The sequence below is a fragment of the Muntiacus reevesi genome, chromosome 18 (genome assembly GCF_963930625.1).
Source record: "Muntiacus reevesi chromosome 18, mMunRee1.1, whole genome shotgun sequence".
NCBI classification, from domain to species: Eukaryota; Metazoa; Chordata; class Mammalia; order Artiodactyla; family Cervidae; genus Muntiacus; species Muntiacus reevesi.
The window spans coordinates 41,880,898-41,945,948 of record NC_089266.1 but is presented as its reverse complement, the minus strand read 5'-3'; the positions used below and the strand labels follow the sequence as shown (position 1 = coordinate 41,945,948).

Below are 65,051 nucleotides of genomic sequence, written 5' to 3'. Positions count from 1 at the left end.
TTTGCTCTTTGGCATTAGTCAGTTGTATAGAACTACCCTCCACTTCCACTCATTAAAGAAAACATATTTCGTACACCGACCTAAAGATGTCTGGGCAGTTCTGATGATCATCAGGGATCAGCAAAAAGAGGTATTTAAAAAATTTAAAAATATATTTGTCTTAGCCATAAAAAAAGAGTGAAATGATGCCACTTGGAGCAACATGGATGGACCTAGAGATTATCATACTAAGTGAATTCAGAGAAAGACAAATTTCATACAATAATCCCTTACATGTAGAATCTAAAAAAATCATACAAGTGAACTTATTTACAAAACAGAAACAGATTCACAGGCTTAGATAATAAACTTCCGGTTATCAAAGGGGAAAGGTGGTGGGGGGAGGGGTAAATTAGGTTGAGATTAATATATACACACTAAAGGAAATTGGTCCTGAATATTCATTGGAAGGACTGATGCTGAAGCTGAAACTCCAATACTTTGGCCACCGGATGTGAAGAATTGACTCTTTGGAAAAGACCCTGATGCTGGGAAAGATTGAAGGCAGGAGGAGAAGAGGACGACAGAGGATGAGATGATTGGATGGCATCACTGACTTGATGGACATGAGTTTGAGCAAGCTCTGGGAGTTGGTAATGGACAGGGAAGCCTGGTGTGCTGCAGTCCATGGGGTTGCAAAGAGTCAGACGCAACTGAGCGACTGAACTGAACTGATAAATAAAATAGTCAACTAGGACCTATTGTATAGCACACGGGAGTCACTATTCTGTCATAACCTAAATGAGAAAAGAATTTGAAAAAGTGTAGGTATAACTGAATCACTTTGTTGTGCACATAAAACTAGGAACATTGCAGATCAACTATGAAGTGTGAAGTGTTAAAATCTCTCAGTTGTGTCTCTTTGCCATCCATGGACTTTATATTCCAATGTAAAGTTTTTAAAAGCTAAAGGCAAAGGGGAAAAGGAAAGATATACCATTTGAATGCAGAGTTCCAAAGAATAGCAAGGCGAGATAAAGCCTTCCTCAGTGATCAATGCAAAGAAATAGAGAAAACAATAGAATGGAAAAGACTAGAGATCTCGTCAAGAAAATTAGATACCAAGGGAATACTTCATGCAAAGATGGGCACAATAAAGAACAGAAATGGTATGGACCTAACAGAAGCAGAAAATAGTAAGAAGAGGTGGCAAGAATACACAGAAGAACTGTACAAAAAAGATCTCCATGACCCAGATAACCACAACCACAATGATCACTCACCTAGAACCAGACGTCCAGGAATGTTAAGTGGGCCTTAGCAAGCATCACTATGAACAAAGTTAGCAGAGGTGATGGAATTCCAGTTGAGCTATTTCAAGTCCTAAAAAAAATGATGCTGTGAAAGTGCTGCACTCAATCTGGCAGCAAATTTGGAAAACTCAGCAGCGGCCACAGGACTGGAGAAGGTCAGTTTTCATTCCAATCCCAAAGAAAGGCAATGCCAAAGAATGTTCAAACTAGTGCACAATTGCACTTGTCTCACACGCTAGCAAAGTAATGCTCAAAATTCTCCAAGCCGGGCTTCAACAGTGTGTGAACCGTGAACTTCCAGTTGTTCACGCTGGGTTTAGAAAAGGCAGAGGAACCAGAAATCAAATTGCCAACATCCGTTGGGTTATCAAAAAAGCTAGAGAGTTCTAGGAAAACATCTACTTCTGCTTTAATGACCATGCCAAAGCCTTTGTGTGGATCACAACAAACTGGAAAATTCTTAAGAGGTGGGGAATACCATACCACCTTACCTGCCTCCTGAGAAATCTGTATGCAGGTCAAGAATCAACAGTTAGAACTGGACATGGAACAGACTGGTTCCAAATCAGGAAAGGAGTGTGTATGTCAAAGCTGTATGTTGTCACCCTGCTTATTTAACTTATATTCAGAGTACATCATGCAAAATGCCAGGCTGGATGAAACACAAGCTGGAATCAAGATTACCAGGAGAAATATCAATAACTTCAGATATGCAGATGACACCACCCTTATGACAGACAGTGAAAAAGAACTAAAGAGCCTCTTGATGAAAGTGAAAGAGGAGAGTGAAAAAGTTGGCTTAAAGCTCAACATTCAGAAAACTAAGATCATGGCATCCAGTCCCATCACCTCATGGCAAATAGTTGGGGAAACAATGGAAACAGTGACAGACTTTATTTTCTTGGGCTCCAAAATCACTGCAGATGGTGACTGCAGCCATGAAATTAAAAGACACTTGCTCCTTGGAAGAAAAGCTGTGACCAACGTAGACAGTCTGTTAAAAAACAGAGACATTACTTTACTGACAGTGGTCCATCTAGTCAAAGCTATATGGTTTTTCCAGTAGTCATGTGTGGATGTGAGAGTTGAACTATAAGGAAAGCTGAGTGCCAAAGAATTTATGCTTTTGAACTGTGATGTAAGACTCTTGAGAGTCCCTTGGACTGCAAGGAGATCCAACCATTCCATCCTAAAGGAAATCAGTCCTGAATATTTATTGGAAGGACTGATGCTGAAGCTGAAGCTCCAATACTTTGGCCACCTGATGCAAAGAACTGACTCCTTGGAAAACACCCTGATGCTGGGGAAGATTGAAGCCAGGAGAACGGGACAACAGAGGATGAGATGGTTGGATGGCATCACCAACTCGATGGACATGAGTTGGTGAAGGACAGGGAAGCCTGATGTGCTGCAGTCCATGGGGTCGCAAAGAGTCGGACACGACTGAGCGACTGAACTGAACTGAACTGAAAACTTAATTATTCAGTAAGATTCCCACTAAAAATAAATAGATATAAAAATTAAAACTACCCACAAAAAAAGTGATTAATTCATATGTCAGAGACTAAAATACATGCCAATGTTCATCTCAATTATGTCTAATAGTAAAATCCTATATTGGATACAACTTAAATATCAGTAGTAGAATGATTAAGTAGATTATAGCAATAGATACATTTTAAAGTATTATACAAAATACTGTGCAAAATAAATTGCTACACAACCCTGGAACATTAAAAAAAAGTTAGCTATACTGAACACTGAAACTTCTTCGGAGAGTCACAGCTGTCTTTTTTTTTTTTTTGGCTGCATCAGGTTTTAGTTGACACATGCGAAATCTAGTTCCCTGACCAGGAATGGAACCTGGGTCGCCTGCTTTGGGAATGTAGAGTCTTAGCCACTGGACCACCAGGGAAGTCCCCACAACTGTACTTACCTGTGCTAAACTTCGTGGCCTGGGTCCCCACATATCCTCAAGCTTTCACAGTCTCCATGTAACTGGATTCTGGTTGGGAGACTTCCAAATTTTAGATACAGAGCAGCCTTTTTTCTTTTTTTCTTGGCTGTTCAGCTTTCAGGATCTTAGTTCCCCAACCTGGGATTCAGCCTGCGCCCACGGCAGTGAAAGCACCAAGTCCTAGCCACTGAACCGCCAGAGAATTCCCATGGAGCTGGACTTCTTAAACTGCTTCTGACCCAGGGCAATTTCTCAGGATGCAATTGGAGTCATTCCCTACATACTCCTCTTTCTTGGGAAGGCGTCCTCACTTGATCCCAGCCCCTACTCACAAGCCAACAGACTGCTGTGGCATTGAGTAATTTGTGTGTGTGTGAGTCGCTGAGTCGTGTGTTTGCGACCCCATGGACTGTAGCCTGCCAGACTTCTTTGTCCATGGGGATTCTCCAGGCAAGAATACTGGAGTGGGTTGTCATTGTCTTCTTAAGGGGCTCTTCCCAACCCAGGGATCAACCCTGAGTCTCCTGCATTGCAGGCAGATTCTTTACCCCCGAGCCACCAGGAGCTCCTTTATGGGCCAATCGAGCTTCTCAGGTGGCTCAATGGTAAAGAATTCGCCTGCCAAGGCAATAGATGTGGGCTTGATTCCTGGGTCGGGAAGATCCCCTGTAGAGGATATGATAACCCACCTCAGTATTCTTGCCTGGAGAATCCCATAGGCCGAGGAGCCTGGAGGGCTATACCCCTTGGGGTCGCAAAGGGTCAGTGACAGCATGCACATGTACATGCATACATGGGCCACTCTGTTGGCTTCTGGAGCTAAAGCAGCCAAAGCTTGAGTCCCACTGAGGAAAGGGCCGTGGTACCGGTGACCTCCATCTGCAAGGGCAGAATCAGAAACAGGAATCAGGTGGCCTTTCCTCCGCTTCTCACCCCACTTGGGGAGCTCTGCTGTCAGGCCCTGCCTCTGTCTCACCTTACCACGCTTTCTCCAGTGCAGTCTGGGTCCAGGGCTTCCTGGGGAGCAAGGGGAGTCCTTGCCAGAAGCCCAGAGAAACAAGAAGCTTGGGACTTTCCCAGTTTCTCATGTCCCACCGTATGGAGCATGCTAAGTCCCTTCAGTTGTGTCCAACTCTTTGTGACCTTGTAGACTGCAGCCCACCAGGGTCCTCTGTCCATGGGATTCTCCAGGCAAGAATACTGGAATGGGTTGCCCTGCCCTCCTTCAGGGGATTGAACCTAGGTCTCTTACATCTCCTCTAATGGCAGGTGGATTCTTCACACTAGCACCACCTGGGAAGCCCGTATGGAGAAGGAGCAGGAACTAGCGTCCACTGAGAGCTTTTATAAATACAATGTGTCACGCACCACGTGAAGCCCTTCACCTACATTATTGCTTCTCATTCCCAAAACAGGAAATGAGTATTACCATCCCCATTTTTTCAGGCTCCTAGACTTCCAGAGAATTCCAAGACTACATAGCAACTAGGATTTGAATCTAGCACAGACCAATCGCAAACTCCAAGCTCCAGAAGCTGAGCAGCTACAGAAGCACAGGGAGCTGGAGTGTCCTGGAACAAGTGGGTGCAGGAGCAAGGGGTGCAGCTGAGGCTCCCTTCTCTCCAGGGTCTGTCAGCCAGAGCCCTAAGCCCTTCGATTAACCCTCCTTTCGCTAATCCCAGCAGAAGCCTGGGTAATACCTCCCACCCGAATCTGCACGGAACCTGGCCCTATTTAGGGATTAGGTGATGGAGATAAATTTCAAAAGCAAACGGCCCCCATCCCAATTCATTTGCAGCACAGAACAATCCAGATTAAGGTACAGAGTTGAGGTTTTATTTGAAGATTAGTTGGTATTACAGATACAGTGATACCAAAACCCAACGCTGCCAACATGCATGCTCCTCCCCACCCCATCCTGAATCTGCAGGTTGTCTCTGCAGCCCCAGGTCAGAGGGCAGCCAATCTCATATTTGTGAAAATTAAATCAACGTAAGCCCTGGGCTCCTATTTCTACTTTATGACTTTAATATCACTCCCTCTTCAGATCCATGGCTCTGATTAATTTGTCCAGGTGGCAGGAGGACAGGAGAGGGGGGCCCTGAACTATAAAAGGACTGGTCCCTGCAGTCTAAAGTTAGGATCAACCATCTCCCAGCTTACTTAACAGTCAGGTAATGGCCTAAAGGGCCCTTGGGTACAGGGCAATCGTCCATTGTCCTTTAGAGGGAGGAGGTATTGTCAGCTGGGATGAGAAGAATTGGGAAACTGGCAGAAGTGGAAAACATGGGCTTCTATCTCATCCCTCTGTAGGAACCTCCTGTCGAGATGATGGACGGGGAGGGTGCTAGGCAGCAGGAGCCAGGCCCCCATCACGCCATAGAATCTGTATCTAGGCTGGTCTGGAGGACAGTGGAAGGGAGGTATCCCTGAGCCAATAATTTCTTCCCGTAAGAAAACTCCCTCATGTAAAAGGGGGATTCAGGAGATGCAGTCTTAAGGGGCAGAGTGGGCTACAGGAGCCAGAGGAGGGGTCTTGCAAGTCCTAGAGCTAGGTTAGGAGTCATCCAGGTTGGTGACAATGGCTGAGGCATAGATGAGGTCAGACAGGCTGCCCAGTGAGGTCTGGGGAGCAGCTCGCTCAGAAGAGAGGTGGGCCCCTGAAGACCCAGCTGGGGCCCAGGAGGTTGCAGCTTTAGCCCCCACCCAGCCCTGCCCTGGCCCCAAGCCAGGAGCTGGGCAGGAGGCCTGTCGACACACACAGGAGCCCTGCGCTGTGCTGTTGGAGTGTGGAGGCTGGCCAAGCGTCCGGGGCTCCGGGGCCCGCTGGATGGCGTCAGGAAGAGAACGGGACCTCTGGGGAGGCTCAGGCCTGGGGCTTAGGCCTCCTGGCTTTCTATCCTTGATTCTCTTGGCTCTGCGGTTCTGGAACCACACCTGGTAAGGAAAGAAGGAGCCACTTCTGGTTCCAGCACCCCCTCCCCCCAAGTACAGGGAAAGCGGAATCTGGAGGCAGGATATCCGGGGAGAATGGACTGCGGGTCACGCCTAGAAACTCACGGTGCAAGTGCACCCCATCCTGAGGCGGGTAATCGCAGCTCACCTGTATCTTGGCCTCAGGAAGAGAGGTGACCTGGGCCAGGTGCTCACGGGTGCCGATGTCGGGGTAGGGCCGTGCGGCAAACACTCGCTCCAGCTCAAGCAGCTGCCCTCTGCTGAAGGTGGTCCTCTTTCTCCTGTGGGGACCCAACCCACTGGCACAGCCTGCAGGCCGGGGTAGGGGGTCAAGCCAAGACTCCCTGTGAGAGCCTCCGCCCCAGTCTCAAAGCCCCCAGTAGACCCTGAAGCCCCTACTCCCCACCCCTCTTCAGCCTGCCCCATCACACCTTCCCCACGTCCTCCCTCTGCCCACCCTTTCCCACCAGATCACCTGCTGGAGATGCATCCACTGGGCTGGTCATGGAGCCGGCAGAGTGAGGAGCCAGACGGCCATGCCAAGGCTGTGCCCGCACCAGTCCCCTCCGAGTGTGGGGTTTTATCCCGCTCAGAGGCCTGGCCCCGCCTCCTGGAGGGGGGGAATCCCGGAGGAAAAGGAGCCTCGTGGGAATATGGGTGGGGCAACCCTGCTCCTCCGGAGCTTCACCAAAGAAGCTGGCCTCATCCCCCATTCCTCACACTTCAAACTCTGGCAGTCTATCTCTGAAATCCTGTACTTCATGAAAATCCTCCCATGGTTCCATCCAGGAAGGCATGGATGCTCCCAGGGCTTCACCTGCCCTTCTTGGGGCCTGGGGGGCCAGCTGCCTTTGGGGGAGACTGGGTGGAGTCCTATCCCACGACTGAGATGGGGCTGAGGAAGCTAGACAGGATGTGGAGGATGATGGGGACAGCAGATGAGCCGGAGCCACCCTCCCCTCAGCAGGACAGGGAGCAGATGTCACTACCAGATCACCCTCGGGTCTGCTTTAGAGCTTGGCCTGCTCCCGTGGCCCCCTAAGAGCCCAAGTGGACTTCCTAGAGCCCAGGAACTTGGAACCAGAGGAGGTTCCACAGGTACATTTGGCGGGGGCGGGGGGGGCATTTAAGAAAGATGTTATTACGATGTTCTTGTCCTTAGAAGTCTTCTGGGCCACTTTTCCAAAAGAAATGGGTGCATTTGAATTTCCTTTCAGTCCCTGACTTTCTCTGTGTTTCCTGCCTCAGTGCCCTGCACCCCAGACCCAAGACAGAGACCTCAAAACCCCATAATTGTAGGGACAGGTTTGGGGGAGCACAGTGATCACCTTCTCAGGGGCTCTTGAGTGTCTGAGCTAACAGCATTTCAGGTCCAGGATGAGCAGAAAAGCTAAGCCGCAGTCCACTACTTCCTGACCCCCTGCCCCTTCTAAGATTTGGGTCAATGACAAGAGGCAAAACAAGCCCCGGGCTGGGTGGAGTGGCTTGGTGACTCCTGTCATCCTTAAGGGGGTTCAAGTCCCTGCTTAGCTGCTGGTGGGTTGTTGGGGACTGCTTGGTGTGGGAGGAAGGCTTGCATCCATGAGGCTCTCCCAACAGGTTTTCTGGCTCACTGAGAGGGCCTGAGTCCAACACAGGCTGGACACAAGGAGGATCTTCTCTGTCCCACCCCCCCAAGCCATCCTGACTGCCCGACTTCCCCTCCTTTACCCAGGCAGACCCCTGCCCCCTGCCTCTCCACCTTGGTCAGGCCAGGAGTCCTTTTTATTCTTTTGGCCACACCACATGGCACATGGGATTTTACATCCCTGACCAGAAACTGAACCCATGCCCTGGTTTCTTAACCACTGGACTGCCAGGGAGGTCCCAGGACAGTAGTCTTAAACTCAGGGTCAAGGGATCTTTATTGAGCTGGAAGGAGGATCCTGGATTAGGGAGCAGCAGAGGCCAGCTGTCTGGACTCAGACTGCTATGCTTGGCCAGGGACTGGGCAGCCCAGCCAGTACTGGGCGATGGAGCGTGGGTAGGGAGGGATCACAGTGTCCACTCGCCGCGTGCGAAGGTTCACTCGGTAGTACTTGTCTGCAAGAGAGGTCGGGAGATGGGGTGAGAGACACAGCCTGCCCATCCTGCGCTAAGAAGACCTGGGTGTCTCCTGGAAGGGTGAGTGAACATCCACCAGGCACCCGAGGACTCCCGGCCTGCCTCGTCACCACTCAAGGGCTGTGGTCAGCCCCCAGGGACCAGGGACAGCAGGAACAACCCAGCCAGACCAGCTACAGGGCGGGCAGGGGCTCCCACCTTCTGAGAAGAAGTAGACACTCTGGATGGGCTCACAGGTGGCAGGCACAAGCCAGTCCATCTCATAGTTATCATAGTTGTTGGCTCCCAAGCCCAGCTCCTCGCTGGAGAACCAGGATAGCCAGGTGGACCGAGATCTCCGGTAGGGGTTCTGGCTGCGGCTGCGGCCGCGGCCTCGGCCACGGCTTCGCAACGAGCGGTAGCGTTTGCGATGGCGGCGCGCAGACTTAGTCATCTTGGCCTGGGGGAAGCTGGGAGCTGAGCCTGAGACATAGATGTGGCCGGCCATGGCCGCATCCAGTCGTCTCGGCAGACCAAGCCAGTCGCGGCTGATGAGCCGGGGCTGTCCAGCACCACCTGCAGTGAGGAAGGGGTGAATGCAGAGCCTTGGCAGCCAAGAATGGGCTGTCTGCCTTGTCCAAGGACAGGCATCAGGCTAGTGGCAGAGCCCCGCATCCTGGCCTTTCCTCTGGCCTCCCTCCACCGTAGCCCTCCCCGGTTGCCCCAGTCACAGCCCCTCCTTCTGCTGGCTGTGCTAGGCAAAGTCCAAAGTGTGGGGTCCAGGTGGAGGCAAGCCTCCCCCCACCAACGTCAACAGAAGCAAAGTCTGGCCTGAGCAACCTGAGCAAACAGCTTTTGATCGATCGCTGCGCAATTGCAACCTCTCAGGCTGGCCCAGCCCTCCCTCTACCTGGGGGCTCCCAGCCCCGTGGACTGGGAAACAAGACTCAACCTCCCGCCCTTCCTCCGTACCAGAGGGACCACCCCAGAAGAGAAGTCGGAAGATGTCCTCCCAGCTGTCCCGCTGCATCAGGGCAAAGTGTTTAAACGCGGCCGGCTGGGAGCCGCCTTCACACTCCTCTTGACTGGGCTGCTGCTGGAACACATATTCCCAGTAGTGGTTGCCTGGGGAGGGGTGGCCATGAGCGAGACTGGAAAGCCCCAAGGCTGTGCAAGTTGGGAGCTCCCAGTGTGGGTGGGAGTAGGGGAGGTGGGGTGTGGAGGGGAGGTGGGGGAGAAACACAGGCCCGTCCCCAGTGAAGCGTGGAAGATACCCAAGACTGCTCCACCGTCTGCACACCCTCCCGCCCACCCCTGAGTACCCTTGAAGAAGTAGACCCGCTCCCTGCCGTTGTAGTTGTGAGCGGGGAGGGCCAAGGCTGCGTCCACGTCATCCGGAATACCCTTGAAGCCATCCGAGATGTTTCGGGGGAAGTCAGGCTCCAGGACACCGTCCTCAAAGCGCCAGTACAGACTACCCTAAGGGGTTGGGGAGGAGAAGAGGGTGGGCAGGCAGTTGGCTGTGCAGAGAGGTGCAGAATCCCCCAGTCAAAGTGAGCAGCTCTAGTTCCAAGCTTGTTGCTCAGGAGCTGAAGCCTTGAGCTTTTGTGTGCTCACAGAGCTCCAGCCAGGGACCACAGGCCCGAATCCAGCCTCCTTGCCCACTCTGGTCCTGGGCACAGCCGCTCTCAACCTCTACCCAGATGCTCTCAACCCTGACCCACAGTCCCCTGGGCCTGGCACCTTGAAGAGGTATGTCTTTCCCTGACAGTTGACACGGGTGAAGGCGGCATCAATGGGCCCCTCGATGCCCCAGACATCTCGGATGAGTTTGGGGTATCCAGGCCTCACTGCCTTTTCATCCAGCTCATAGCAGTACAGCCCTATAGGGAGGGATGTCGTGTGAGGGGGGATGCCCCTGGGACAGACCCCTACCCCCAAGTCCTGCCCCCCTTGAGTCACCTCGGAAGGCAAAGAGGGAACCATTCTTGAGGTCGGTGAAGGCATCAAAGGATTTCCCACTGCACGTTTCCTCCTCTGCTGGGTCACTGGTCCCCACTTCAGGCTCTGAGTCTCCCCGCCCAGGTAGTGGGGCCTCTTTCTCAGGGCTGAGAACTGGTGCCTGGACAGGAGTCTCTTGGGTCTGGGCCTGCAGAACGGGGGCCAGGGTGGGGTTCTCGGGCTGTGTTTCAACGCTGGGGTTGACTCTCTGCGCCTCGTTGTAATCATAGAACCTGTACTCATCTTCTGGCAGATGGAACACATCCCCACGAGTCACTGCGGGCAGGGAGGGTGGCGGTGAGTCTCCAGCTGCACCGGGGATCCCAGGCCCGCCCAGCCGCTCTGCACGCACCTTGGGGCTTGCACTCGGCCATGAAGTCAGCACAGCAGCTCTGGTAGTAAGAACAGAGCTCGTCACACTGACACTTTCTGGTGCCGTTGAAGCCCTCGGCGCAGCGGCCCTTGCAGGACTCTGTGAGGAGCAGGTGTCAGCTGGCACGGCCAAGCCCAGGCTACCCTTTCCCACCCTACCTTGACCCCAATGGCCACCAACACCCCCCCGCACCTTGGTCAGCCACAACAGCCCATGCCAGCAGGGCCAGCATCAGAAGGGGCCTTAGGGATGTCATGGCGGGGCCTCCAGCCTCGAGCCTGGTGAATAGGTTCCTGCGGTCTCTGCTTTGATGCCTGAAAAAAGGAGGAAGTGGAGAGACAGGGAGTGGAGGTGGGCAAACCAGAGAAGAGGAGCTAGCTGCCTTTTCTACTAATCTGTTTGCTCCACCTCCAGCCCAGCCCCCAGTGCCCCGACCCCAGAGGCTATTGCAGCAAAGGTTCACATTCCTAGAACTGTGGGTCTGGGACAGCTACGAACAGAATCCTTGCCAAGCTCAGGGACCTCTCTGAAGAGGACTAGCGCAGTGAACTTGGAGCACAGAAAGAAGTCCCACTCTGCCGATCCACTGGCTGTGTGACCTTGGGCAAACCGCTTTACCTGCCTTAGTTCTCTTTTTAGGCAAATGAGACTAATCATATTTGCCTCATAGGGTGTTGGGAGCTAAAGCCGACAAGAAGTCCAACTCCTGGAGCAGCCCCAATTTCATTCTACTGCAGTGGTTATTGATCTGTGATCTGTTTGATGAGGCACATCCCTGGCTGGGTAGTTCACTCACCCCTTGTGTATTTAGGGCAGTGGAAGAGGCGGTAGGAGCTGGGGAATTTTTTTTATCATAAAAGAACAAAGTTTTCATTTCTGGGTTCATCTCTAGGGTACATTGATTTCCCCAGGCCAGTCTTCTCTGCACATTGGATGAATATTAACCCTTTGTAGTGGATAAGATTCCTGAGTCCTTTACTAATTTACTGCTTCTCAGCAGGCCACAACCCACCTCCAACCTCATCTTTTCCCGTAGGTAAGTTTTGGTCCTGTTCCCCACACCTTTCAGCTCTAGTGAGAAATAAGATCCCTCTACCCAGAAAATGCTCACTTGGCACAGAATGCCTGATTTCATGCCCACTTTGAGGGGTCCTCCCACCTGGAGTAAGTTGTTCTCAGAGATTTCACTGATTTTTTTTTTTTCTGTTCTGTAATCAGAGGGGAAAAGACCCTGATGCTGGGAAAGATTGAAAGCAGAAGGAGAAAGGGGCGACAGAGGATGAGATGATTAGATAGCATCACCAACTAAGTGGACGTAAACTTGAGCATACTCTGGGAGATGATGGAGGACAGAGGTATCTGGCATGCTGCAGTCCATGGGGTTGCAAAGATCCTGAGAGTACCTAGCAATTGAACAACAACAAATCAGTGGGGAGTGTGCCTTTGAGCAATCTTCTCTATGGACCTCAGTCGGTATGGCTGTTAAATGGGAGCACTAATTCCTACCTCGTAGGCATGATGAAGACTTAACTGAGAAACATAAGGTGTCTCAAGAATTGTTATTATGATTGCATTAACCGTTAGTAGGACAAGGGCACACTCAGTCTTGTTTCCCTCACAGTCTAGCGTCATTCCAGCGTAAAACTGGGGCGACAGAGGCTGAGATGGTTAGATAGCATCACCGACTGAGTGGACATAAATTTGAGTCTACTCCGCCTCTCCACCTCTGAACCCAGTAGAGGGGGCAGAGAACACGACGGCAGGGAGGGGCTTGGCCAGAGTGTGGGCGTGGCTGGGGAAGACTTGGGGGTGGAGCTACGCAGGCGGCAGGGGAGGAGCCCGGGAAGACTCAGAGTAGGGGCGTCGGCTTGCGGTCCGTCGCTTCTCGGGGGTGGGGCTGCTGCAGAGCATCTCAGCGAACCTAGCAGGAACTGGAGCCACTCTTTGTTCTAGTTGCTGCCTCCTAAACCCTCCCGCGCCTGGGTCCAACTTCCTAGCCTTTCACGCTCTCTCCTCCCGCCTGTCCCCGACAGCTGGGCCCTGTGTCCCCCACCCCAACCTCTTCGTCCCAGGTCCTGCGCTCACCCTTTCCCCAAACTTCCGTTCGGAGCCCTTGCCTGGTCCCCTTCTCTCCACCCTCCCTCCTGCATCGTCTTCCCCCCGGCTCCGCTCTCGCGTCCTCCTTTTCCCAAGCTCTGGGTCGCTCCGCCCGGCCCCGCCCCTCCAGGCAGGGGATGTCCCCCGCAGCCCCGCGCCCATGGTCTTGACGCTGCTGCTCTCCGCCTACAAGCTCTGCCGTTTTTTCGCCATGTCGGGCCCACGGCCGGATGCTGAGCGGCTAGCGGTGCCGGGACCGGACGGGGGTGGCGGCGCGAGCCAATGGTGGGTGGCGGGCGGCCGCAGGCCCCGCGAGTTATCGCCGGGGACAAGCACCGAGGTGCAGGGCGCCCTGGAGCGCGCACTGCCCGAGCTGCAGCAGGCGCTGTCGGCGCTGAAGCAGGCAGGCAGCATGCGGGCCTTGGGTGCCGGCCTAACCGAAGTTTTCCAGCTTGTCGAGGAGGCCTGGCTGCTACCGGCCATGGGCCGCGAGGTAGCCCAAGGCCTGTGCGACGCTATCCGCTTGGACGGTGGCCTGGACCTGCTGCTACGCCTGCTCCAGGCGCCAGAGCTGGAGACGCGCGTGCAGGCTGCCCGCCTGCTGGAGCAGATCCTGGTGGCCGAGAACCGGTGAGGGGGCCGGGCTGGGGCGGAGGGCGCCACGGGATGTGGGGTCACCTGGGTCTCCAGTGCCTCGTACTGTACCTTTCCTGCCTCACCTCACAAATCCTTGCATTATATCCCTGTTGAGAACCAACGTGTCCATTTTACAGATGAAGAAACTGAGTCTTGGAAGAGTTTAATGACTTGTACAACAGTCACAGAGGGAAATAATGGTGCAGTCAACATTCACTCCCAGAGCTGGTGGGGTGAGGAATGAGACAGGGAGAGGAGGAGTGGAGTGGTAGGTCGTGAATCTGTCCCTGGTTCTTAGCATGTAGGTGGGATCCTCTGAACCCACAGCCCTTCTCCCCTTGGACTGGATATCCTTCTGTGTTACCTTCACTCTGCTGTACCATCTCCCTCCAACGAAGAGAGGAGGAGGACACATTGCTCAGAAAACAGGAGCGGGGAATACCTTTCCTCTCTTCCCAAGCTGAAATGAGTGCTAACCTAAGGTTACTTGCTGCCTTAATGTCACCCCTAATCCACTTCCTGCTTTCTCCCTTTTCATTTTGCTTCATGTTACAGGGGCAGACATGATCTCATGCTCTGCCTGCTAATGGGGAACAGGAGGTTTTCAGTTGGGATGATGGGTGGGGGAAGGGGGAACTGAAGTGTGGAGCTAGGCAGCTACATCTTCCCCGCATGAACCAAGATATAGCAGGTGGGGTCCAACTGAAGCCTGGTGGCCCCTCTTTACTGTCTCTCGGAATCTCTCCTGGAATATGAGGATCCCTGACCCACTTTCTCTCCCGTCTCATGCCGGAGCAGACTAGACTTTCACACTCCAGTCTCACACTGAATTCTCAGACCCCTCGGGTTTAGAAGGGTTTTGGATGGGTCACTGTCCGTTTATGAAGCTCTCACAAGTGTGATGGACATGGATAACGGGCATTTTCAAAAAGTAAAGATAGCCTTGTGGCTGGTGGAAATGATACAACTGTCGAAAATGCGTGAATAAAGCAGTTTACGTTGGGAGACCAAGTTAGGGTTGTTCAGTATGTCATTAATCTTCCTGATGGAGATGGGCTGTGAATGTGAAGGCCTAGCAGATGGACAGGCACTCACTAGATGTGATAGGCCAGGGCCCAAGGGTGTGTCCTGTATGTGGGATGGGGCAGCTCTAACCTGAACTCTTAGAGAAAGGGTGCAGCAACCAACACCCTAAGAAAAGGAGGGCTGCAAGATGCAAATAGCACTATTTTTCAAAGTTGAAAACAATCTTCACCTGGTTCGGAATTACTGAAAGAGGAGTCACACTAACCAGTGTCTCTGGTTCCAAGAAATAACATGCCAGTTGGCATCACTTCAGGACCAAGGACAGAACCCAGTGGGCCAGGTCCTGCTCAAAATCCTCACAGAGGAAGGCAGAGTTTCCCCACCCCTACTTAGAGAGGAGGCTGGAAAGGCAAGAAGGGAAGGAGTGTGGTGAACCATTGAGAATTTGTGTGTATGAAATCTTTTCTCTCCTCCACCAACCAGGTTCTTCCATCTGTGTATCCACTCCTTTTGCCATTCTCTTTGCTGCAGCTCTCTTCTCCCCGGGGTGCTGCAACACTTATTGCCTGGGGGCTTAGGTCACAGCTTCATTGACCCTGAAATACCAGGAGAAGCCTGACAGGGTAGGGCCCTCTGAGCCTGGTCCCACCACACTCTCACTGCTAGTCCTCCAAAGTTGCAACCTGGCGACTTCCCTAGTGATCCAGCTGTTAAGAATCCACCTGGCAATTCAGGGCATGCAGGTTTGATCCCTGGTCCGAGAACTAAGATCCCACATGCCTCAGCGCTACTGGATCCCCTGTCCCACCTGCTGCAATTAAGACCTGACACAGCCAAATAAATAAATGAGTATTTAAAAAGAAATAAATAAAATCACAGCCTGCCCCCTTCAGAAGACCATAATGAGGCAAGTGACTTTTCCAAGAATGCACAGTGAATGAGAGGAGGGGATGGGTTTTAAAAAAGAAAGAAAGGGGGAAAAAAAAACTATTGCATTTAAATTCGAATGCCAAGTACACAAAAGGTATGCACTTAAACATTCTGTCTACCCAGGCCCCTTCCCTGGAGGCAAATTGGAGAAATGAGTTTCTTGTGTGTCTTTGCTGAGAGAATCTGTACACATACAAGCACTTGTATATGTGTGTATATTATCAATATATATACAGGCTTGTCTGTGTGTATATGGGTACGGTTTACCCCTCCTTTGGAGTTGTGATTTGAACCCAGATTTACAGCCTCTCAGGCTACAGAAGAATTGGGAATTGAGTGCATAATTCTCACAACAAGCACAGAGTTCAACTCTATAGAGATGCCAAGTGCATAGAGAAAGATGAGGGCTGAGGTTCAAGAAATGAAAACTTAGGAGTTCTCTAGTGGCCTAGTGGTTAGGATCCCGGGCTTTCATTGCCATGACCCGAGTGCAGTCCCTTGTTGGGGAGCTGAGAGCTTGCAAGCTGCATGACAAAAAAAGAGAAAACAGCATTATTACAAATTCGATAAAGACTTTAAAAATGGTCCTCATCAAAAAGTAAAATAAAGTTCTTATAGAATTCCTAATAAATAAATAAATAAAGTTCTCTCTCTGAATTGCTGTTTTTCAACTTGCCCTTCCCTTCACTGAGCCGCAGGAATGAGGGTGTTGTTGGATTAGATGATTTTTTAAGCAGTTCCTGGCTCTGATAAACTTGGAGTGTATGTAGTCAGATTGTTCTGGAAGCACAAAGTGCCGATGAAGGATCTTGAGCCCTGAAGACAAACAGATGTGAACTCAAATCCCAGCCGCGCCTCCCGCCAACTGTGTAACCCTGGGCATGCCATGTAACTTCTCTGAGCTTTGGCTTTCTCATTGGTTAAACGAACAACTATAGTGCTGACTGCCCAAGGGGATGACTGGAACCCATCTGTTCCTTTGGGCTGCAGAGAAGCTCAGTGATCAGATCAGCAAAGCTGTCCTGACCTCAGGCCATGTTCTGGGCTCCGCTGGGCCCTGCAGTGGACACAGTCACAAGCACTGTGGGCACCGTGATGCTCCCTTGCCAGGGCTCGATGGCCGGTGGGGCATCTAAGTCCTTGAGGGGCATCACTGGTGGAAGTCAGGAAGACAGGACACTTTCACCTCGGCTTGGAATGTGGCAACCCTCCTGCCTGCTCTCCTGGCCTCCAAGCTCTCTCCCTTTGACTGTCCTCCCCACAACAGCCAGAACGAGTTTCCTAAAATCCATGTGTTACCAGGTCACACCCCTTCCTGAAGCCTTTCAGTGGCTCCCCATTTGCTGTCAAAATGAAGCTCAGGGGCTTCCCTGGTGGTCTAGTGGTTAAGAATCTGCCTTGCAATGCAGGGGACACCGTTTCGATCCCTGGTCTGGGAATCCCATATGCCTTGGGGCAACTGAGTCCCAGTACCACCTGTAGCTCTGCAACAAGAGAAACCACCACAGCAAGAAGTCCTTACACCACAACTAGAAAGTAGATCCCGCTTGTCACACTAGAGAAAAAGCCTGTGCACAGAAAAAAAAAAAAAAAAAAAAACAACACAATCTAAAATACAAATAAATAAATAAATGAACAAAAACTTTTTTAGAAAGATGAAGTCCGAATGTTTTGAGCTGGCTCAAAAGACCCCCAGAAATCTTTCCTCACTCTTCCCTTGAAACTTCCAACTCAACCACTTGAAGTAATTTCTGCTTTTTTGTCCCGTTAATGGGTGTAAAGTGACAGCAGCTGTTTTAATGTTTATTTCTCTGATTACTAATGAATTAGAGCATCTCTTTATTTGCTTGTTAATGTTCTGAATTTCCTTTTGTAAACTGCCCAGTTGTATCTTTCACTCCTTTTTTGCTGGATTTACCGCCTTTTGCATGTTGATTTGAATATTTATTTATATATCCGTTCTACATATGAATCCCTTGTTGATTTTATATCTTTCCTTGTTGGTTTTAGACATTGCAGATATCTCTGACCTTCTTTCTCTTTCTGGAATATGCCATGCTCATCAGGCTTTGGGGCTTTTGTTCTTGCTGTTCTCTCTGCTTCTTATGTTTTTCTTCCAGATACTTGCAAGCAGGGGTCTCTGGACACTTAAGTCTCAGATGTCACCTCCTCAGACATATCCCTCTGCCCAGACACTCTCCACTACGTCACCTGGTTTTGCTATCATTTTGATCAGATAACTGTTATTCTGTTCACACATTGTTTACTTTACCATTTGTCTCCATATTAGCTGTGTATAAACTCCAGCCTGTCTTTGTCACTGTTTAACTTCAGCCCACAGTGCAGTGCCTGGCACACGTAAGTCCTCAATAAATGATCTGTTAAATGAATAAATAAATACACTCCAGTCACAGAGTACAGAGTGAAGAGAAATTAGAAGGCAAGTCCAAGAAAAGGGTATTTCAAGTGACACTTCAAATGATAAAAAGTTAACATTTATAGAGTCTTTTCCATGAGTCAGGTACTGTGCCAAGCACTTTACATGGATTATTACATTGGTTCTCATAATAATCCTAGGGGTAGGAATTGTTTCTATCTTGTTAATGAGATGAGGATAAGAATAAAGAAAGGTACACAAGGTCCCACAACTAGTATATGATAGAGAAGTTACCAGGACCCAGGGGATCTGCTCTAGAGCTAGAATTTTTTAAACTATTTTATTTAGTTTTTTGCTCAGCTGGGTCTTAGTTGCAGAATGCAGGATCTTCAGTCTTCCCTGCAGCATGTGGAATCTTTAGTCTTGGCATGTTAACTCTTAGTTGTAGCAAGTGGGATCCAGTTCCCTGACCAGGATCAAACCCCAGCTCCCTGCATTGGAAGTGCGGAGTCTTAGCCACTGGACCACCACAGAACTCCCTAGAGCTAGAATTCTTAAACCACCCCACATACTGCTATTCCAGGAAAATGTGTCCTGGAGGAAATGGATGCAACCAGGATGCATGCAAGCTTGCAATGCTTACTGATGCATGTAAGCATTCAGTCATGTCCGACTCTTTGTGACCCTATGGACTGTAGCTGGCCAGGCTCCTCTATCCATGGGATTCTCCAGGCAAGAATACTGGAGTGGATTACCATGCCGTCTTCTAGGGGATCAAACCAACCCAGGGGTTGAACCTGAGTCTCTATCGTCTCCTGCATTGGCAGGCAGCTTCTTTACCACAGCGCCACCTGGAAAGCCCGTGGCCAGGATGGAGTATCCTTATAATCAGAGAAGTCTGGTTCTCCCTGGTGGCTCAGTAGATAAAGAATCCACCTGCAATGCGGGAGACCTAGGTTGGGACGATCCTCTGGAGGAGGGCATGGCAAGTCACTCCAGTATTCTTGCCTGGAGAATCCCCATGGACATGGACAGAGGAGCCTGGTGGGCTGCAGTCCATGGGGTCGCAGAGTCAGGCACAACTGAGTGACTAAGCACACAGCACCAGAGCAGGAAGTGAGGGAGGTGAGGGAGGCAAGGAGGACCAGACTCACGTCCTATTTGACACTATAGTGAGGCCCAGAGGGGATAACTGACGAGGCTGTGACCCCCGTGAGGTTAAGCACCCCAGGCCACGGCAACTCCACGTCTCCCTCCTGTTTTCTCTCCGCAGGGACCGCGTGGCGCGCATCGGACTGGGCGTGATCCTGAACCTGGCAAAGGAGCGTGAGCCGGTGGAGCTGGCGCGCAGTGTGGCCGGCATCTTGGAGCACATGTTCAAGCACTCGGAGGAGACGTGCCAGAAGCTGGTGACAGCCGGCGGCCTGGACGCGGTGCTGTACTGGTGCCGCCGCACGGACCAGGCGCTGCTCCGCCACTGCGCGCTGGCGCTGGCCAACTGCGCGCTGCACGGGGGCCAGGCGGCGCAGCGGCGCATGGTGGAGAAGCGTGCCGCCGAGTGGCTCTTCCCGCTCGCCTTCTCCAAGGAGGACGAGCTGCTGCGCCTGCACGCCTGCCTGGCCGTGGCCGTGCTGGCCACCAACAAGGAGGTGGAGCGCGAGGTGGAGCGCTCCGGCACGCTGGACCTCGTGGAGCCGCTCGTGGCCTCGCTGGACCCCGGGCGCTTTGCCCGCTGCATGGTGGACGCCAGTGACACCAGCCAGGGCCGCGCCCCCGACGACCTGCAGCGTCTGGTGCCGCTGCTCGACTCCTCGCGCTTGGAGGCACAGTGCATCGGGGCTTTCTATCTCTGTGCGGAGGCAGCCATCAAGAGTCTGCAGGGCAAGACCAAGGTGGGTGCAGGTGTAGGGTGGAGTAGGGATGGGGGTTAGACAGAATCTGGGAAGGCTTCCTGGAAGAAATGACATTAAACTGGGACTTGAAGTATACATAAGGGTTAGGTGAAAAAGGGAGAAAGATTAGAAACTAGTCATTGTGGCCTTGAAGGCAAGACCAAGGTTTTACACGGAGGACACCAGCGTTTGACAAAGACCTTCCTGACAGCTGCAAGGAGTTGGTGTTGCCAAGGGTGAGGCTGAAGCCCAGGCAGTCAGATAAGAGGCCATGGCAGGAGGCATGGGATGGTGGAGGTCCGGGGCATGATAGCAGAGGCAGAGAGAGCAGACAGATTCCAGAGGTACTGAAGAGATAGAATTAAGACTTGCTGGGTTGCTGGGTGAAGAAGGATCTGAGGATGGCTCCTGGCTTTGGACATAGCCTACCCAGTGGGTGATGGCACCCGGCGCTGAAATAAGGTGAACTCAGTGAGACAGGCTGGGGGTAGGCAGAAAGTGAATTCACTGGGACACCTGGAGTTTGAAGTGCCTCAGAAATGACCAGCTGGGGCACTCCAGTGGGCCATTTTGTCATTTGGCTCTGGAGTTTAGGAAGGAGATGAAGTATAGAGACACAGTTTTGGGGCAGGACATCTGTGTGCCAGCTAGATGACTCCACCTGAGTCCCAAGGGGTTCCCAATCTCAGGGCCTGATCCATAGCCTTTGCCCATAACTTGCTGTGTGCCCTTGAGTACCTGGCTTCCCCTCTCTGGGCCTTTTTTTAATTTTTGGCTAAAACTCATGGCAAGCAGCACTTCCCTGGCCAGGGATTGAACCTACGTCCCTGCAGTGGAAGCCTGGAGTCTTAACTACTTGACTGCAGGGAAGTCTTGGGCCTTTGTATGTCTATTTTTGTCCTCTGGAAAATTGAAGGAGTAGACCACAGCAGCTGTTTTTACCCTGGATGTTAGACTACTAATAGTTAAATTATCAAAAGTTTTTAGGATTTGTTTTTTAAATGATAGAAGGTAAAGAATCTGCCTGCAATGCAGGAGACCCAGGTTTGATCCCTGGGTCAGGAATATCCCCTGGAGAAGGAACTGGCAACCCACTCCAGTATTCTTGCCTGGAAAATCCCGTGGTTGGAGGAGCCTGGCAGGTTACAGTCCATTGGGTTGCAAAGAGGTGGACATGACTGAGGGACTTTTACTTTCACATAACATCACTCTCCTTCCTTTGTATGCCTCTGGAGGTTTGCGGGTTAGTGACCCCTGGTGCACAGAGAACGGTGCACACTGCATGGACAAGCCCTGTCTGTATGACCGTAGTCATCTGGGGCTGGACAGGGGACATCAGAGCAATGTGTCTCACTGGTGATTGTCACCCATTTTGGGTGTTCCCATAGATCCAGAAGAAACCATTGTGTTAGGGGTCTCTGAGGCCTTTCCCAAGGTCTGGTGTTCTAGGAGCTTCTGATTCTCCTCTCTGCACCCCAGAGAGGGGCCATGGGAGGACTGGTGTTACAAAGCAGGCTATTCTGCTTTGGGAGGAGGGATTTAAAGGGAAGCACAGAGTGAGGACCCCAAGGAGTGGGTCTGGGCTGAAGCCACGACCACCAATTCTGGTACCTCTTTCCCAGCAAGGCCAAGTGAGAAACATCTAATAAAGACACAGTGAGTCCTCTGCAGTGTGCCAGTCTGAGGACTCTAAGGGTGATTAAGCCATGACCTCAGCTTCCAGTCCAGTGGAAGTTGCACTGTCAATTAACAACAATGGCATTCAGAGTGTGGCACAAGGCCTAATTGGAGGTATGGGCCCAGCTGTGACGGAATCAAAGCAGGCTACATGGCGGAGGTGCCAACCAATTTGGATCCAATAGATGAGTAGAATTCCCACAAGCAGGCTGGTAAAACTACGGGTCTGGAAATAGCACAGCTGAGGCCCAGAGGAGGGAAAGCCTCCATGGGTGGGTGGTTTGGTGAAAGGGGATGAGAGGAGGAGGGATTGGTGGGCGGGGGCTGCACCATGCCCAAGCTGGCAGCCATACTGAGATCTACACTTTATCCCAGGGCAGCAGAAGTTGTAGAGGGGAGACCTGAGAGGGACGTGGTGAATAGCTGAGGGAGCTTCAGGGGGGAATCCACAATACTTGGTGATTTATTGGATGAAGTCAGGGCAAGGGGAGACAGTGTGGTTTCAGTGGGGAGAAGAGATGAGGGGATCACCTGATGAGAACAGCTGACTCATTGGAAAAGTCCCTGATGCTGGGAAAGATTGAGAGCAGGAGAGTAGGGCATCAGAGGATGAGGTGGCTGGATGGCATCATCGATGCAATGGACATGAACTTGGGCAAACTTCGGGAGATGGTGGGGGACAGAGACACCTGGCGTGCTGCAGTCCATGGGGTCGCAAAGAGTCAGACATGACTGGGCAACTGAACACAAGAACAGCAACAGGCGGGGGAATCCACAAGTCTCTGTGATTTATTGGGTGAAGGCAGGGCAAGGGGAGGCAGTGTGGTTACAGCGGGGAGAAGAGGTGAGGGGAGGGACCAGGCATGTTCGGGCGGCTGGTGGGTGATTTGGTTGGTCCAAGACATCCTCTCCCCACACTTTCCCCAGGTATTCAGCGACATAGGTGCCATCCAGAGCCTGAAACGCCTCGTCTCCTACTCCACTAATGGCACCACGTCGGCGCTGGCCAAGCGCGCGCTGCGCCTGCTGGGCGAGGAGGTGCCCCGGCGCATCCTGCCCAGCGTGCCCAGCTGGAAGGAAGCCGAGGTCCAGACCTGGCTGCAGCAGATCGGCTTCTCCCAGTACTGCGAGAATTTCCGGGTAGAGCCGCACGGGGTCGCCCGCCGGCAGTCGGAGCAAGCGCATCCCGGAGGGCCGCGTGGCCTCTAGGGGCGCCCTGCATTTACAGGCGACAGCACCCCATCCCGGCACCGCTCGCCCGAGGCACCCGGGGTGGCCTTCGGGGGGTGGGGATCCTGTACTCAGCCATTTTCGGGGTCTTACGGTTCTCATCTGGGTCCCATCCGCCTCCCTCAGCGCCATCTCCGGTTCCCTCCCCCTTGATCTTGTGCTGGGTGGGGTCTACAGGCTGAGGAGGGGGAGTCTCACCTCACGTCTGACCCCTCCTCCAGGAGCAGCAGGTAGATGGAGACCTGCTTCTGCGGCTTACCGACGAGGAACTCCAGACCGACCTGGGCATGAAGTCGGGCATCACCCGCAAGAGGTTCGGAGCCTCCAGACTGCTGGTTGTTAACGCCCACTTCGCTCCCTAGTCAAGACCTCAGCATCCTCTCCTCCCTTGGGTGCAGGTTCCTCCGGGAGCTCACGGAGCTCAAGACCTTCGCCAACTATGCTACGTGCGACCGCAGCAACCTGGCTGACTGGCTGGGCAGCCTGGACCCGCGCTTCCGCCAATACACCTACGGCCTGGTCAGCTGCGGCCTGGACCGCTCCCTACTGCACCGCGTGTCCGAGCAGCAGCTCCTGGAGGACTGTGGCATCCACCTGGGCGTGCACCGCGCCCGCATCCTCACTGCCGCCAGAGGTGAGCCTGCCCACCGGGGCCCCTAGCCCTGCCCCAGCTCCGGCCCCAGCGCCAGCCCTGGAGGGATGAGGGGAGACGCACCATAGGGACTTGGAGCCTCACTGCGGATTGATTGAGCACGTAGGCTGTGCCACGCGGACTCTGAGGACGCAAAGATGAGTGTGTCGCACTTTGGCTTCCCTTGTGGCTCAGGGGGTAAAGGATGTACCTGCAACATAGGAGACCCGGGTTTGATCCCTAAGTCGGGAAGATCCCCTGGAGAAGGGACTGGCTACCCACTCCAGTATTCTTGCCTGGAGAATTCCATGGCCAGAGGAGCCTGGTGGGCTACAGTCCACAGGGGTCACAAAGAATGGGCTCAGCTGAGTGGCTAACAGGCACTTTGCCTTCAAGAGGTTCCCGGTCTGAGCAGTTATGCTTCTCATAGCCCCAAACTAGAAACAACCTAAATGACCATCACTGGAGGGCATTTGCATACAAAGGAAATTGAGACAGCAATGGAAATAAATGAACACCACCCACATTGTGTACAAATCTCGTAAACATAATCAACACAAGCTTGACACAAGAAGTATACCGTATGACTTTTCTACTCTAAAATTTATAGTATTAAGAGCTGACTGGGTGATAAAAATTTTTTAAATGCAAGTGAGTGATTACTGCAAAAAAAAAAAAAGAAGTTCCCAGTCTGAGGTGGGTAGGAGGGTGGGAGGAAGGCAGATCTATAAACAAACACATGAAGGCAGCAGGTAGCATGTCCAGGACTCCAGTGGAAGCCTAGAGGAAGCACCACCTACCCTGTGCCTCCAGGCCTGGGCTGTGGAGAGGAGGGGTGGCCTGCTCAGGTCTTGCAGGCTGTATTGGGGGTGGGAGAGGAGATGGTGGTAGCAGGAAGAGTGGTCCAGATGGAGGGAACAGTGTGAGCAAGTGTGGAGGTAAGACAGCCTGGGGGCCGCATACAGGGGATGCAGGTGGGAAGACAAGGGGCTTATCCTATTAGCCGACAGCTTACAAAGTGTGGGTGCTTTAGGGAGGTCAGGGTGAATTCTAGGGTTCTAGCAGCCATCTTGATTTGTTAATTTATTTTATTTAATTTACTAGTCTACTATATAGCTAATGTTTATCACCAATTGCTATAGACCAGGTCCTGATTAAGTTTTTTAAATTTTATTTTTGGCTGTGCTGGGTCTTCCCTGCTGCCCGTGGACTTTCTCTGGTTTAGTTGCGGTGAGCCGGGCTATTCACCGCGGCGCTCAGGTTTCTCATCATGCTGGTTTCTCTTGTTGCCGAGCACAGGCTCTCGTGTGCAGGCTTCAGTAGTTGCGGCACACAGGCTCGGTAGTTGTGTTTCAAGGCGCAAGGGCTTAGTTGCTCCGAGTCGTGGGGAATCTTCCCAGAATAGGCATCGAATCCATGTTCCCTGCATTGGCAGGCAGATTCTTCTTCACTGTGCCACCAAGGAAGCCCCTGATTAAGTTTTAAATAGATATTATTCTGTCTCTACATCCATTTTGTGCAGTGGGTGTTAATTTTTTCCTAAGTCAGCTTTCAAATGTTTATTTTTAAAGAATAAAAGAGGTATACTTTAAAAGTGTCCGACTTGAACAGCTTCGAATGCCTACCCCTGTGTAACCACTATCAGAATTAAAGATAAAGAACATTTCCATCATGGGTGTTAATTTTACAGATAATGAAACTAAGATTTAAATACATTTTCTAAGGTTATCAGAGTCATTAAATGACAACTGGGGTTTCAGTCTGTCTTACTAACTCATAAACAGACATTGTGAGTGTTGTCTGACTAGTATAAGAAGATGGATCTTATCATTCATCCATTCATTCACTAAGTATGCACTAAGCTCGCACAGGGGACAGGGACTGGGCTTTGGCTCCATTCTTTTGCTTTAACCAAAGCAGATTAATTTCTATCATTTTTACATTGCAGCTCCCAGTGCATCCCTGAGATTTAATTTTTTAAAAACAAGAGGGTGCTTCAGCAAAAATAGCTTACAAACACCTTCTGTAGGGAGTAGGAGCTTGTGCACAGTTTTTAAGTGGGGAGAGTGACGCACTTGGAGTTGGATTATTTATTTACTTATTCATTTTTGGCTGGACTGGGTCTTCACTGGGGCGTGGGCTTTCTCTAGTTGTGGTGAGCAGGGCTATTCTTCGTTGCAGTGTGCGGGCTTCTCTTTGCGGCGGCTTCTCTTGTTCCAGAGCACAGGCTCAGTAGCTGTGGCTCTCAAGGCTCAGCTGCCCTGCAGCATCTGGGATCTTCCTGGGCCAGGAATTGAACCTGTGTCCCCTGCATCAGCCAACAGTTTCTTAACCATTGGACCACCAGGGAAGCCCTCTCTGACTATTTTGGGAGCAAGCCATTCTGCCTGGGCTGGGCTGAGAGTGCTGGGTGTGCAGGGGCCTCGTGGTGAATGATGGGGAAGGCCCACCGTCACCAAGCCATCTCTTGTCTGCTTCAGAAATGCTACATTCCCCGCTGCCCTGCACTGGCGGTAAGCCCAGCGGGGACGCTCCAGACGTCTTCATCAGCTACCGGCGGAACACGGGTTCCCAGCTGGCCAGGTGAGGGGGGCGGGCCGGCAGGCAGCCTGGGGCCTCGGGGTGAGGTCTCAGCAGTGACACTGGACCTCCTGGCAGCCTCCTGAAGGTGCACCTGCAGTTGCACGGCCTCAGTGTCTTCATCGATGTGGAGAAGCTAGAAGCAGGCAAGTTCGAGGACAAGCTCATCCAGAGTATCATGGGCGCCCGCAACTTTGTGCTGGTTTTGTCGGCTGGGGCGCTAGACAAGTGCATGCAAGACCACGACTGCAAGGACTGGGTGCACAAGGTAAGTGCTGGCCTCGGTGGCCCCAGCATTGGCCTGGGGCCCAGGGCGCAGGTTCCCCTTTCAGTCTTTGTTTTATATTTTATTTTATTTTTATATGTTTCTGCTATCATCAGTGTTTTTTTTTCTTTTAATTGGAGGATAATTGCTTTACAATATTGTGTTGGTTTCTGCTGTACAACATGAATCGGTCTTAGTTATATACATATATGACACCTCCCTCTTGAGTTTCCCACCCATCCCACCCCTCTAGGTCATCACAGAGCGCCAGGCTGGGGTCTCTGTGTTATATAGCAGCTTCCCACTAGTGATGCATTCTCTTTCTTGTCTGCATGTGTCAGCAACTTTCATGGCCCAGCTGGAAGTCAGGAGTCACCACTGTGGCTGTATTAGGACTGTAGCAACTTACTTAGCTCTCCAAGCCCCAGTTTTCTCACCTACAAAATGGGGATAACTTACCTGTCCTGTTCACCTCATAGAACTCTTGTGAGGGTCAGAGAGGGATCAACATGCTCTGAAAAATAACCGCTGTGAGGGGAGGGAGGCAAGAAAGCACAGTGATAGGCACAGTGGAAGAGTTAAGAATGCAAAGCTGTGAGTTTAAATCCTGGCTCTGGCTTTGGGCAAGTTACTTAATTCCTATGAGTTTCATGTTTACTACTGGAAAGTGGGATAATTATAGTACCTACCTCCCTCGGGTAGTGTTATACGGATTAAAAGAGCTAAAACATGTGAAGTGCCTAGCAGAATGCCTGGCACGTAATTGCTGTATAATGGCAGCAATTATTATTGTTAATATAATTATTGTGAGTACTACTACTGTGTAATTCCCCATTGTATCCTGAGTGTGTAACACATAGTGAAACTTATTGAGTACTTGTAGAATGGAAGGATGATGGATGGATGGGTATCACATCTGTAGATTATTAATCATTACTCATTAGTCAGCAGAAACTGGGACCAGGGCTAAGGGAAGCAGTAGTCATATGGATAGAGGCCTTGTCTTAAAGCAGCAAAGGAGACAAGAATATGCCCAGAATGACTAGATCATATATAAATTGGTGTCAGTGTATAGTCAGGTAGGTGAAATTCTTACTTGCTATAAGAACATGAAGAACAGAAAAAGCATCAAGGGCTGGAAAAATCAGGGGAGACTTCATGGAAGAAGCAGAACTTGAGAAGAGTCTAAAGATTTTATGTCAGTGGAAGAGAAAGCATCACAGGCCGGGAAACAATGTAAGCAAAAGACAAAGGGAGGGATGAGAAAAGTGCCAAAAACCTACATGATTACTGGTATTGCCTTTTCATTTTACGGATAAAGAAACTGAGGTTCAGAGAAGTAGAATAATTTTTCCCATGGCCACACTGCTGGACAGAAATCAGAATTGGGCTTTGAACTCTTGTCTCTCTGACTCCAAAGCCCATGCACTTTCTTCAGATGCAGCTTTGTCCTATGACTCAGATCTGAGGGGTGGATTCAGCTGACACCAGAGTGACTGTCTGCATCTCTTCGCAACTCCAGGATATAGGAGGGGCTGAACACCGGGTTTGATTTGGGGAGGGGATTCTGGGTCAGAGAGACACCCTGAGAATCATGGCTTAGAGTAGGTGGCAGGCAGCCTTCTGAGAGAAAAAGAGGAGCATTGTGAGTTCCATGACAGCACAAACCTTGCCTTGTTCGTGATGCATGCCTGATGCTAAAACCATGCATGGGACAAAGTAGGCTCTTGCAGACTTTATAGAATAATTGAGTCAATGATCAAACATGATTCTGATGAAGCTGAGATGAGCGGGAGAATGGACTTCCTCCATGAAGTCTCCCCTTGATGCTTTTTCTAGTCTCCATGTTCTTATAGCAAGTAAGAATTTCACCTGCCTGACTTTACACTGACACCAATTTATATGTGATCTAGTCATTCTGGGCATATTCTTGTCTCCTTGGCTGCTTTAGGACAAGGCCTCTATCCATATCTATTAGGTTTATTAAGTCAGAAGACTCAACTCAGTTTTCATTCTTACCTGGCTGTATGATCTTGAGCAAGTCATCTCTTGGCCAGCCTCTGTATCTGTGCAGTGACCACAGATCCCTGTCTTTGCTTCTGTTTAATTCTGGATGAAACAAATGTCTGAAGGTTCCCCAATAAATTGCTGCAGGGCCAGAATTCACCCAGGTGATCAGCAGAGAGGCAGACAGCTTGGCTGAAATAGCCTTGGACTTGGAATCAGAATGCCCCCCTGGGCTCACATGTGTGTGACTTGGGCGCAAGTCCCTTCGCTGGGCTTCCTTCTTCTCAGTTGTAAAATGGAGAGGTTCCCCAGAAGCCAATCAGGGTTGAAGTTACACAGATTCCTTCCCCAGGAAGGCTCTGTTCCACAAGGGTACTTGATATCCCTCACTGTTCCAGCCTACTGCAAGGAGGGGGGAGCAGGCAGGTGGTGGGAGCCTTCACCTTGGACCAGTCCCAAAGGTTCCATCATCCCTCCTTGGTTGTTTTTAGTGCTTAATTGCTTCTGGTTTTGAAACTGCTTTCCCCGAAGCCACATTTATAGCGGGTAATCAATATGAAAAACCACAAGTGAACGGCACTCAAAAAGTCCAATCTCTGGGGTTTCGCCTTGAAAGGAAAAAACACTCAATAAGCACTTACCCGAGCACCCATTAATAGCAATATCCTCAGAACAACCTGGTGAGGTAAGTTTTATTATCCCCACTTTACAGAGGAGGAAATAATAACACTTATTTACTAAGCACACACTGCATGCTAATTGCTAGTCTAACACTTGCCGTGGGATAGCAGTTATTCCTCCCAACAACCCTCCAAGATAGGAACTATCATTACCCCTATTTTAGAAATTAGAAAACAAGATTTGAGAGCCTGTTGTTTTTGCCTCACATAACAGAGCCTGTGTCAGAGAACCCAGATGTGAACACAGATCTGATGATTCAAGAGTGGAACCTCCAAAGTCTGTACTATTATATTCATTCATTCAGCCCCTCGGCTGCTAAGTATTTAGCAAAGGCAGGCTGTGGGCAGGGCTTTGTGAAAGATCGGGAGATACAAGGGGAGTGAAACCTGGACATGGTCCCCGCCTTTATGTCTGGTGGAAAAGACAGCCGCCTTTATGTCTGGTGGAGAAGATATTAAGTAAATTTCTCACTTGCGAATTTAAATCTCCAACTGTAGCAAGTGCTACAGAGCCTATGAGAGCCTGGAAGAGGAGCATCTGATCTGGTCAGGGAGGTGAGGGAAGACTTCTCTAAGAAAGCTGATTGAGCTCAGATCAGAAACATGAGTTGGTATTAGCTAGGTGAGAGGGCAGGGAAGAATGTTCTAGACAAAGAAGCACGTGCGAAAAGGCCCTGTGCAGGGAGGGAGGATGGCAAATCTAAGAGGTTGCAAGGTCTGTGTGGCTGAGAGGACAGAGCAGAGTGGAGTTTGAGGAGTGAGTTGCAGACAACCACATAGAACCTTGAACCCTATCCTAAGAGCCATGTGAAGTCATGAATTCGAAGTAGGGGGTGACACGATAAGATTTGCATTTTGCAAAGAGCTGCCAGGTGAAGGGGCAACCTGGAGGATGAATGAGAGGAGGCAAGAATGGATAAGGAGAGACCTGGTGGGGGTTGATGGTAATAAAGGGTTGGAGTAGGGCAGAGGTGGAGGTGGAGGTGGAGAAAAATGAGGGGATTTGAGAAATAAGTAAGGACTACAACTGGCAGGGCTCAGGACGGATCAGTTTGGATGCAGGGGGTGGGATGTGCTCCTTGATACTAAATTTGTTTGGGATTTTTTTCCCATACCAACAACTAGTTCTCCACTCCACCACACAGCTGACTGTCCCACAGTTCAATTCAGTTCTGACGCTCACTACCCACCTAGAACGAGCGTCAGACTCCATGGCTACACATTCAGGGGGTTCCCATGACCACCCCTCTCATTTGCTAGAATGACGTGCACGCATGCACACTAAGTCACTTCAGTGGTGTCTGACTCTTTGCAACCCCATGGACTGTAGCCTGTCTGGCTCCTCTGTCCAGGGGATTCTCCAGGCAAGCATACTGGAGTGGGTTGCCATGCCCTCCTCCAGGGGATCCTTCAGACCCAGGGATCAGACCCTCATCTTTTATGTCTCCTGCATTGGCAGGAGGGTTCTTTACCATTAGTGCGACCTGGGATGATGTGCAGAATTCAGGAAAGAACTATTACTGGCTTATTATTAATATAAAAGATACAATTCAGGAACATTTAAATGCAAGAGATGCACAGGGCAAGGTAAGTGGGGGGTGGGGGAGTTGGGAGTGTGGGCAGGGAAAGCATGGAGCTTCCATGCCCTTCCATGCCCTCTCCAGGCCCCCCTCTCTACACCTAGATGTGTTCACCAACCTACCTAGTCAGTCCTTAAGGGTTTTATGGAGGTTTCATTATGTAGGCACGATTGAGTCACAAGTGACATCTCAATCCAGCCCCTCTTCTCTGGAGCTCTGGGGGGCAGAGGAGCTGAGGCTGAAAGTTCCAACCTTCTAATCACAGCTTCCTCTTCCTGGCCACTAGCCCCCATCCTGAAGCTATCTAGGCACAGATCCCCATCCCCAGGTCATTTGGTGTTGTTTAGTCATTAAGTCGTGTCCAACTCTTTTGCAGCCCCATGGACTGTAGCCCACCAGGCTCCTGGGTCCATGGGATTTCCCAAGTAAGAATACTGGAGTTGCCATTTCCTTCTCTAGGGGATCTTCGCAAGCCGAGGATCGAGCCATGTCTCTTGCATTTGCAGGCAGATTATTTACCACTGAGCCATCTAGGAAGCCCATCTATTAATATGTATTTACACACACGCATACATATATAGATATATCCATACATATATCCATATATGTGTGTTTATTTATTATACCATAGGGGGTAAGGGAGAAGTCAAGGTGGACTTCAGGGCCAGCATCCAACCCTGGGCTCAGCCTTGGGCTACTGGCCCTCCCAGTGCCTGCCTGGCCCCAGGGTCCCCAGATGGGTCCCCAGTGTCATCCTCTTCTCTCTCTAGGAGATCGTGACTGCTTTGAGCTGCGGCAAGAACATCGTGCCTGTCATTGACGGCTTCGAGTGGCCAGAGCCCCAGGCCCTGCCGGAGGACATGCAGGCTGTGCTCACCTTCAATGGCATCAAGTGAGGAGGGGGCAGGGCGGGTTACACAGGCCCCCGGCCCGCAGCGCCCTCTGCCCAGCCCTCTGACCCAGCCGCCTGTGTACCCACAGGTGGTCCCACGAGTACCAGGAGGCCACCATTGAGAAGATCATCCGCTTCCTGCAGGGCCGCTCCTCCCGGGACTCGTCTGCTGGCTCCGACACCAGTTTGGAGGGCACTGCACCCCCTGGGCCCCATCTAACCAGCCCCTAGCTCCCATTTCCATCATGACTCCCATTTCCATCATCCCCCCCACCCCAGTGGAACAGCCCCTCAAACTGGCCTCCCTGGGCTGAGACAGCCTGGGCTCTTCTCAGGAAATGGCTCTCTAACTCCCCTGCCCTCATGGTTCACCTCAAACCCAGCGTCCTCAGTATCTGCAAAGGGAAGGGAAGCCAGGCGTTGGGGGTGCTAAGACTTCCCCCAGGCCCTTGCCCTCAGTTCCTGTCTTGAGTGTGGAAGGGTCACTGCTCCGCTGAGGAGGTTCTGGAGGGGGAGGGTTTGCTGTGTGTTAACCATTCCTGCCCTGCCAACAACCAGCTTGAGTTGAGTGAAGGTAGGCAAAGTCCGGCAGGGCTTGGTGGCATGGCCACCCCTCTCGGCCAAGCAAGGGCTTGGGCCTGGGAGCCAGTCAGGGATGAGGGGCCAGCCATGGTCGCCACCTGCGCCTGGCCCCCGTGCTCACCACTTCCTACCACCCTGTGGCCTTGCCTCGTAACCACTCAGGGCCCTTAGCTAGCCTGACCTGGTCCCAGGTCCCCTCCCAGCCTTCCTGACGTGCAGCCTCCTTTGCCACATCTGGGGTCAGGGTGACAGCGAGCTGGCCCTCACACTGGCTGGTCAGCAGCTGTGGCCTGTGCTCACGGGTGTGGTGGGAGCTCCTGCTTGGGCCTGAGCAGGGGAGGCTGCGTCTCAGAGGGCAGCTAGCCAACCTATCATGCCTTGGTGCTGTGTGCCAGGCCTCTGCCAAGCCTGGCTCAGCCCGCCACCCACCCAAGGCTGCCCACCACCCACTGACTCAGGGAGGTGGAGCGAGGTGGCCCCCTGGGGCAGCAGCAGTAGCCTGGGCAGAACCTGTAGCTTCCCCAGGTGTGAACCCACTGCCCACCCCCGAGAGGAGGGGCAGGGGCCGATAAGGAGAGGCAAGATCCTGAAGAAGGGGAAGGGGTGCATCTGAATCACCTGGGGGGTTTTGTTAAAATTCCATTCAGGACACCTGGGGTGGGGTGCATTCCTCATGAACTCCCGGGTGGGCTAAAGCTGGTGATCACGGAGTGACATTCAGTACCTTAGGCAGCCAGGCTCCAAGGCCTCACAGATGTCAGTCATTTCCCTGACACTTCATTCACCCCCTGGCCTCTAATCACCAGAGCAACCTTACCTGGTATCATCTCCGTCTGACAGAGAAGGAACTGAATGATGCGCCCAGTGTCCCAAGTCTCCAGAGACAGCCCCAGGACGCAGACCGGGCCTCCTGGAGCCCTGTCCACGGCCGGGGGCACTGCTCTTTTGAGAATTATCCAGGAGGCTGCACCCCGGGCAGGGCTGTTGCTCTATAGAACTGCCGGCTTCCCTCTTGCCCCCAGTACTCTAGCCATGGGGGAAAGGCTTTCACAACAGATGGCTGGCCCAGAGGCTATAAAGAAATAACCGAGGAGAAGTGTCCCTCGGCCCCTTTCTCCGCAGGGGTGGAGAGCTTCTCCTGCCAATAAATGCAGGCTCCAGCTAATAGGCTCGGCGGGCACCCTCCCGGGGCAGTGGGTTCACACCTGGCTCAGTTCCCAGAGCTGCCTCCCACAGATCCAAGCCAGGCCCCTCCAGGCTGGGGACTCCTTCCTTCCACCCCTCTCCCTGCCAGACACACTAGCCAGCCCTCTGAGTGCCCTTGACCCTTTCTCCTTCATGCTTCATGAATTCCCACCAGTGTTAGGCCCTGGACAGGACAGTACCGAGGCAGACCGGATGCTGCCCCCAAGAGCAGAGGCAGTAACAATATAATGTGATGAGTCTCCTCCAGAGGCCTTGTCTTCTTGTTCCCCATCAGTCCCACTCCCTCCAGAGGCCCCTCACGGGCAGTACTTGGAGAGGTTGCCCAGCACACCCTCCACTGCTGCCTGCCTCCTCTCTCTCTCTGGGGAATCAGAGCCCAGCCTCTAGGCCCTGCTGGAGCATCTGAAATAAAAATCCTCGCTCTGCCAGGCCAGTGCATTCAGGGGCCTGCCTCCCTTGCCATAATGAACCACTGCCCCAATCGCAGCCAGGGCGGGTACCATGGCCCTCACCGTCCACCTAGGCCTGGCCTCACAGAGCCTCTCCTGAGACAGAGGGCTGAGAAACAGCCTTCCCTCACCCCCAGCCTGCTCTGACATTGCTTTGAAGGATCAGAGTTTTCTGCTTGGATGGGCTGTAACTGCTGCCCCCACTATGGGGCTGAGTCAGCCTCACCCCACCCCACCCCTCTCCAAGACCACGACCTTGCTCATGACCAAGAAACACTCAAAAGTCAAAAGTCCAGCTCCAACTCATTCAGCCTTCCCTGGGCTCCACAAATACAGGCATTCCATTTTAGAATGTATGAGGTAGGAAGGATCTAAGAACAATATTTATTCTAGTGTTTCCTAACTTGTCTGAACCATGACCAGACAATTGGGGGTGTCACTGAGCAAGCCCTTCACAGAAGGCCACACCCGAGTCAGAGGCGGTACCTGGAGTAGATCCCAGGCCTGAGGTCAATCCAGAGCCTTTTTGCGCTGCTGGGCCAGGAGAGGGGCCTCCCCTCACCTGATCTCACAACAGGGGATAGAGACACGGGACTCTGGTAACAGGCCACAACTGACCTTGGTTTGCCTTGGGCCACCCCCAATTTACCTGCATGATTTCTAGCCAGGAAAGAATGAGGGCAGAAATACCAGCAGGGGGGATGCCCTGTGGCCAGTTCTGTTTTGAAGAGTCAGGTGTTAATCTGATTTGCTTGGGGGCTTATGGGCCTCATCAAAGCCAGCCTTAAGACCCAATCTGATTCTGCCTTTCAACTTCAGGCTTCCCTAATGCCCTAGAGATGGGCCCCGCATTCTCTGGGACTTGGGCCTCCTGTACCATAGGGGGAGGCTGGACCTATCTCCAGGTTCCTGTTGACCTACAGGTGCTCAAGGGAGGGTGTCGGCTCATGGCCATGCCGAAATGCCTAGAGATGGGGGGCGTTACAGAGAGCTGAGTGGTTAACAAAAGTTGATTCCATTTGGGCTGGCTGTAGCCAGGAGGATTGGGACGGGTGCCTTCAGGGAGTGGATCTCTGACCCTGAGGAATAAGCAGCCAGGGCTCTGCCCAGAGCTTCCCCACTGGCCTGATGAAAGTGTGCCAGCTCTTTGTTTCCCAGAAGCTCAGAAGACAATGGGCAGTCAGATGAGGAATGAGCCAGCTGTGCCCGGTGCCAATCTCATTGCAACTCTGGGGGCTCCTGTCCTTTCCAGCAGCTGCTGCTGCCTGGTCTATGGTGGGCAAACTGGGAAAACAAGGCCCCATAGCCTCATGCCGTGGGGGAGCCAGGAAGTTCATTTCAGGGCGATTATACTGACTTATGATGATTTGGCACTGCTAAGCCCAGCAGATTAATTGCCACCCAGGGACAGCAGCATTCTCCCTCCAGGGGACACCAAGTCCCTCCCACAACCCTCCCTCCCCCAAAGGTACCATATTCATCACTAAGGACTGATAAATTGAATACTCCGAGCTGCCCAGTTTGGGTTGGAAGCAGAGGTGCCAGCCCTCAGGCTTCAACCGGTCCCTCCGTCAGGACCTCTCCTCCCCTGGAGGGTTCTTCTGTGTGATTCATGGCCTAAAGGGTAAACAGATCCCTGTTCCAACTAGGGGCTCCCCCACCCCCTGTCCTGAGTGGGGGACAATTCGAGATCTGGGAGTCCTAGGCTGGCACAGCTGTGGATGAGGCAGGGGCCTTGGTCCAGGTTGACCATCCTGTCCAAGGTGAACACAGCCCTTTGGGGGGATCTGCTGCTATGCTAAGGGCTGGGATCCAGATGCAGCTCCTTCCAGTTGGTCAGCGCTCATGTTGCTCCTCTTGCCCTCTGTCCTCGGGTCCAGGCAGATCAGGGGCTCTGGGAAAACTCCTGGAATTCAGGGCAATGATTATCCCTTTCCAGTATCCTGTGAGAGACCAAAGACAGAGTTCAGACTTAACATGGGGTGGGGGGACCCTCATCTCCTGGGCTTTATTGGGTGGGCTGATCCAGGTAACCCCTTCCCTTCCCCGCAAGCTAAGAGGTGGAAGACAAGACAGAGGGCTCGGGGGAAGAAAAGCAAGTGGGTCGGGTGGGCATGGAGCCCAGCCACAGCTATCCCAGGAAGCTCTCCAGACTTCCCTTTAGCGCATTTCTGCCACGGTTGTTGCATCTGTAAAATGGGAACAGAGAGGGGCGAGGGGAACTGAATAGGAGAACACAGCCCTGCCAAGCAGCACTGTGAACGTGTCCCTTCCCCTGCTGGCCTCTGCCTTGCCCCTGGAGAACCGCTCCCAGAGAATCAGGCAGCGGTCTGCAAGGGGGGAGAGAGATACCCACAGGGGGAAAGCTCCAAAAACGAGGAAGTCGGGAGGAGGAGGAGGAAGAGGAGCCCTTTAGGTAAATGGCTCTGTTCTGACTGTGAGTCACAGCCCTGTATTACCCCATCAGGATGGCCGGGATGAAGAGCAGTCCAGCTCCCAGGAGGAAGGGGAAGCCCTTCATGAGGTTCAGGGTGGCTGGGTAGAGTGAGTTGAAGATGCAGGAGGCCATCAGCATGGCCAAGCCATTCACACAGGCCAGAGCAGAAAAGAGAGCGCCTGTGAAGAAATAAATACCACACAGCAATTTGAAAGACCTAAATGCAAATTCTGGCACTACTACCTAATAGCTGTGTGATCTGGGGCAAGCCACTTCACCTGAGTCTGACCTTTCTCACCTATAAACCCTACATCATGTGTTGTGTGTGATAAGGCTTCAGTGAGGTCATACACGGATAGCACCTGTGCTATAAAACAAACGGCTGTTATTAAATCTATTACAAGGATGTGTGATGCCTTCTTGAAGAAGTTTGATAAAGTCTGATAAAATCATGTGGGGTTTATTCCCTCTGGAATCATCTCCTGTTTAGGATAAATTTCTGGGTTAATTCTCAGTTTCAACACTTATTAGCTGTGTGATCACTGAATAAGTCATTTATCTTTCTGGGTTTCTGTCCCCCTTCTGTTCAACAAGGACATTACCTTTCACGGATTGTTAGGAATGCTGGTAACATTATATACACAGGTAAAGCACCTATGCCAGGGCCTGCCCTCCTACAGGCGGTCAGTTAGCAAAGGCTGTTCTTTTCTCCTGTTCCTCTTGGCATCTCTGGGCACAGTGAAGGAGCTAGAAAAAGACTTATTGAGTGAATGAATGGAAACAACAGAATGGTTGTGAATGAATGGTTCTGGAGACAACAGAACCCATGGTGGGATATATGACATGAAAATCTCTACCATCACCAGAACCTCCTTCCAGGGTAGAAGGGAAAAAGAGGATAAGCCAGATGTTTTCTGACAGCGATCTAAAGACCGCTGATCTGAGAAACTAGTCTTTATAGTTATGCCAACAGAACACGAATTCTGCAAAGTAAGCTCAACCCTGGGCTTCCCCGGTGACTCGGATGGTAAAGAACCTGCCTGCAGCATGGGAGACTCGGGTTCGATTCCTGGGTCAGGAAGGTTCCCCGGGAGAAGGGAATGGCAACCTACTCCAGTACTGTTGCCTGGAGAGTTTCAAGGGCAAAGAAGCCTGGTGGGCTACAGTCCAGGGGGTCGCATATAACTGAGTCAGATACAACTGAGTGATTAACACTTTCATTTCACTCTTGCTTTGAAGCTCAACCTAACAGAAGTTGAGATTAAGCTATCAGACTGTCAGAGCTCGAAGGGCCTGCAGATGTCACCAAGAGCAATTCATGTGTGTTACAGATGAGGAAACAGGCCCAGAGAGGGAAAGGGACCTACCCAAGATCACACAGCCAGTGTGAAAGAGCCAGGACTAAAAACCCAGATCCCAAGCCCTGGTGCTCTTAAAAACACACCTGGGTGTGCAACCTAGGCCCACCACTTACTGAGTGATCTTAGGTGAATCAGTTTAACACTCTGGGCCTTTGTTTCATCTGCCATTTGTTTCATCTGCAGAAACAATGAAACCTAAGTCACCAAGTTGTTTTGTCTCCTTCGAGCTTAGACACTGTGACCCCAGGGAAGCAGGGGCCTGTGGCATCATCATGTCCATTTGCAGATGGAAAAGCTGAATTCTGGAAAGGGTAAATCCTCTGCTGGGCTTAAAAACATAAGCCCAGCAAAAGATCATAATCACATGCAGCTGACTGCAAATTCCGACTATGATTTGGTCAGAAAATGCAAATCCCTGTGGTCCTCTGCCAGCCCTGGGCGCTTGGACAGCAACGCAGTTGTCTTAGCTACTTCTCCAAGGTGGGAGGAAGGAAGGTAAGCTCCTCCCAGCCCATGGCTGCCCTCACCCAGTTTAGGCAACACTGGCCTGAGGAACCAGACGCGGGCTGACCCTGATACTCACCCTGCTCCGATTGCCTCACCCGTCTAGACAGCTTGGCCCGGATGATAGGAGTGACAACTAATGACAGGAAGAGGAGCCCGTATCCTGGGGAGAAAGAAGGAAAGATTGAGAGAATGGGGCTGGGGAGGGGGTGCCCCCGTGAGATGTAGCAGAGCACTTGTGTCCACCCCATGAGGGATGCAGGTTAGACACCGGAAGAACTTCCCTGATGAGGAAGGAGATAATGACGGTGCACAGTAAGCACACAGTAAATGTGAGTTCCTTTTCAATGGACATTTAGTGACTCACAGGCTTATACTGTTTCCTTAGAAACCGTTTCTCTCCCTCATGCAACTGTTACCTCCTCAGCAAAACTGCAAACTGTTAAAGGGCAGTAGAGCCTCCAAAGTGGGTACATGGTGAGGCCCCACCCCCAGAGCCCCTGAAGATGACAGGCACCCCCAAATCCCTGAGCAATGACAGTGCCTTCATCATCTCTGCGGCCCTGAAGGCCTTGAGCCCAGTACCAAAGGAAAAGGTACCTGGTCCCCATCAGCTGCACTGTCCAGAGGAGCAGTCACATTAAGAAGTCTGTGATTACTGGGACTTCCCTGGTGGCCCAGTGGTTGAGAATCCACCTTCCAATGCAGGGGATGAAGGTTTGATCCCTGGTTGGGGAACTAAGATCCCACATGGCTCAGGGCAACTAAGCCTGCGTGCTCCAACTAGAGAGGCCCAAGTGCTGCAACAACTGAGCCCTCGAACTCCAGAGCTCATGTGCAGCAACAAGAGAAAGCCCGTGTGCCTCCATGCCAAACATTTAAAAAAAAATTCTTTTTTAAATCTGTGATTACTGAATGGCTGACTGTATACATTTTCAGGCTCTATTAAAATAAATCTGTCCATTCAGGAAAGTGAACTTCCTCATTTTCAGCTGTCCCCTCCAACCAAAAAGAAAAGAAGAACTAACACAAGCAGGAATCTGATAGCTGTGGTCTGAGAAGGCTGGCTTTTTTAAAAAACCCAAAGAAGCTGACCAACGTCCTGTGATCCTTATCAGAGAAGTGAGCATTAAGGCATTAACAGCATGGACTTTGCTTAAAAGCACCAGGGGAAGTGGGAGGCCAGGGAGTGAAGCAATTAGTGTACAAGCGATACTATTGTCTTTGGCTCTATCTTACAATATTTATGGTTGGTAATGTGAATTAATTACTTTGGCTACTGAAGGTCTATCTTTTCTGTATAACAGGTGGGGGTTGTTTTTTTTTAATGAGATTTCTTAGTCGTCTGTCCTCCAGTGGAGGCTAGGGCTCCAGTCATGTGTCCAAAGACATGAGCACAAACTGCATTTGGGGACAGCACGTGGCCACCCAGCAATTCTGAAACAAACTGTCGCTGAACCCATACACTTTACCTGTGAACATGAGGGGTGTGATGGTAGCAAATGCAAAGACCATCATCCCCAGGATATTGAAGATCAGGCCGATCTCAGCCACCCAGGTGTCGGCCAGGCAGTACTGCAGAAGCCGCAGACCCAGCAGGCTGGTGAGGTATGGAAGCTGCTGAGCTGCAGAACCGTAGCTGATCAGCCGAGAGTCCCAGCAGAGGGGTGCGCTCAGCTCATAGAGGGTCAGGATGTCCTGGGCCCCAAGGTGAACAGTGATCATCACGAAGATGGCCAATGAGTACAGGGCTAAGTGCTTCCTGGATTTCTCTGGGGCCTGGGTCACATAGAGCTGGATGATGGATCGGTGGTGACGGAGTGTGAAGAGACGGGTAGGTGTCCGCTCCTTCACTGTCTCACCAAAGCAGAATGCTGCATAGAGAGTCATGACGGTCAGCAAGGCCAAGGCGAGCCAGAAGGGGTTGACATAAACCTGCTCCTTGAGCAAGTAGCCACCAATGAAGCTCGCCAGCATCCCTGCCACCCCAATGCATGCTTCCAACAGGGCCATTCGGATGGTACGAGTGCGATTGGAGCTGACATCAGCCACGGAGGCAAAGCCAGCGGCCAGGAGCCCACTGAAATCGCCGAGAAGGGCACAAAGGATGCGGCCCAGTACCAAGTAGCCGACGTGGAGCTGCAGCTGAACCACGAAGATGGACAGCACAGTCTGGAGCAGCAGGCCGAGGGAGGCCAGCACCAGCAGCGGGCGGCGGCCCACACAGTCACTCCAGGCGCCCAGCAGGGTGGACGAGAAGAGTCCCACCAGGAAGCCGCCCAAGTTCATGTAGAGGGTCCAGTGGGAGGTAAGTGTCTCCACTTTCTGTGGGGGCAAGAGTTGTATTAAGGGGAGGCGGGGGTTACTATCCCTCACTCTGGGCTGCCCACCCCCCACACTGTCACCCACTTGGGAGATACAGGGATGGGGACTTTCTCTGAAGCCCTAAACCTCAAGAGAATTTTAGTATGGATGCTAGAGAGGGCATGGGAAATTTGTAAGATCCATTCCTTACTTTTACCACTGTGAATGAAAAATGCTGCTGCTATATCAGGGTTCAATCCCTGAGTTGGGAAGATCCCTAGAGAAGGAAATGGCAACCCACTCCAGTATTCTCGCCTGGGAAATCCCATGGATGGAGCAGCCTGGTGGGCTACAGTCCATGGGGTTGCAAAGAGTCGGACATAACTGAGTGACTAACACTTATCACTTGTAGTCTTTTGCTGTTCCTCCAACCTGATTTTTATCACAAAACTCCTATATATCCTGGCTCCTCCCTCATCTCTCAGGGGCAGTCCTTCGGAGCTGTCTGAGAGACTGCCTCCAGGGCTTGAGTCCTCAGAAAGGTAGCTAAATAAGACAATTTTCGGGGCTTCCCTGGTGGCTCAGCGGTAAAGAATCCACCTGCCAGTGCAGGAGACACAGGTTCGGTCCCTGGTCGGGGAAGATTCACCTGCCGCAGGGTAACGAAGCCTGTGCGCCACAACGATCGAGCCTGTGCTCTAGAGCCCTGCCCCAAACAAGGGAAGCCACCGCAGTGAGAAGGCCCAGCACTCTGCAACTAGAGAGTAGCCCCCGCTGGACACAACTAGAGAAAAGTCGGGGCACCCATGAAGACCCAGCATAGCCAAAACTAAAACTGAAAAAAATTCTCATCTTTTTAAGTTGTGCGTTTTGTTTTTTCAGTAAATACCCCCTTGTTAACCCTCCAAGCTCGCTTTATCTGCGTCAGCTTTAAGCATCTCTACACCGCAGTTCTCGGGCTCCAACTTTTGCTCCCGCCCCGCCCACCACCCAAGATCCTAACCCCCCGCGGCCGTCCCCATCTTTACCCAGGCCCCGCCCCTGCCACGCTCCTCGCTTCCCCGCCCCCACACCCACGCGCGCGGCCCCTACCTGCGCGATGGGGTCCACGCTGTGGTTGCTGCAGCTGCCCCTGTGACGGGTGCCATTATAGCCAAGGTCTGCACTGAAACGGTGCCACAGGTACTGCGTGGTCACCGGGCCCTGCAGGACCAAGGCGAAGTTGGCGAGGAAGACGAGTGGCTCCACGCAGCCGCGGCACAGCACGGACCGGGTGGGCCAGGCGCGGGGCTCGCCTGGGGAGTTCGCGCGCCCCTCCATGCTTGCGGTTCCTTGCAGAGCTGGCGCAAGGCAGAAGGCTCATCTTTCTGCGCCTGCGCTCAGAGTCTTTCTTTTTTTTTTTTTTTTTTTTTTTTCAAAGTGGGCGGGGCGGGGCCAAGACTGGTGAGCCCCTCCTTCCTCTCAGCCCCTCCTTCTCTGGGCTGGAAGGGCAGGCGGGGGCGACCCCCGAACCCCTGACTTACAGAGTGACCTCGCCTGCAAACTGTGCCAAGATATCGCCCGGATACTCCTTCCCAGGCCCCGAAACCCCCATAACAGTAGGAGAATATGAATAATTAACATTCATTGATCGCTTATTATGTTCTGGGCGCTGTACTAAACTCCACGTGGGTTTATCTCCCAAAAACTTTATAAGCTAGTTGTTGTTAAGGATCCCAATTTACCCATAAAGAGACAAGAACAGTCGGGCATTCAAAGCCGAGCTGGGAAAACACACGACTTCTGATGTCTGTGCTAATGTTCTGCCCTGCGACAGAGCGACTCGGTGGATAAAAGTGCAGCGTCCAATTCTACTGCCTCAATTCCATCACCTAGGTTCTGGGCATGCCATTTGGCTCTTTGTGCCTCCGTTTCTTCATCTTTAAAAGGATGGTGCTAATAGAATGTGACTCAAAGAGTTGCTCGGGAAGCACAATGTCTGATATATTGTAAATGCTATAATTGTAATGAATAAACTGCCACTTGTTCCCCTTCTGCCCACAGGATCTTTTTCCTGGGAAGCTAGTCTGTTTCTGGGGCTGGGTCATGGCTCTGCAGTGCCCTTGGAGGAGCAGAGGAGGAGGAGATGGTGGAGGGCCTGGGAGGCCCTTAGGTGTGGCCCTATTCTGTTTGGTGCTCTTACTACAGAAATAGGGGCAGAAGGCAGTCGGATCTCTACCGGGCCCTGTTTTATTGACTGTAAAAGATAATAGTACTACTTGGCTTTCTTCCTTATCAGTGCATTTGTTGAATGCCCCTTGTATGTCAGGGACCATGGCCAGGAGAGGCCCTGGAAACACTGCAATGTAAAGAGAAAAAAAAATGTTGCCTGCCATTCCAGTTCTATAGGGATCAAGCCATTAGCAGCTACAGTCACTCACCATCCACCCTAGGACAGTGTACCTGAAGGACCTTCTGTACTTTGAACCCCACCCCTAGATAGCTGAAACTCATTTAGGGGAAAATCTCAGTGATCCCAGATTCTTGTGTCTTCCCATACACTGAAGAGTTGTTGTTGTCATGTCTCTAAGTCATGTCTGACTCTGCCAGTACTCAAATCACCCTGTTCTTTGTGGTTTGCTGTTAATTTTCTTATGTTTGACTGTTTTTTTCCTTACCATTTTTATTTTATTTTTTTGGCTACACCTTGAAGGATGTAGAACTTCCCTGCATCCCCTGCAGTGGAAACCAGGATGCTTAACCACTGAATCACCAGGGAAGTCCCTCAACTAGATGTTTTTCTTTCCATTGGGTGACCGATTAGTGGCTAATGGCTTGATCCTTATAGAACTGGAATGGCAGGCAACATTTTTTTTTTAACACTATTGTGTTTCCAGAACTCCTCCCACCCCACCCCATCCAACCCCCCAGTATAGTCCTGGACATACAGAAAAACTCACATATATCCTGGTTTCTCTGTTGCCTTTTCAGAATAGTTTCTCAGAGCTCAGTAAGAAACTGAATACACCCAACTCACAGTTCTAATGTTGTGCATTTTTTTCAAGTTGACAGCAGTGAGGAGACAAAGCCTTACAGGGGAGGGGGTTGGTGTGGGCTATAGTTTGTAGAATGGTGGGGGAGAGACATCAAACAGTCCTACTAATCCATGTAAGATTTCATCTGCAGAAGTGCTTTAGGGGAGACAAGCTGTGGGGCTCTAAGGGCACAAATTCAGGAGCCTGGCCAGGTCTGGAAGGAGCTAAACCAGGAAAGGCTACCTTCCCTGATAACAGGGCAGCTGACTGGATTTCTAGAGGCAAGCCTTGTGCCATGACCTATAGGCCTGATTCTTAGGGTAGTGGGGGCTTCATTTCTGGCCATCATGGCTATGTGTGAGCTCGTTGCTGGCTGATTAATTATCACCTACCTCCCCTGAGCCAAAAGGAGCCCCAGGCTGAGACAAGGTAGATGCTAGCTAGATACTGGTAGACTGAAGAATGCCTGCACCCCCAATAGCCATCACCATTCTGAGGTCTTCCTGAAGTGAAGTGAAGGTCAGTCAGTTGTGTCTGACTCTTGCGACCCCATGAACTATACAGTCCATATACTTCTCCAGCCAGAATACTGGGGTGGGTAGCCATTCCCTTCTCCAGGGGATCTTCCTGACCTAGGGATCAAACCCAGGTCTCCCACATTGCAGGCAGATTCTTTACCAGCTGAGCCACAAGGGAAGCCCAAGAATACTGGTGTGGGTAGCCTATCCCTTCTCCAGCAGATCTTCCCAACCCGGGTCTTGCTAAAGATAGGAAATAGTATGTGAAACATGCAAGTCCCTGGGTTGGTTCCCTCCCCTTTCCACTGCTTTCAGAGGGACCATAGTCTTGAAGCAGGATTTTGTTGTCCTGTCCAGGGATTGAGTCTAGCTGCCAGTCCACAGAAGTAGAGGCTAGAAGCAAAGTTCTCTGATTCTTACCCCAATTGGAAGCAAAAATGTTTCAAGGAGGCAAAAGCTGCAAAATGCATACAAAGTATATTATTAGAGACACAGCACAAAGTATGGGAGGGCACACAAAGAAACAGCTTATTTATGTCAGAAGCAGGGCAGGAATACAGATGTCCGGAATAAGGAGCACAGTAAAGAGGAGATTTAAACCCTTTATATAGGACAGTCCTCCCAGGTGTGTGTTCAGTCATGTCTGACTCTTTGTGACCCTGTGGACTGTAACCTGTGAGGCTCCACTGACCATGGAATTTTCCAGGCAAGAATACTGGAGCCATTTCCTACTCCAGGGGATCTTCCCAACACAGGGATCAAACCCAAGTCCCCATCTCCTGCATTGGCAGGCAGATTCTTTACCAAGAGCATCACCCGGGAAACCTGGTCTTTGTTCACTTTTAGCCGATTGTCTAGTTTCTTTTTTCATACCTGACTGGTCCTTGGACTCTCCCCAAGATGCACGCACAACTTTTTGCTAGGATGGATCCTGCTGCAGAAGCCTGTGGATACATTTCCACACTTATTATGGGGTGAGGCGTCCTCTCTTTTGGACCCCCAAGAAGCCTTCCTGCACATGTGCAGACAGGGAAGTCTTCCTTGACCTGAGAAGTAGGCACCTTATCTCTTAACTTTAGCAGAGCTCAGCTTTTGCCACCTGCTTTGTCCTTGGGAGTGTCTGGGTGAGAACAAAACTTCTATCTTACTCCACTTGACAAATACCAGCTGTGCAGCCCAAGGGCCCATCTATATCCTGCTGCACAAAAGCTTGGCCCAGTTAGGTAAGCTGTAGTGAAGAAAGGGTGGTGTCCAGCTGCAACCTGTCTTTTCTTAAATTAAATTAAATTAAATTAAATTAAAAAAAATTATTTTTGGCTGTGCTGGGCTTTTGTTGCAGTGTGCAGGCTTTCTCTAGTTGTGGAGAGCAGGGCCTACTCTTTGTCATGGTTCAAGAGTTTCTCACTGCAGTGGCTTCTCTTGTTGAGCACAGGCTGTAGGGTACATGGGCTTCAGCAGTTGTGGCTCGAGGGCTCCAGAGCTCAGGATCAGTGTTTGTGGTACACAGGCTTAGTTGCCCCAAGGTAGGTGGAATCTTCCTGGATTAGGGATCGAACCACTGTCCCCCACATTAGCAGGCAGATTCTTCCCCACGGAGCCACAGAAAAGTCCACACTACCTTTTTTCTTTTTTTTTTTTTAAGGTTGTTCCCTGCACCGTGGGGGATCTTAGCTCTCTGACTAGGGATCGAACTCATGCCTCCTGCATTGGGAGCGGGGAGTCTTAAGCACTGGAACACCAGGGAAGTCGTCAGCTGAAATCTTAGAATCATTTCCAGATATAGAACTCAGACTGAAAGGCGGAGGGCCAAGGTCCATCTCTGGAAATGGGACAGGGTGTGGCTTGTCCCCGAGCTGGAACCCTCAGTCCCCACTCGGCAAGAGGCCCCTTCTCTGATGAAATAAGATTATTTTTAAGTCAGGACAAGAACATTTTTAAACATAAAATTCTCTCTCTGCCCGTTTGAGCCACTACCAGCCGTGCCCTTTACTATGCATTAAGAAGCTGTAAGACATTAAGTAGATCCCCTTAGAAGACCCAGCAATGCCTATTCAACCCCTACCCCCCCCCCCGAAAAAAACAGTTTTCTCCTGACACCAGCAAGGTCACTCCTTAGGAGACCTTTCTTCTCAGTCTTGTAAAGGGGTCACACTAACCCATGACTAGCCCTCCTGGACTATGTAAACTGTCAGTGTATTACTTTGATGTATAACCTTTTGTCTCCAAAATTTATATAAAGGTAGGACAGTCTTCGGAGCTTTCTGAAAGACCATCTCCTAGGTTATACTCCTCAGATTGGTTTTCTTTTCTTCTTTCTCTTTTATAGTTTTAACTCTTTTAATATAAACAAGCATTTTAGTCATGGAAAATAAAAATTTTTTAAATCCAATGATGTTCTTCTACTTTATTTTTTTTATTTTTTAAAGTAGTAGACTCTTAAAGGTGTGAGCTTGTGGAATTTTAGTTCCCTGACCAGGGATTGAACCTGGGCCCTCTGCAGTGAAAGCATGGAGTCCTAACTACTGGACCACCAGGGAATTTCTCCCCTTGGAATTCTGGAGACATCAATAGTACCTGACTTTCCTTGAACCAGGCACTGTGTGAGAACATTACGTATTATCTTAGTCAATCCTCACCACAGCCTTATGAAGTAGGCACTGTTATTTTTACAGATGACATTATCTATGGCTTAGAGAGATATAGGAAAAATCCTTCCTACTCCAGGCATATGTTACACCCATTCCAGTGTTTGCTGGATTTCAAGCCTTGGTAAATGTTAGTCCTTGTACCAGGACTACCCTTCCCACCTTGCTTAGCCCTAGTAAACTCATATTAATCCTTCAGATCCACCTCTGCAGCACACTTCTAGGCAGAATTAGTAATTGCCCAGTATATGCTTCCACAAGACTGTTTTCATGCATCTAACCCTGATTTAGACTTCACCTAGTTATAAATATGTGTTCATAGGTTTGTCTTCTCCCAAACTCTACCCACATCTTACCTCCAGACTTAAGGGCAGGGCTATTATTTACTCATCCCTATATCCCCTAGCAATGGGCCTGGCATGCAATAAGATGAAAAATCATACCCACACTATCATATACAAACTAGATAATCAACAATCAATTATGTAGTACAGGAAACTCTACTCAACCTTCTGAAATAACCTATGTGGGAAAAGAATCTGAAAAAAAAGGAATCTGTATATATCTATCACTAAATCACTTTACTGTACACCTGAAACTAACACAATATTGTGAATCAACTATACTCCAATATAAAATTCAGTTAAAACACATTTTTAAAAGATGAAATGGTAAATAGGTTTGATGGCATGCACCAACCACACACAATTGATTGCAGCTGCCTGGATTGCTACATCGAGATGAGCGATTTCTCTGGCTTGTGGGAAGGAGTCATGTGATCCATTAGTTCTGTCTGCCCTGGTCTCAGGAATAAATAAACATCTCTAATGACAGGGTTGTCTAGACCTGGCCTGGGTGCTCTGTAACTTTTGTGGGGAAGCTTTGGAAAAGCCGAGGAAGCTACAATGGCTTCCTCACTCCCAGTTGAAGAACCCCATTTCACAACCAACCTCTATGAGAGAGACGATTGCCAACAAGAGTTCCTCATCCAGACGGCAGTCTTGTCATGACTTCCACCCAAAGCCTGTGCTTGCTTTTCACAGTTGGCCAACCTCAGCTTCAGCAGTGCTGTTCTTGTTTTTAGATATTACAAGGAAGGGAGAAGAGAGCATGAGGGTAAAGACACTTCCTGTTTCCAGTTGTTGCTTCTCCCATGCCAACTCTGAGTTTTGTGTGACTGTGTCCAGATGCCATGAATGGTGGTTGCTCTTAAACCGAGCTTGAAGACGGGGAGGGATTTTACCAGAAAGTAGAGAGGCTGTCCCATCTCAAAGCACCAGCTGAACGTTAGAGCAGAATGCTGGCCAGGATCCAGGGAAGTGCAAAGCTGCAGACATAGCTCCCTAATCACCCCACAAGGGAGCTTCCTTATAACCCTAAGCTTGCCGGATCCCAGTTCCCCAACCAGGGACTGAACCTGGGCCCAAAATGCTAACCACTAGGCCACCAGGGGGCTCCCCAGTTGGTCTCATTTTAAACACTTTGTCTTTGACAGAACCCTTCTCATCCTTCCATCCCTCCATCCGTTCACGTAGCATCACTGCTCGCCAGGCTCACTGGCAGGTGCTGGGGTGACAGACAAGTTTTCACACAATCCTTTTTCTCAGGGCATTCTCTCAGCACTGCCAATTTCAAATCACAATAATAGAAGTATGCAGCTACATAAATCAGTTCAGAGTGTTTTCACGAGGAAGTCAAAGGATTCACAGCAGAGGAACTTAATCTTGAAGCATGAGATAGTGAAAAAACGTCATCAGGCAAAGAGAAGAAATAGAGAAGGGTTTTCTGTGCCCTGGGAAAGGCAGGTCCGTGGATAGCACAGTTAAATAGCATCATGCTGTCTGTCTTAAAATGTTTTCATTCTTTCAATGTAAATGTTTAAAATATGCTATAAAAATCTGTCTTGTCTGTAGAGATGTGGATGGACCTAGACACTGTCATTCAGACTGAAGGAAGTCAGAAAGGTAAAAACAAATATCGCATTTTAATGTGCATATGTGGAATCTAAAGAGCTGGTATAGATGATCTTATTTGCAAAACAGAAATAGACACAGATGTAGAGAACAAACATGTGGACGCTAAGGTGGGGAAAGAGGGAGGGTGGGATCAATTGGGAGGTTGGGAATGACATATACATGGTATCAATACCATGCCTAAAATAGTTAACTATTCAGAACCTAAGGTATAGTTCAGGGAACCCTACTCAGTGCTCTGTGATAACCTAAATGGGAAAGAAATCCAAAAAGGGGATATATGTATATGTGAGGGCTTCCCCGATGGCTCAGCAGGTAAAGAATCTGCTTGCATTGCAGGAGACATAGGAGACTCGGGTTCCATCCCTGGGAGGGCATGGCAACCCACTCCAGTGTTCTTGCCTGGAGAATCCCACGGACTGAGGAGCCTGGCAGGCTGCAGGACATGACTGAGTGACTAGACACGCTCAAATGTGCGTGTAAAACTGATTCACTTTACTGCACGGTGGAAACTAACAGAAGATGGCAAAGCAACTATACTCCAATAAAAATTAATTTTAAAAAATAAAGAGGAAAAATAAAATTTGAAAACCTGTCTCGGGAATTCCCTGGTGGCCCAGTGGTTAGGACTGCATGTTTTCACTGCCATGGTGCGGGTTTGATCCCTGATTGGGGAACTAAGATCCCACAGGCTGCAAGACACTGCCAAGAAAACAAAACAAAACATCTTCTCTTATCCTCATGACAACTCTGTGAGAGAACCACGTTATCCTTATTCTACAGATAAGGACACTGGAGAGGTTACAGGACTTGCCCAAAGACACACACAGTAGCAGAGTCAGTGTCTGAGTTGGTAAAGGTTTGACTCCAAAGGCTCCAGTTTCCGCTGTCTCTGTGGTGGTTGGTGGTGGTTTAGTTGCTAAGTTGTGTTCGACTCTTGCGACCCCATGGACTGTGTAGCCTGTCAAGCTCCTCTGTCCGTGGGATTCTCCAGGCAAGAATACTGGAGTGGGTTGCCATTTCCTCCTCCAGGGAATCTTCCCAACCCAGGAAACGAACTCGGGTCTCCTGCATTGCAGCAGATTCTTTACCAACTGAGCTACAAGGGAAGATCATGGGCATATAGCCTGTGGGCTGGATATGGCCCACATGTGTGTTTTGTTTGAGTGGCACAATGTTTTTAAAAAACTAGTTGGCTCACGTAGTATCTTGTAAATTTTGAATTAGTTTCCACCTAACTTTCACATAAAAATCCAGATTTCTAGATTTTCTTAAAAACTCAGGGACTTCCCTGGTGGTCCGCCTGCCAACGTAGGGGACAGGGGTTCTAACCCTGGTCCAGGCAGATCCACATGCCACGGGGCAACGAAGCCCACGTGCCACAACGAGTGAAGCCTGAGAGCCTCAATTACTGAACCCAGGTGCTCTAAAGCCCGTGCCCCACAACAAGAAGAACCACCGCAGTGAGAAGCCCACACACTGCAACTAGCTCACTGCAACTAGTTGCCCACATGTAGCAATGAAGACCCAGTGCAGCCAAAAATTTTTTTTAAAAATTTAATTTTTAAATTAAATATAAAAACAAAAAACAACACAAGATTTAAAAAAAGAAAGAAAATTCAAAATTGTGACAATATTTACGCAAGCCTATTACCTGGCTGAAGCTAGAGTGGGACTGTCCTCTGTTTTGAGGCAGGGCATGCATTCTCCAGTTCACCACTCCCCTACCATCACTTTCACTCACATAAAAAACACCTGGCCTTGTAGGCCCGCAAGTTTGCAGCCCTTTTACTGGGTTCTGCCATTGTGTCGAAACAGGATTCCAAAGTATCCCAGAGTTTCTGTAGAGCCTGTACTGAAGCTTTCTGAACATAAAGCAGATGGAATCACTGTGATACTATGCCACGTGGCTGTAACAAGGGTCTGAAAAGCCTTGTTTCCTCCTAGACATTTTTTTTTCCCTTACTGCGTAGTTGCTTTACAACATTGTATTAGTTTCTGTTCTGAATCATGTTTTCATGTTCTGAAACAACATGCTTCAGGCCTATGTGTACATACATCCCCTCCTTCTTGGACCTCCCTCCTGCTCCACCTCTCTAAGTCCTCACCGAGTGCCAAGCTGGGCTCCCCACACCGTGCAGCACGTTCTCACTAGATACCTATTTTATACATGGTAGTGTATATATGGACTTCCCTGGTGGCTCAGAGGTGAAAGAATTAGCCTCCAATGCAGGAGACGCAGGTTCAGTCCCTGGGTTGGGAAGATCCCCTGGAGAAGGAAATGGCAACTCACTCCAGTATTTCTTGCCTGGAAATCCTATGGATAGAGGAACCTGGCAGGCTACAGTCCATGGGGTCGTAAAAGAGTTGGATGTGACTTAGCGAATACACAACAACAATGTATATATCTAAATCCTAATCTCCCAGCTTGTCCCCCCTTCCCTCCCCCCCCCCCCCCCCACTGCCCTGTGTCCACACGTCTGTCCCCTACGTCTGTATCTCAATTCCTGCCCTGTAATAGGTTCATTAGCTGTAAGCCCACTGGACTTCCCAGGTGGCGCTAGTGGTAAAGAACCCACCTACCAATCAGGTAGATGTAAGAGATACAGGTTCGATCCCTGGGCCTGAAAGATCCCCTGGAGGAGGGCATGGCAACCCACTCCAGTATTCTTGCCTGGAGAATCCCATGGACAGGGAAGCCTGGTGGGTTTCCGTCCACAGGGTCCCAAAGAGTCAGACACGACAGAAGCGACTTTGTGCATGCATGCAAGGCCCCCACAATCCAGTACTGCTACACCTTGCAGCAACAGGGAGAGAGTGTGAGGCCAGAGAGGTCGGCAGGGGCCAGATGATGCCCCTGAGGAGTTCAGTTTTGATCTTACTGGGCTCGAGGTTATCTGTGTGACATCCTGGTGGAGGGGGGCTCCGATGGGCAGCTGCACGCAGAGCTCCTGGGGAAGAGAAGGGCTGGAGGCATCATCCCCTGATAGAGGCGGGGTGGGGTACAGACCCTCCTGAGAAGACAAGGGACAAGGAGCCTAGGCAGGAGGCTGTGAGGAGCACAACCAGTTCAGAGGGACAGAGGAAGAAGGAGTGGGCAGAGAGGGAGGAAGAGGAGAAGAAGAAGAGTGCTGAGGAAGCCAAGAGAGAAGAATTTGCAGGCAACATTGATGACACATGGGCTATTAAAGAGAGATCAAGGCAACTGGGGGTCAGCGCTGGGCACCCCAGAAGTTTCAGCCAGTGAGACAAGGGCAGGGAAGGCTAGAAATCAGATCATAATGGGTTAAGGATGGATCATAGAGGCGTTTAATACCAGGAAATGAGGCAAAGGTGACCCTTGATAAGTTCACCCCTAGAGAATGTAGCAAGCAAGATGCAACACATCTGGGGTGAGACTGGCTCCTCTTTCAGAGGTGGGACTGAAGCTCAGGGATGGGTAGGGCTGATATCAGAGACCGGTGTAATCTCAGGGAAGCATATCTGAGGCTGAAACCCAGTCAGGGGGAGAGAGAAAGCCAAAGCTGCAACCCCAGCTAACCCTGGCCGGGCTCGGTGTTGACAGCAGCAGACGCGCTCTTCCATCCCCCTCGGTATAACCTCTCAGGCACCCAGTGCCCTCCAAGGTCCGAGCGCTGACGCTCTTATACTTACACTCCAGGGCTCCTAGGTCGACTGTCAGAGGTTAGGCTGGGACACTTTTGCAGCCCTGCCAACCCCACACTTCAGGCTGTGTCACTAGCCTTCTCCATTTTTAGCTTATCTATTTTTAAATTTTATTTATTTACTTATTTTTTTACTTTTTTGGATGTGCTGAGCCCTCGTTGCTGCACATGGACTTTCTCCAGTTGTGGCGAGCAGAGCCTACTCCCTAGTTGCAGTGCTCAGGTTTCATTGTGGTGGCTTCTCTTGTTGCAGAACACAGGCGCTGGCGCACAGGCTTTAGTTGCTCTGCGGCATGTGAAATCTTCCCGGACCAGGGACCGAACCCATGGCCCCTGCACGGGCAGGCGGATTCTTAACCCCTGGACCACCAGGGACGTCCTCTATGCAATTATTTTTGTCATTTAATTAACATTTGCCCCTCCCCCCCTTTTTTTGGACAGGAAAGTAGAATTTATTGGTGGGTATGTGTCAGGAGGGGACAGCGTCAAGGCTGTCATCAGTGAAGGGCCTTCTATTTATCCAGAGGGCCATGATTAGGGATGTATTTGACCCCACAGCCATTTCGGATGAGCTGCTTTTCTGCCACCATGTTTTCAAATTCATCCACATTAAACTTAAAAAATCCCCACTTCTTGGAGATGTGGATCTTCTGGAGGCCAGGGAACTTGAACTTGGCCCTGCAGAGTGCTTCCATCACATGCTCCTTGTTCTGCACCTTGGTGCGGATGAACATTATGATTGGCCGATGTGGACCCTGGCTGCTCTGCCCTGGGGCTTTGAAAAGGTGCCGCGTACACTTGTCTGGGGCCTGGGACCGGGGACAGCAAACCAGTAATAAATGTCCGCTGGAAAGGTCTGTCTCCAAGGTCCCTTAGGGAAACCTGTACAGACAACAGGCTGTATACACTATCAAGCAGGCTGCTGTTTGCAGCCACTGCACCCTGGGCCCTCATGGGGTACTCTAATCTTGTAAGACTGAATGGGAAAAGGCAAAACACTGAGCTGACCCCATTGTGAGGTCAGATAAAAGACAGAATGTCACCAGGCCCCTGAAAGCAATGGGTTTGGGCCGCAGGCAAGTGCTCATTGCCCTGAGAGTGAGTGACAGATGTTCAGCAGTGAAGGAAAAGGGCAAACTTAAAGGCTTGTGGCTCATACAACTCAACATCAAAAAAACGAACAATCCAATTGAAAAATGGGCAGAATCTCTGAAAAGCCACATTCCCACAGTAGACATACAGATGGCCAGAAGGCACATGAGAAGATGCTCAGCATCACTAACTACCAGGGAAATTCAAGTCAGAACCACAGTGAACTATCACCTCACACCTGTCAGGATGACTATCCACCAAAAAGACAACAAATAAAAAGCATTGGTGAGGGCGTGGAGAAAAGGGAACCCTCGTACACCATTGATGGGTACGTAAATTGGTATAACCACTATGAAAAACAGTATAGAGGATCTTCATTAAATTAAAAATAGAACTACCACACAATCCAGCCATTCCACTCCTGAGTATTTATCTGAAGAACAAAACCACTAATTAGAAATGCAGCCACCCTTGCCTTCTGAGATGGCCCGCATTCTGCCTGCGGAGTGTTTCTCTTTAAATAAGTCCACTTCTTATCTATCACGTTTTTTCTCACTAAATTCTCTCTGTGATGAGGCATCAAGAACCTGAGCTTCCTTAAGTCCTGAATCCAGCCTCCATGACCTTCCCTGGGTTCCAAAGTTGCTAATCAGGAGAGGAGCAGCCAAGAGACCTGAGGCAAAATTCCAGGAACTAGAAAAGCTCATCTGGAGAAGGCAATGGCACCCCGCTCCAGTACTCTTGCCTGGAAAATCCCATGGACAGAACAGCCTGGTAAGCTGCGGTCCATGGGGTCGCTAAGAGTGGGACACGACTGAGCGACTTCGCTTTCACTTTTCACTTTCACGCATTGGAGAAGGAAATGGCAACCCACTCCAGTGTTCTTGCCTGGAGAATCCCAGGGACGGGGGAGCCTGGTGGGCTGCCGTCTATGGAGTCACAGAGTCGGACACGACTGAAGTGACTTAGCAGCAGCAGTAGCAGAAAAGCTCATCAAGATTAGGGGGCTGACCAGCTGAGATGAGATTAAGGGAATGCAAGTCCTGTTCCCCTTCTATTTGCCATAAAGAGATGGTACCCAATGCCATGATCTTAGTTGTTGTTGTTTTTTAATTGATCTTAGTTTTTTGAATGTTGAGTTTTAAGCCAGTTTTTTCACTCTCCTCTTTCACCCTCATCAAGAGGTTCTTTTTTTCCTTTCCACTTTCTGCCGTGAGAGTGGTATCATCTGCATATCTAAGATTATTCAGATACACACACACACACTGGAATATTACTCAGCCACAAAAAAGAATGAAGTCTCTTTGGGGGAAACACAGTCACCACTGCAGCGGTGCTCCAGGCCATCAGCTCCTGCTCCTGACTCACCCATGTTCGCTCTCACCAGGGAACGATTTGGTTAGGAAGCCTCTCCGCAGCCATGGCTTTTAAAGACACCAGCAAACCTCTGTCAGAGTCAGAGGTGACCATTCACCAGACTAGAATTACCCTCACCAGCAGCAGGGTGAAGCCTTTGGAGACAGACAGTATGTGCTGATCTGATCAACGACGCGCAGGAAAAGAATCTCAAAGTGAAGGAACCTGTTTGGCTGCCTACCAAGACTCTGAGAATAACTACAAGGAAAACTCCTTGTGGTGAAGGTTCTAAGACATAGGATAGATTCCAGATGAGGATCCACAAGCGACTTGTTGACCTGCACTGTCCTTCTCAGATTGTCAAGCAGATCACATCCATCAGTACTGAGCCAGGAGTCAGGGTGGAAGTCACCATTGCCGATGCTTAAATCATCTTTCTTAATAAACTGATAATCAGTTGTTAAAAATAAAATGAATACCATTTGCAACAACATGGATGGACCTAGGGATGATCATACTAAGTAAGCAAAGCAGAGAAAGACAAATATCATATGCTATCACTTATATGAGGAATCTAAAAACCAAAACAAATAATAAACATAACAAAACAGAAATAGAGTTACAGATACAGAGAACAGAGAGGGGTTCCCAGAGGGAAGAGGGGCTCAAGGAAGGAGGAAATAAGTGAGGAAATTAAGAGATTCAAACTTCTAGTTGCAAGATAAATGTGTCATGTGTATAAAAGGTAAAGTGTAGAGAATATAGTCAATACCTATATAATAGGTTTGTATGGTAACACATGGTAACTAGACTTACCATGGTGATCATATTGAACTGTATAGAAATGTGGAGTCACTATGTTGTGTAAGAGAAACTAACATAGTGTTGTACGTCAATTATACTTCAAGAGCAAACAACCAGGGCTTCCCTGGTGGCTTGGTGGTAAAGAATCTGCCTGCCAATGCAAAGGACATGGGTTCGATCCCTGGTCAGGGAAGATTCCACATGCCTCGGAGCAGCTAAGCCCATGCGCCACAACTACTGAGCCTGTGCTCTAGAACACGGGAACCGAAATTATTGAGCCCATGTGCCACAACTCCTGAAGCCCGTGCACCCTAGAGCCCGAGCTCAGCAATAAGAGAAGCCACAGCAATGAGAAGCCCATGCACCACAATGAGAGAGTAGCCTGCATAGCAACGAAGACCCAGCACAGCCACAAATAAACAAACAAACAAACAAACCAAAAAACCTCATAGAAAAAGAGATCAGATTTATGGTTCCCAAAGGTGGGAGGTGGGAGGGATGGGAAATTGGAAGAAGGCAGCCAAAAGGTACAAACTTCAATTATAAGGTACATAAGTGCAGTTATGTAATGTACAACATGATCAATATAATGAATACTGCTGTATGTTATATATGAAAGTTGTTAAAAGAGTAAATCCAAAGAGTTCTCATCACAAGGAAAATTTTTTTCTATTTTTATTTATTTATTTTTGTCTATTTTTGCTTTCTGGGTTTTTTTAAATTAATTTATTTTACTTTACAACATTGTGTTGGTTTTGCCATACATTGACTTGAATCTGCAATGGGTGTACATGTGTTCCCCATCCTGAACCCCCCTCCCACTATTTTTTAAATTTTGGCTCTATATGAGATGACAGATGTTCACTAAACTTACTGAGGTAAACATTTCATGATGTATGTAAGTCAAATCACTACACTGGACACCTTAGGCTTATATAGAGCTGTATGGCAGTTCAGTTCAGTTCAGTTGCTCAGTCATGTCTGGCTCTTTGCATGGCCATGAACTGCAGGCTTCCCTGTCCATCACCAACCCCCAGCTCAGACTCACGTCCATTGAGTCAGTGACGCCATCCAACTATCTCACTCTCTGAGATATGATGGCAATTATATATTGATGAAACTGGAAGAAAAAAAATAAAGAACCCTTGTGGATTGATGAGACTGTGTATCCAGGGGTGTGTCTAAAGCATGAAGAAATGAAAATAAAATAAAACATGAAGAAATAGTGTTAGTTACTCAGCTGTGCCCAACTCTATGCAACCCCGTGGACTGTAGCCTGCCAGGCTCCTCTCTCCATAGGATTCTCCAGGCAAGAATGCTGGAGTTGCCACTCCCTTCTCCAGGGGATCTTCCCAACCCAGGGAACCAACCTATGTCTCCTATGTCTCCTGCATTTGCGGGGGGGGGCGGGGGGGGGGCGGTTCTTTACCACTAGCACTGCCTGGGAAGACCATGAAGAAATAGAATGCCTTTAAAAGGATGGATTAGAATCAGAACATCTACCTGGAGCACAGTATAAATCAACTTAGGACTGCTGGTATGAACTGGAGTGCAGATGATAAATACCAACATAGGATTCTTGCAGGAATTTTAATTCCTCAGGCCAATACCATGACATCCTCCTTTCTTTTTGATGTATATCCGAATCTCCTTTCAGATAAAAAATTTGCCTGTGCACTACAATTCCTCTTGTTTTGAAAATGTACATTTGAATCTTTTTTTGTTTTTAAACATATCATATTTATTACTGGTCTCAGACTGATAGTGAGGAAATAAGAAACACCAGGAGCCAAGCATTACAGTAGTGATGTTCTCACTGTGATTTGGCTTCTTAAATAAGTGGTCTTAACATGTGTGCCACTTTTTATGTGAGGCTTCTTATAGACTCAGCTTGGTTCTTCTCCAATGTCTTCTCTTGGAGTTGTACCTAATTTTATTGCCAGTTTTCATTCGAATCCGTTGAGGAATGGGATGATTCTGCTTTTGCTTCTTGGCCAGGAATCGCTTGATCCTGAAAGTTTTGTGAGAAGACATGGTGATGACAGAACTCAACCGCACACAGGATGGCAGAGAAGAGAAAAGAGCTGAATCTTTTTTAAAGTACATATTTTCTTTCCTTTATCTCTATTTCCTCTGTTTTCAAAGTGCAGACCTGAATCACTTTCCATATGTACACTAAGTCTGTTCATTGTGAGTACAAGGATGTCCCTCCTCTGTGGATCCTAAAACAGTTTCTGGAAAGATGGCAGTGTTGCAGAGAGCTCCTGGGTGTTCCCCATGAATAATAGAGAACCTGTAAAAATTGACATAAGCAGTCAGCCAGCTTCTGGATAGTACGATTTCCCCCAGTCTTTCTGATATGCAGTTTTTTGGGTTTTTTTAAGAAAGTGAAAAAGTGACCCATTTTACACTGACCCATATTACAGTGACCCAAATGCAAGAGTAATATTAGTAGTTAATGGTTAATAAATATCCACCATGTGACAAGCACAGCAGTATCTCAACTAATCCTAATAAAACCTTACAAGGTGGTTATTATTGTTCTCCTTTACAGAGGGGAAGACTGGGTGTTTCCCAGGTGGCGCAGAGGTAAAGAATCTGCCTGCCAATGCAGGGGATTCAAGAAACCTGGGTTCAATCCCTAGGCTGGGAAGATCCCCTAGAGGAAATACACTCCAGTATTCTTGCCTGGAAAATTCCATGAACAGAGGGGCCTCGTGAGCTAGAGTCCATGGGGTTGCAAAGAGTCAGACATGACTAAGCGACTGTGCACACACATAAAGGGGACGATTGAGGCATTTAGGGATTGAGTAACTTACCAGAAGTTCTGTGTAACTGAGTCAAAGACATCAGTGGAACCCTATTTGCCTGCATCCAGGGCTAGACTGCTCGCTCCTGCCCTCTGCCGCCTCCTGGGTCTGTAGATCTGTTTGCAGACAGCCAGCTCATTAGAGTCCTTTCTCAAACAAAGTAGTGAGTGTTCAATTTCCTCTTGAAAATTTTCGAGGAAGTTCACTGAAACCCATTCACATCACAATCTTCTACTCAATCTTCTATAAAGTCCCTGTTGAAAAATGAGCCTCAGCAGGCCCTCATTGCCAAGCTTAAATGAATTTCCCCTGTCTCTTCAGTAGGATGAGAAAATGAAAATGGGGTGATAAAAAATTAGCCTAGGAACTTAATTTTCATTGCTGATATGGTTTAATCAATCTTAACTTTTTTATGATTATGAACGTGTTCAAATCACACAAAATAGAGTAGCACAATGAACCCCTCCGTGGACTCATTGCTTAGATTCAACAATTATCAAAATCCTGCCACAGATTTAAGCACTTTTCTTCCTTGGTTGAAGTATTTAAAAACAAATTCCAGACGTTATGTTGTTCTGTCATTTCACCCCCTATTTTACACTTCTAAATATATAGACATTTTCTCACATAAGTCCAGTGTTATTTCATACTGTAAAATATAACAATTCTTTTATATGACCCAGTACTGGGTATTCAATAACTGCTTCCAAAAGATGTCTTTTTATTTCTGATATGCTTGAATCAGACTTCAAACAAGACCACACAATGCATTTTAACGGCACGTTATGGCTTTTAAATCTCTTTTGTTTGGAATAGTCTCTCTGTTTCCTACCTTCCCCCTCGTCTGTTTTTTTTTTTTTTTTCTCTTCATGTCATGCTGCTGCTGCTAAGTCGCTTCAGTCGTGTCCGACTGTTCGACCCCATAGACCGCAGCCCACCAGGCTACCCTGTCCCTGAGATTCTCCAGGCGAGAATACTGGAGTGGGTTGCCATTTCCTTCTCCAATGCATGAAAGTGAAAAGTGAAAGTGAAGTCACGCAGTCGTGTCTGACTCTTCATGACCCCGTGGACTGTTGCCTACCAGGCTCCTCTGTCCATGGGATTTTCCGGACAAGAGTACTGGAGTGGCTTGCCATTTCCTTCTCCCTTCATGTCATTGACTTGTCGCAAAAACAATGTTTAATGTTTCTCAAAAAAAGAAAAATCATGTATAAATGGAATAATACTGTGCTGTAAAAAAAACTCATAAATGTTTATATAGTAAATAGGAATTTTATAGCATTCATGAGCTCTGTGAATGGACTCTACCATATCACATGTAAATCTATTTATGTACTTTTCTATCCTTAACTTCTGCAGTATGTAAGAAATAAGGCGCTTCTTGAAGTGGAAAAATGTGTCATATGGAGAGTGGCCCAGGGACTTGCCTGGTGGTACAGAGGTTAAGTCTCTGTACTGCCCATACAGGGGCCATGGGTTCAATCCCTGGTCGGGGAACTAAGGTCCCATGTGACGTGCAGTGTGGTCAAAAGATTAAAAACAAACAAACAAATGAATAAAAAACATTCCCATTAAAAAAAAAAAAAAAGAAGAATGGCCCAAGATAGGATGAGGGAGACGTCCAGGAAATGGAGATCGAAGGGAAAGATGAAATTTGATAAATTTTTTAAAAATTAGTTTCTATTGGAATATAGTTACTTTACAATGTTGGTTTAATTTCAGGCGTAGAGCAAACTGAATCAGTTATACATATACATATATCCACTCTTTTTAAAGATTGGTTCCAATCTTAAAAAATCTTTAAAACATCTACTCTTTTAGATTCTTTTCCCATATAGGTCATTACAGAGTATTGACTACAATTCCCTGTGCTATCTAGTAGGTTCTTATTGAAATCTGGTAATTCATCCACTCTAGGGTGAGAGGCATTGAACTGGGTAGACATAAGCCTTCACTTCACAGGCAGCGTGGAGACCTCGCTGACAATAGTCCCTGTCAGCAAGTTGCTCAGAGTCTTCGTAAATAACCTTACAGTCTACACATACACAAGCCTTCAGTCTCCATCTCCCGTGGTGACCCCTGATGACCCTTCCACCTCCAGGGCCCTAGATGAATGGGGTGGAAGTGTCTGTCGACAGGTATACCTACTCTGGTCCCTCTCTGAGGATTTCTTTAGATTTTCTGAAGTTTGATTCACTACGAGGAGTTAACATGTAGCTATTTGGAACCATGAGGCAGTCCTGTATGGTCTTGGTTACCGCGTGTCAGCCTCTGAAAACCAGACACCATCTGGCCGTCCTGACAAGGTGGCATGTGGCTGCCCAAGATCTTGCTGCTGGGCCTGGATGGCTCTCAGACTGGCTGCCACCCTCACCACTAAACATCTTACCTGGCGAACAAGGCCTCCCGGGACCTCTTCGTTTCCTCTCTCCTCTCCCTTATTCTGCAGCCCTGATGAGCCACCCCAGCAATTTCTTCCCTGACCCCACTGCCACGTCACCAGCCCAGGCCCCATCTCTCCTCGGACTATTCCATCTAACTCCTAATCTGTCTTATATACTCTAGTCTTCACCTGCTTCCAAACCTTTTCCCACAGCAACCTTTGAAAAATCTTACTGGGTAACTTCCCTACTTAAAAACCTTCAAGAGTTCCCTTGGCCTGACATCAGAGGCTCTTTCTGATCTGGTGCCAGCCCCCACTCCACACAAGACTCTCTGCACATTTCCCATCGTGCCCTGGCACCTGCTACTGCCCTCGCCTAGAAAGTCTCTCTCCCATGCCCACCACTCCCTCCCTGCTTATTTCCTGGAATAACTTCTTACACATCCTTCACATTGGAAAAAACTCTGATGCTAGGCAAGATTGAAGGCAAGAGGAGAAGGGGGTGACAGAGGATGAGATGGTTGCGTGGCATCACTGACTCGATGGACATGAGTTTGAGTAAACTCCAGGAGATAGTGAAGGACAGCAAGCCTGGCATGCTGCAGTCCATGGGGTCACAAAGAGTAGGACACGACTGGGCGACTAAACAGAACTGAACTAACACAACCTTCTAGAGTCACCTTAGATGCTCCCTCCTCCAAGAAGCCCACTTCCCATCTGGAGCAGGTACTCCAGAGCTGTGCTCCCCTCAAAAGAGTACTAGTGTCTTTCCTCATCTAGCAGTGTCTGACATGCCAGGAATAAATCTCAGATGATTGATTAAGTGATGTTTTAAGATAGCAGGCCTTTTCAGCTCCAGGCTGAACACCTCTGCTCCTTCAATAACTCCTCTTTTGGTGGCATTTCCACATTCCTCCCCATAGTGACCTGCCTTGCAGGAACAGATTACATTGCAGGATGGTGCAGGAGCATCCCCTGGTCCCCTTAATTAAGCCAGAATTGCAGGTGGGGATGAGAGTGGTAAAGAACCTGCCTGCCAATGCAGGAGACATAAGAGACGCGGGTTCAAGCCCTGAATTGGGACGATCCCCTGGAGGAGGTCATGGCAATCCACTCCATTATTCTTGCCTGGAGAATCCCAGGGGCAGAGGAGCCTAGCAGGCTACAGTCCATAGGGTTGCACAGAGTCAGACACGACTGAAGCGACTTAGCACACACATACACATGCACGTCGGAAGGGCACCCTCGCTGCCTTGCTGGCTCCTACTGTACTGTTCTGGGAACCCCCAAGTTTCCACCTCAAACTCTGCTCCTGGGTCCACCATCTGGCCCATGTGCAGGTGGTTTGGGACCCACGGTCAGGCCCATACGAGTAGCCCTTACATGTGGTGTCATCTTGTGAGATTCAGCCCATTTGTGTCACTTAGCACTCTCTAGTTGCAAGGAAAATAAACAAATTCTGGCTTTTTAAAAAGGATTTGTTTAGGATTTCTCTGGTGGTCCAGTGGCTAAGAATCCGCCTTGCAATGCGGGGAACGTGGGTTTGATCCCTGGTCAGGGAATTAAGATCCCACTTGCCATGGGGCAACTGAGCCTGTGCTCCACAACTAGAGAGTCTGTGCACCTCAACAGAAGATCCTACGTGATTAAACAAAGACCCTGCGTGCTGCAGCTGAGATCCGACACAGCCAAATAAATAAAAAAACTTTTTTTAAGAATTTGTTTAAAGATCTTGGAAGGGTAACTCTCAGGAGACAAACAATGCTGGACAACAGGTCACAATTAGGAGAGGGAATGGGACCGTTCTGGGAATCCAGGCAGCAGGAACCATCAGACACATTTTATTGGACAATGCTGTCAGAAGAAAGCAGCTGTAACGCTGTTCCATCACTCTCAAGATTCTGGTCCCCAGGAAATGGGTCCCCAGGAAATGAGGTTGACTGGGCAGGCGGGTCACAAGTGCACCTTTCGATCTGGGAGAGGAATCTTGTTTCTCCCAAGGCTGCATGCAGTGGGGCATGCGGAGAAATATGTTCTTACCAGAAAGTGAGTTAATGGCCAGTCGGGAGAAGACATTGACCTCAACCCAGCTACAAGATGGATAGATTCTGGAGATAAAGGAAGCTGGAAGGATAAGATTCAGTGTGGTTTGCAAAGGGTTATCTTCGGTCCAGTTCCAGCAGGGTCTAACCAAGGCTCTCTTTTGAACAGCACAGCATTGGAGCGGGTGTTCCTGAGAGCAGCCAGCCAACCAGTGTGGCCCCAGGGCTCTTGTCTATTCAGAGCAGATCCCACCGAGGGACAGGCTAGGACTTAAGGAGTGTGCACAGACTCAGTGACCACCGCCCTGAGGGTAACACCAGGGGCCAGGCTCCAGCAGCAAGACTAATTTCAATTTCTGCGGCCTGGAAGGTTCTCGGCTTCCTGGCCACTGGAAGCCTTAGCTGCCCGCGTCTTCCTTTTCTCCTTGCATCCTGCTTCTGGCGGACTTTCTCTCTAGACCTGTGCCAAGCTCTCTCACTTGCTTCCTGGTGGCCATGCCCTAGTATGACTGTACTCACCAGTCTCTAACAAAGTCCCCATCATGCAGATAGAAACCTCACCCTACATCTTGAAAGTGAACCCAAGCATATTTTTCAAACAAAGAGTTATCAAGAGAAAAGGTTCAATTCTTAGAAAAGTATAACTTTCCAAAACTGAACCAGGAAGAAATAGAAGATCTTAACAGAACCATCACAAGCAAGGAAATCGAAACTGTAATCAAAAATCTTCCAGGAAACAAAAGCCCAGGACCAGATGGCTTCACAGCTGAATTCTACCAAAAATTTAGAGAAGAGCTAACACCTATCTTACTCAAACTCTTCCAGAAAATTGCAGAAGAAGGTAAGCTTCCAAACTCATTCTATGAGGCCACCATCTCCCTAATTCCAAAACCAGACAAAGATGCCACAAAAAAAGAAAACTACAGGCCAATATCACTGATGAACATAGATGCAAAAATCCATAACAAAATTCTAGCAAACAGAATCCAACAACATATTAAAAAAATCATACACCATGACCAAGTGGGCTTTATCCCAGGAATGCAAGGATTCTTTAATATCCGCAAGTCAATCAATGTAATACACCACATTAACAAATTGAAAGATAAAAACCATATGATTATCTCAATAGATGCAGAGAAAGCCTTTGACAAAATTCAACACCCATTTATGATTAAAACTCTCCAGAAAGCAGGAATAGAGGGAACATACCTCAACATAATAAAAGCTATATATGACAAACCCACAGCAAGCATCACCCTCAATGGTGAAAAATTGAAAGCATTTCCCCTGAAATCAGGAACAAGACAGGGGTGCCCACTCTCACCACTACTATTCAACATAGTCTTGGAAGTTTTGGCCACAGCAATCAGAGCAGAAAAAGAAGTAAAAGGAATCCAAATAGGAAAAGAAGAAGTGAAACTCTCGCTGTTTGCAGATGACATGATCCTCTACATAGCAAACCCTAAAGACTCTACCAGAAAATTACTAGAGCTAATCAACGAATATAGTAAAGTTGCAGGATATAAAATTAATACACAGAAATCCCTTGCATTTCTATACACTAACAATGAGAAAACAGAAAGAGAAATTAAGGAAACAATACCATTCACCATTGCAACAAAAAGAATAAAATACTTAGGAGTATATCTACCTAAAGAAACATAAGACCTGTACATAGAAAACTATAAAACACTGATGAAAGAAATCAAAGAGGACACAAACAGATGGAGAAACATACCGTGTTCATGGATTGGAAGAATCAATATTGTCAAAATGGCTATTCTACCCAAAGCAATCTATAGATTCAATGCAATCCCTATCAAGCTACCAACGGTATTTTTCACAGAACTAGAACAAATCATTTCACAATTTGTATGGAAATACAGAAAACCACGAATAGCCAAAGTAATCTTGAGAAAGAAGAATGGAACTGGAGGAATCACCCTCCCTGACTTCAGACTCTACTACAAAGCCACAGTCATCAAGACAGTATGGTACTGGCACAAAGACAGAAATATAGATCAATGGAACAGAATAGAAAGCCCAGAGATAAATCCACGAACCTATGGACACCTTATCTTTGACAAAGGAGGCAAGGATATACAATGGAAAAAAGACAACCTCTTTAACAAGTGGTGCTGGGAAAACTGGTCAACCACTTGTAAAAGAATGAAACTAGAACACTTTCTAACACCATACACAAAAATAAACTCAAAATGGATTAAAGATCTAAATGTAAGACCAGAAACTATAAAACTCCTAGAGGAGAACATAGGCAAAACACTCTCTGACATAAATCTCAGCAGGATCCTCTGTGACCCACCTCCCAGAATATTGGAAATAAAAGCAAAACTAAACAAATGGGACCTAATGAAACTTCAAAGCTTTTGCACTACAAAGGAAACTACAAGTAAGGTGAAAAGACAGCCCTCAGATTGGGAGAAAATAATAGCAAATGAAGAAACAGACAAAGGATTAATCTCAAAAATATACAAGCAACTCCTGAAGCTCAATTCCAGAAAAATAAATGACCCAATCAAAAAATGGGCCAAAGAACTAAACAGACATTTCTCCAAAGAAGACATACAGATGGCTAACAAACACACGAAAAGATGCTCAACATCACTCATTATTAGAGAAATGCAAATCAAAACCACAATGAGATACCATTACACGCCAGTCAGGATGGCTGCTATCCAAAAGTCTACAAGCAATAAATGCTGGAGAGGGTGTGGAGAAAAGG

The 65,051-nt window shown here is 49.3% G+C and overlaps 5 protein-coding genes, 1 long non-coding RNA gene and 2 pseudogenes across 7 annotated transcripts; 2 read left to right on the top strand and 6 right to left on the bottom strand.

The window, feature by feature from the left end:
* Positions 1-5,805: 5,805 nt before the first annotated feature.
* SEBOX (SEBOX homeobox) lies at positions 5,806-6,710 on the bottom strand. The gene is made up of 3 exons (XM_065908663.1): positions 6,680-6,710; positions 6,353-6,513; positions 5,806-6,186 (listed from the first exon to the last, which is right to left on the bottom strand). Exons 1-3 carry the CDS (start codon positions 6,708-6,710, stop codon positions 5,806-5,808), a joined length of 573 nt encoding a protein of 190 aa, XP_065764735.1.
* Positions 6,711-8,173: 1,463 nt separating this feature from the next.
* On the bottom strand, positions 8,174-10,927 carry VTN (vitronectin). The gene is made up of 8 exons (XM_065910859.1): positions 10,853-10,927; positions 10,640-10,759; positions 10,249-10,563; positions 10,030-10,169; positions 9,609-9,765; positions 9,259-9,411; positions 8,506-8,862; positions 8,174-8,286 (listed from the first exon to the last, which is right to left on the bottom strand). The coding sequence occupies exons 1-8, from the start codon at positions 10,914-10,916 to the stop codon at positions 8,174-8,176; spliced, it is 1,419 nt and encodes a 472-aa protein (XP_065766931.1). The 5' UTR covers positions 10,917-10,927.
* Positions 10,928-12,530: 1,603 nt separating this feature from the next.
* On the top strand, positions 12,531-33,545 carry SARM1 (sterile alpha and TIR motif containing 1). 2 transcript variants are annotated; one of them, XM_065908495.1, is made up of 9 exons: positions 12,531-13,387; positions 19,000-19,618; positions 22,223-22,435; positions 22,747-22,838; positions 22,924-23,159; positions 25,637-25,739; positions 25,815-26,004; positions 31,042-31,160; positions 31,250-33,545. In XM_065908495.1, exons 1-9 carry the CDS (start codon positions 12,918-12,920, stop codon positions 31,389-31,391), a joined length of 2,184 nt encoding a protein of 727 aa, XP_065764567.1. In that variant the 5' UTR covers positions 12,531-12,917; the 3' UTR covers positions 31,392-33,545. The 2 variants fall into 2 exon arrangements, with proteins under 2 accessions (XP_065764567.1, XP_065764566.1); XM_065908494.1 differs by having other exon boundaries at positions 31,039-31,160.
* Positions 22,519-32,686, bottom strand: LOC136148885 (uncharacterized). The gene is made up of 4 exons (XR_010659606.1): positions 32,560-32,686; positions 28,021-28,616; positions 23,241-23,367; positions 22,519-22,806 (listed from the first exon to the last, which is right to left on the bottom strand). It is a non-coding gene; the product is annotated as an uncharacterized lncRNA (long non-coding RNA).
* Positions 33,546-33,767: 222 nt separating the features above from the next.
* Positions 33,768-41,359, bottom strand: SLC46A1 (solute carrier family 46 member 1). The gene is made up of 5 exons (XM_065908496.1): positions 41,096-41,359; positions 39,172-40,024; positions 37,779-37,862; positions 35,857-36,013; positions 33,768-35,340 (listed from the first exon to the last, which is right to left on the bottom strand). Exons 1-5 carry the CDS (start codon positions 41,321-41,323, stop codon positions 35,283-35,285), a joined length of 1,380 nt encoding a protein of 459 aa, XP_065764568.1. The 5' UTR covers positions 41,324-41,359; the 3' UTR covers positions 33,768-35,282.
* Positions 41,360-52,672: 11,313 nt separating this feature from the next.
* On the bottom strand, positions 52,673-52,800 carry LOC136150420 (small nucleolar RNA SNORA70; annotated as a pseudogene).
* A 1,530-nt stretch (positions 52,801-54,330) lies between these two features.
* LOC136149996 (small ribosomal subunit protein uS10-like) lies at positions 54,331-54,694 on the top strand (annotated as a pseudogene).
* A 2,244-nt stretch (positions 54,695-56,938) lies between these two features.
* Positions 56,939-57,104, bottom strand: LOC136150022 (large ribosomal subunit protein eL39-like). Its single transcript, XM_065910757.1, has one exon. It carries the CDS (start codon positions 57,102-57,104, stop codon positions 56,949-56,951), a length of 156 nt encoding a protein of 51 aa, XP_065766829.1. The 3' UTR covers positions 56,939-56,948.
* Between the last annotated feature and the right edge of the window lie 7,947 nt (positions 57,105-65,051).

Excerpts from the sequence above, each read along its gene's own strand:
- SEBOX (XM_065908663.1), bottom strand. The coding sequence starts at position 6,710 with ATGACCAGCCCAGTGGATGCATCTCCAGCAG. Across the intron at positions 6,514-6,679 it reads AGTGGATGCATCTCCAGCAG|GCTGTGCCAGTGGGTTGGGT; the intron begins GTGATCTGGTGG and ends CCCGGCCTGCAG. Across the intron at positions 6,187-6,352 it reads TTCCTGAGGCCAAGATACAG|GTGTGGTTCCAGAACCGCAG; the intron begins GTGAGCTGCGAT and ends TTTCCTTACCAG.
- LOC136150022 (XM_065910757.1), bottom strand. The coding sequence starts at position 57,104 with ATGTCTTCTCACAAAACTTTCAGGATCAAGCGATTCCTGGCCAAGAAG.
- VTN (XM_065910859.1), bottom strand. The coding sequence starts at position 10,916 with ATGACATCCCTAAGGCCCCTTCTGATGCTGGCCCTGCTGGCATGGGCT. Across the intron at positions 9,766-10,029 it reads GAAAGACATACCTCTTCAAG|GGTAGTCTGTACTGGCGCTT; the intron begins GTGCCAGGCCCA and ends CCAACCCCTTAG. Across the intron at positions 8,863-9,258 it reads CTTCTGGGGTGGTCCCTCTG|GTGGTGCTGGACAGCCCCGG; the intron begins GTACGGAGGAAG and ends TCCTCACTGCAG.
- SARM1 (XM_065908494.1), top strand. The coding sequence starts at position 12,918 with ATGGTCTTGACGCTGCTGCTCTCCGCCTACAAGCTCTGCCGTTTTTTC. Across the intron at positions 23,160-25,636 it reads CATCCTCACTGCCGCCAGAG|AAATGCTACATTCCCCGCTG; the intron begins GTGAGCCTGCCC and ends TGTCTGCTTCAG. Across the intron at positions 25,740-25,814 it reads ACGGGTTCCCAGCTGGCCAG|CCTCCTGAAGGTGCACCTGC; the intron begins GTGAGGGGGGCG and ends ACCTCCTGGCAG.
- SLC46A1 (XM_065908496.1), bottom strand. The coding sequence starts at position 41,323 with ATGGAGGGGCGCGCGAACTCCCCAGGCGAGCCCCGCGCCTGGCCCACC. Across the intron at positions 36,014-37,778 it reads GGTGAGGCAATCGGAGCAGG|GCGCTCTCTTTTCTGCTCTG; the intron begins GTGAGTATCAGG and ends ATTTCTTCACAG. Across the intron at positions 35,341-35,856 it reads ATCCCGGCCATCCTGATGGG|GATACTGGAAAGGGATAATC; the intron begins GTAATACAGGGC and ends GGTCTCTCACAG.